Here is a 72,089-nt window from a genome sequence, read left to right as displayed (position 1 = left end):
CCCCCCGGGTGTTGGGGGGTGCACATGGGGATCACCTATGGTACCCCCCCTGCATTTGCATGAACAAGGTGGCAGGCGCCACGCGGTGCCTGTCACGTTGTGCATTCAAATGAACAACATGCATTTTTTACTTTGCGCAATGTAAAAAATGCAGGATGTACTCGCCAGTGTTCCGGGCACATCCTAATTTGAATGGCGGGACAACTGCAACATGGGCGGTCGGTCATGTGCAATGATGAGGTGGCGGCGGACAGAGTCCGCCCGCCATCGTAATGGGCCCATTAGTGTTAGGCTCCCCAGCTGCTGTGAATGCAGGCCCCTTAAATTTTGCTCATGCTACCCACATGGTAGATTGCTTGTGTTTGAATGCGGGCTTTGCAGGAGAGATAGAATTATTCCAGCTCCGGGACCCTGATGGAGACTCGGAGTTTAATGCTCTGTTTCTGCCCCCTTGTGTATCCTTGGAACAACTAACAACTGGGAGGTACTGCCCTCTCTGATTCACCAACAATGGGATCTTCCGAATAATTGCAAGGTATGAGAGATGGGGCTATGTGTAGCAATTCCTAAGCCACCCCCCTGTCCCAAAGACAACCGACGTTCCGTAAGGGCGATCTCATTTGATACCACGGCTACAGCATGTTCTGTACGAAATCATAGTATCAATTGAAAGGGTGCGAACTCATCTCAAATATTACAGTCCTTGTCAGGATGAGGTAAAAACATATGATATCCCAACAGGTATGAATACACATTATCAAAAAGGAAGCAAGGAGACTCTGTATGATAATAACATGTGCTCAAGTCATCATTCATGTAAATATTCAAGGGAAAAAGAAAAACATAGGAAGTAATTTGCAACTATTGCAGAACTGCAGTATACAACTAACAAAATAGAGAACAACCCAAATTGTACGTGGTGCTCAAGGTGTGTCAGTGAAAACCAAGGTAGCGACACATGTGACAATGTGAGCAGCGTGGGCAGCGCAAGGTGACTGGTGCATAAATATACAGTGAAGCCTTTGATACACGGCGGTTCCATGTGGCTTTAAAAGTTTGTATTTAATAGGTTCAGTGTCGTGAACCGCTTCGTGTGTTGCGCCTGTGATTGCGCTGGATGGTCGACTGCTTTTCGATCCAGTTAAATCAGGATCTTCATCAGGACTGGGTCGAGGGCAGTGCTGCATGTGGGGCAAAGGAAGAAGAAGGTTGGAACGGGGGTGGCCAGTGGGTCAAGATATAAGGCAGTTGTCGGGGGTGGACAATGCGCTAGGGAGGGTTGGTGGGAGCTAAGAAGGGAATATAGATGGGGTTAGCCCAATCATATGACTGCGCAGAAAGATATTAACTCAGCGTGGTGGAGGCCGCTGTCTAGTTGAAGACTGGATGGGAAGCAAGGCAGGAACCCATGGTTGAAGGGTCAGGGGGGTGACGGCATGATGAGCGTCAGAAGGGAGGGAGCATGCTTAAGCAGTGAATGCGGTGAAGCATGATGGGCAACGGTAAACAAAAACTGGTGCGGGTGAAGTAGGGCCACACGTGGAGAGCATGTCACAGGGAGTGGACAATGCGCTGGGGATTGGTCGCTGAAGGAAAATTAGGGTACCCTTGTCAGGATGAACCACAAAAGTCACTAAATATAAATGCACTTAATCCTCTGGCAGACTTAACTTCAGAGACAATGTCTAAATTATTTATGCAGTACTCAAAGAGGGTATTCAGAAAGAATATCGAGCTGGAAATGTCGACTTACACAAATATTGAGTTGGAAATATCGTGACGCAGAAATATCAACAGCAAGAATATTTTGGTCAAGAATATCGAATTTAAGTTAAGAAATATCGTTAAAAAAATATGGTAGTCATTAATATCGTTTGCAAAAATATAGTTGTTTAAAATATAAAATTATTTAATTAGAGTTATATATTTTAGATTATATAATAAGGGGCCGATTCCGTTTTCGGTTGGAAGGGCTCCTAACGATGGTCGGAGCCCTTCCGACTGAACCGGAACGTGTCGCACGGATTTCTTTCCGTCCGAGCCATTCTGATGGGCTCCATTGGAAAGGAATCCGACTCAGATTTCTGGATTGCGGACGAGAGCAGGTCCGCTGTCAGGAAATCCCTCAGTACTCCCCCGGCTGCCTCTTTGCGATCGAGGGAGTACGATAGCAGTTTTTCACTACCTTTTCACTACCTTTTTGTGCCGGTTGTTCTGGCACGAAAAGGCAGTCGGAAACTGTCTTTGGGGGCCGAATGGCAGCCTGGGGGCACCTATGGTGCCCCTCTATGGATCTCTGCACCGGGTGGCAGGCACCTTGGGGTGCCGGCCACAGGGTGCACGGAAGAACTGCACCCCTGCTTTTCACATTGCAAGCATGCTTTCCGCTCGGAATACCTGCTTGCATTGTGAAGTATACGAGTGAGACCGAACCCTGTTTGGTCGCATCATACTAGCAGGGCCGGAACTGATGACAGCAGGTCGGTCGGTTACGGCTCCTGACCGATATCGGACTGACTCAGGTCCGTCCGACATCGGAATAGGCCCCAAAATGCATATGATGTATATTTTCTGTATAAGTATTGTTTATGTTTTTTAATATATGTGTTACATTTTTACTAGTTATCAATTTTATTTTAAGTCAATTTTGTGTTGTTTAGTTCTGTAGCAGGTTGTGGGTTTATAGGGAATAGGGTTAGAAGTAATTTAGTTATAATACATTAATGATTATTTTTATTTATTGATATTTATTTAATTGAGATTTCCTAGTGTTAATTGTGGGAAGTAATTTATTTGTAATTAATTATTAATTGGTTGTTAATTAAAATTAATTAATTAATTGGTAATTAATTATGGTAATTGTGTAATTTGTTTAGGTGCAGGTTGTGGGGTTTGTAGTGGAAAATGGTGGGAAGTAATTTTTGATTAATTAATAATTAATTGTTAATTTATATTCATTAATTGATTGAAAATTAATTATGGAAATTGTGTAAATAAGTTTAGGTGTGGGTTGTGGGGTTCATAGGGGTAAAGGGTGGGAAGTAATTTATGTTTAATTAATTAATAATTAGCTGTTTATTTACATTTATTAGTTTATTGTAAATTAATTATGGAAATTGTGTAATTAATCGTAGGTGCATGTTGTGGGGTTTATAGGAGTAGAGTGTAGGAAGTAATGTATGTATAATTAATTAATAATTAGTTGATCATTAATATTAAATAATGAATTGATATTTAATTAGTGTATTTGTTTATTTTTTGTGTGTGGGGGTTTTACTGTCATAGGGGTACAGTGTGGGGAGTAAATACATTTTACCAACTTTATAATTAGTTGTTAAATACTATTAGTTTTTAAATTGAAAATAAGTCTTAATTGTGTAATTAATTTTTTTACAGCTTAATTTTAGTTGTGGGGTTGTGGAGATTAAAGAGATAAAGTGTGGGAAGTCAATTATTTTTAAGAGTTTTAATTTGCTTTTTAATGAATAATATTTCTTTAATTGGTAATTAATTATGTTAATTAAGGAATTACATTTTTAAAAAACATTATATGTGGTTTGTGAATTGTGTGGTGTTATAGGGTAGGAATTAAAAACAAGTAAATGTATGTAATAATTAATGTTTTATGCTTCTAAATAATTTCCAGTTAAAAATATTTATTTGTTTTGAATTTTTATTTTTTTTATTTAATATAATATTTGTAAGTATTTGTCATATGTATTTAACATTATAATGAGTTTTATTATAAACATGTAATAACTAATATATATTTGTATTTTAATTTTTTACATATTTATATATTTTTTAATTTATTTTGTTTTTTTAAATATTTTTTGTGTTGTTAATCTTTTGTTTGTTTTTAATTTGGAACTGACTGGAGTGAGAATTTTAATTGCTACCCCTCCGCAATCCGACACTTTCCCTACTGTTGCACTCACTAGAGTTGGAATAGTAGTTTTTACCTCTCCGCTATACAACACTTTCCTTACTGTTACACTCACTGGAGAGGGAATATTCATTTTTAGCCATCCGCTATCGAGCACTTTCCCTACTGTTGCACGGATTGAAGTGGGAACGGGAAGAGGTGTGGCGCAGAAGCCAGGGCATCAGACTCCGGAACATTGGGGCTCACGGTTTGATCCCTAGTGCTGGCGGCAGGTCAGCCCAGCACCATGTGACTCTGGGCAATAGCTTGCTTAATCTTTTTAACGGTCCCCAGCACCTTGACACCCTAGGGTAATTGTTCACACCTTGTAAATACTGAATTTACATTTACATTTATTTACTTTCCATACTGTTGCACTCACTGGAGTGGCAATAGTAATTTTTACCCCTCCGCTATCCAACACTTTCCCTACTGTTACACTGACTGGAGTGAGAAATGTACATTTGAAGATTTTTAAATAGTGTAATGTTTTAATTTATAATAGAATGTTTTTTTAATAGATTTGATGTCATTGGTACATACATATATATATGTATATACATATATTTATTTGTACTTTTTAAAAATTAATTTTAAATTATAAATAATAAATGAACATGAATATTTTATTAATTGTTTCAAAGTAAATATATGTATTAATTATTGTGTGTGTGTGTAACTTTTTTAATTAAGTTTATTAGTTATATTTATTTAAATGTATATCACAAACACTTTATTTTTTCATATTCATTTTATTATTTAACATATTTATTATTTATCATCTTATTTTATATATGTATATATATATATAGAAATTGCTATTTTGTACAACTATAGCTTTTTACATTGATATTTTTTTTCGATATTTTTGTATTTACCTGTTTAAGTATGGGGAATCGACATTTTAGCATTCTATATTTTTTCACCGATATTTTTTACTTCTATATTTTTTACATCGATATTCTGTCAGTGAGCCCTCAAAGAGCATGATAGTGAAAACACAACACAATAAAAATTCAGAGCCAGTTAAGAAAAGTAGAGTACATTTTAATAAATAAAATGACACCAAAGTGACATAAATCCAATTCGCAGAACCGGAGCTATACATTTTTAGACTTTGAGTTAGAAATAGATCAAAAAGCACAAAGTGACAACAGCAGGTATCTGGTTCCGCTGGACCAGGTCAAAGTCAAAAGTGAAGGTTGCCGGAATGGATCACCGGTTACATACAGGGACAAGATTCATCTTGGTGGAAAGTTTGCCTTCTGACTTTAAACCTTTTTTGGAGAGAAAGTTGTAGTCAATGAGTATGGCAAGCTGCAAGTTGGGTCCGAAGCAGGGCTTGACAGCAGCAGGCTGCTGAAGAGCAGAGACCTTGTGCAGTGCTGAAGAAGATGGGAAAGCTTGGAGCGGGCACAGTCTAAAGTCTGTGCCCGGGAATTCCTCATAGTCGATCAGATGTAGCTCAGCTTTGGTTGTGGTGAAGTCCTCTACGTTCAGACTTAGAAACTGTTATGGGAGTCAGATCTCTTTCAGTGGCAGTGGGACAAATCGGTTAGTTGGGGCCCACCGGCGGATTGACGACTGCAACTACAAAGGTGACCCCATTCTCTATGAGTTCTCCAGGCAGAACGATGTTAAAAAGTTTTTTTTGCACCACTTCTTGCAGCTTAGTGACAGGAGGAGTACACTCAAATATTAGCTAACGGTCTGTGACCTGGGAGGCACCACTTGGGGGCTAGGGCTAACTCAAACAGAAGCAGCGTCCCGAGTAGGTCCACTTGGAACTGGTTAGAAGGGCAGGTGCAGGAAGACAAGCCTCTGGAAACTTGTTCTATCCCTGAGGCTCAAACAGGAGGTCAGCCAACTGGCCATTGGAGTCACTTCTGGGGACCTGGGTTCAAGTCAAGCAGGTCCATTCTTCCTTCAGATTCTTTCAAAGGCAAAGCAGCCATTCTGATTCCCCACAGGTCCAGGTTTGCTCTAAGGAGAGCTCTTCTGTGGGGCCCACTTTTATTCCCAGAACCATCCTGTGAATGAAGGGTATTCCTTTGTCCACCCCTATACCATTGCTCATCATTTTTCCCCTCTCACTGGGATTGCAACAAGCCTGACTAGAGAGGAAAAAAGGGAGGCAGGCCTCTGTGTGTGCTTCATCTGCCAGTGACAAAGTAGGCATCCTCTGAAGCTCAGTATTGGGCTACCCAGGCCATCTTGTAAAGGGGAGTCCCCTTCCCGCTACCCAGATTTGTCCACTGCCTGGGAGCCAGGAAGCCATAGGTTGTAGAATGTATGCTGTATCTGTGGACGGGAGACAGCCTTTACAACGAACCTATTACAACGCATGCCATTACATCGCGTGTTGTTGCAACGCAAAAGGAGTGCAGCAGTGGGTAGAAGGTGTTGGATTTAACTCCAACACCTTCCCTACTGTTGTACGCACTGGAGTTGGAATAGAAAATTTAACTATTCCAACTTCCAGCGCACCCCAACAGAAAGTCGGAGTAAAATGTTGCATTGCAACAGCATGCGATGTAATGGCATGATTTGTAACATCACCTATTCTCTGTGGACACAACAAATGTCGGTCATGGTCATGTATGCCCTCATGTAATTTGTTTAAAAACAACATTGAAAACGGTTTGTCGGTAAAGATGCCACAGGTTAATGCACAAGTCTTCAGACAGGAGCAGATGATGGCAGCACGTGTGTAAGCACTGAGTTGGTGCCGCAAGCATCCTGCAGATGTCTGGGCAGTAGGGGTTGGGAGTGCGGCAGTTGTAGAACGCACAAGGTAGCAGAGCACTCAGACCCGCAGCGCCAGAGGGACCTCACCTCTTGCTCAGATGGAATCTGCTAAGGATCTGCAGCAGGTGTCGCTCAGGTCCCAGCCAGCAGTCACTGATAAGCAGTCTTGGACATGAGTTGGCAAATGTTGCCTCCGCATGGCCAACTCTGCCGCAGACTCCCTGCCACAGGATCCATGCTGCTGGCCGAGCTCACCAGACTTACACCCCACCCGTATCCCCAAGGCCGTACCTTCTTGCCAAGGGCACCCAAACCTGGCCCATCTCTCATTTCGGGGAGGTGATGCTCCATATGGCAGCCAGGTGAGCAGAGACTTCAGCAGGGTTGCAGGCTCAGGCCACATCCTCAGCGATTGCACCCTGTCTCGGGCAGTCCCCTCATAGCCTCTTGATTTGCCTGTGGGCTAGGCCTGCTGTTGAAAGAGGCACCCAGCCATCTGCCGGTTTCCCCCCGGTTCATAAATGAGCTGAGCCAAAATTGAGGATCATCTGGGGCACATCAGAGTAGCAAGATGCGTCAGTCTGGTGTAAGTAATAGGTAGATTATTGAGCCAGGCCTGGGAGCTCGTCAATTATGATACCGCCATCTACGGCAGTTAGGCATGCCCCCATGTCTAGACAAATGTTATACTATAATAGATACTCAGGCAAACTAATTGCACACTCATTACAGAGGATTCATTCTGCTTATGATCACTCAGATTTATCAAACTCATATAGTGCAGTATTAAAACAGCCAGCATGCTTTGTTGTTATAATAATGTGTAGAGGTCCCAGTCAATATTAAATCCTATTCTAACAGTGTGGAGTTTCCCTCTCCAAAATGTTCTCGTTTTCATAATCTATGTTGTCCCCACCTTGTCTATTCAATGTTATCTGTTCTAATACAATCAACTTAATGGAAATGGTGATAGATATTGTATGTACATTCTGCAGGTGGGTCGCTATGGGATATTTCTTTTCTTCAGTATTGATGGCCCTAAATATACTCTCTCCATCTTTCTTTCACTTTTTGTATCATTGACACTCCAAAACAAAGAGTTATTATTATTATTATTATTATTATAGAGGCTTTTGTAGCGCGCTCTGTTACTAAGAAAATAGTATCCTGGCGCGAGATGGGTGAGAGGCAGAGCAGAGTAGAACCGGTAAGATGAAAAGGGGGGAGACCCTATACAGTGATGTTAAAAAGGTGGGTCTTCAGTCCCTTCTTAAACAAAGTGATGGATGGGGCTGTTCTTAGATGGAGCGGAAGGGTGTTCCATGCTTTCGCGGCTCTGACCGAGATGGATTGGCCACCGAGCCTGCTGTATTTAAATTTTGGGACAGTCATTTGGTGCAGATTAGTTGATCTGAGGGGGCGGTTGGGAACATATAGGGAAAATCTTTTCCTCAAGTAGACTGGGCCGGCTTGATGGACAGCTCGATAAGCGAGGACAAGGATTTTAAATAAAATCCTGTGGGCAACTGGGAGCCAGTGTAGGGTGCAAAGAGGTTGACGGACACTTGAACTTTTTGAAATGTTAAACAAAGGCCGTACAGCGGCATTTTGTATAACTTGGAGGCGGTGGATCAAATAGGCAGGTAGGCCACAGAAGAGGCCATTTGCGTAATCCAGTCTGGATAATATGAGGGCGCGGATGACAGTCTCCTTGGCCTCTCTCGGGAGGAGCGGGAAGAACCTGCGTAAAGTTTTAAGTGTGGAAAAGCAGATCCCGGTAAGTTTTTTTAAATGATCCTCGAATCTGAGGTCATTGTTGAACCAGACTCCAAGATTTTTGGCAGGGCCTCCGATGGATTTGGGGCATGGAAGATCGGCCGGCCAGAGAGAGTTGCCAAAGTTGTCTGGGAAGGAGCCATATAGCAGGATTTCGGATTTGCTTTCGTTGCATTGTAGTTGGGCGAGGGCAAGCCAGCGAAAGACAGATGACAAGCAGGATTGGGCTCCAGATGTATCCAGGTTGTTTTTGGGCCACGTGAACAGGAGTTGAGTGTCGTCAGCGTAGGCCATTATTTTTGCTCCCAGTTGTTCGGCGAGGTAGATGAGCGGGGTCAGATATATATTAAAGAGCAGGGGGCTAAGGGTAGAGCCTTGAGGTACACCCGTTGCAAGTTTCTTGGGGGAGGAGGCAAAAGGCGGCATCCAGACTTGTTGGGATCTGTTGTCTAGAAAAGACGTTAGCCAGTCAAGGGCGGGGCCTGTGATGCCTATGGCTGCTAATCTAGTAAGCAGGAGGGAGTGAGGGACAGTATCGAAGGCGGCAGAGAGGTCTAATAAAATCAGAGCCGCTCTGCCACCTTCGTCCAGGCACTCCCGGATGGCCTCAGATATTTCCACTAGCGCCGTCTCCGTACTGTAGGATGCTCTGAAGCCTGATTGCGCTGGATGTAGAGCCTGGGAATTTTCTACAAATTTGTCCAGCTGAGTGAAAGCGACCTTTTCACATATTTTTGCTAGAGCCGGCAGCAGTGATATGGGCCGGAAGTTAGCGGGGACTGCAGGATCTAAGCCATTTTTCTTTAGAAGTGGGAGCAGTTTAGCTTGCTTCCAGCAGGCCGGAACCGTGGCAGTGAGGAAAGAGCGGTTGATGATATGTGTTACCTCATTGCCGATTGTGGCTGCGAGACGCGCAAACACTCTGGCAGGACAAGGGTCAGAAGTTACCATCTTAAAGCCAAAAGAGACCGAATTGGTAGATCAACTCAAAATCTTAACACATTTTCCCTTTTGTCCTCTTAATTCACCAACCAATGGTATCCCAATCAAGCAGAATAATCAGTGCACTGAATCAATCTCCTGCTTCTAGTTCAATCCCTATCAATTAAACCAATGAGTATAACTGTCTCCTATTAAAAACATATACACATTTTATTGTGATATACAATACAAATCATTCTGTCCACGATATATACATTGAAATTTGTATGGTATCAAATCTGAAATATAAAACATAAAGGGGCCGATTCCGATTCGGGAAAAGTGACCGTACGACGATTCGTATTCGTAGCCGTTTCCGTACGAATCGTAAAACTCCATCCGAATCGCGTAGTACGATGCGTAGGCCCGAAATACGTACGAATCGTTGCGTACTGTACGAAATTCAAGTGTAAATCCGTACAACATAGTCCCACACGGTAAACCGTATGAATCGTAAACATGTCATACGACCCGCCAAGTACGAACCGGACCAAGGACCGTGTATGCGATTCGTACGGTAAACGTCGAGTATAGGCAATTCGTACGGAGACCCACACAATAGCAGGCGCCTATGTACCCCTAAATTCAAGGGGTGTACGCAACATACACGTACGAGCATGGGGGGTACGAACCGTACCCCTACGCACCGTACCCCTGCAGTCAGGGGGTATGCAACATACTCCTATGCACCGTACCCCTAAATTCAATGATTGGGTGTACGCACCATACTCGGGGGGTCTGTTCTGTACGCATTTCGACCCGAAATCTGGTTTCACAGACGTTTAAAATTCCCGTAGCAAAAGATTCGTACGGAGTGCTATCGACACGAATCGTACTCGTCGGGTCGCAAAATGCTGCTTTGTACCGTACGGATGTAGCGAACTGCGTGTTCTGAATACGATTCGTACGGATTAATGGTTTGTACGGGCTTTTGTACGATTCGTACGGAGAACTGCATTGTGTACACATCGTACTACATCGTACGTACGGGTACGGTTCTCCCGACGATTCGTACGGGGAAAAGGCTACGTACGACAATTCGGATGGCTTTTTCCCGAATCGGAATCGGCCCCAAAATGTATCAAATAAATTGTTTCAGTAATCATCCTTGTACAGATTGTGTTTAAAAGTATCAATGGAAGGTCAATCAGGGATATACAAAAAAACGATATCTTAAAAACTTCTTTTATTTTTGCAGTTATCTTATTCCAATCCTAAAAACTGTCCCTAATCCCTACACTACACTTACCACAGTCCTTAGGGGCGATCCCGGTGGTGTGTGAGCAGTGTGCGACCCCACCCCAATTGTAATGTTAACGCTCCATCGAGCAGCCGGCTGACGAGCCAGGGACCCCGCACCTGTGCGCCTGGAGTGGTACTATACCTGGTAATATTTGGCAGCCACCGGCAACCCCAGAAGATGGCCTAATCCCTGCTGATGAGGGATAAATACCCCAAAACACATGTACAGGGATGGCGAAGATTGCGAAGATAGCAAGGAATCAAAAGAAGATGCATCGCAGAACACGAACTACACTTACCACAGTCCTTAGGGGCGATCCCGCTGGTGTGTGAGCAGTGCGGGACCCCACCCCAATTGTAATGTTAACGCTCACTCGAGCAGCCGGCTGACGATCGTGGGACCCCACACCTGCGCGCCTGGAGTGGTACTATACCTGGTGATATTTGGCAGCCACCGGCAACCCCGGGAAGATGGCCTAATCCCTGCCGATGAGGGGTAAATACCCCAAAAAACGTGTACAGGTATGGCGAAGATTGCGAAGATCGCAGAGAATCGAAAGAAGATGTATCGCAGAACACAAACTACACTTACCACAGTCCTTAGGGGCGATCCCGCTGGTGTGTGAGCAGTGTGCAACCCCACCCCAATTGTAATGTTAATGCTCCCTCAAGCAGCCGGCTGACGAGCCTGGGACCCCGCACCTGCGATCCTGGAGTGGTACTATACCTGGTAATATTTGGCAGCCACCAGCAACCCCAGAAGATGGCCTAATCCCTGCTGATGAGGGGTAAATACCCCAAAACACGTGTGCAGGGATGGCGAAGATTGCGAAGATAGCAGAGAATCGAAAGAAGATGCATCGCAGAACATGAATTATACTTACCACAGTCCTTAGGGGCAAACCCGCTGGTGTGTGAGCAGTGTGCGACCCCACCCCAATTGTAATGTTAACGCTCCCTCGAGCAGCCGGCTGACAAGCCTGGGACCCCGCACCTGCGCGCCTGAAGTGGTACTATACCTGGTAATATTTGGCAGTCACCGGCAACCCCAGAAGATGGCCTAATCCCTGCTGATGAGGGGTAAATACCCCGAAACACGTGTACAGGGATGGCGAAGATTGCGAAGGTATCAGAGAATCGAAAGAAGATGCATCGCAGAACACGAACTACACTTACCAAAGTCCTTATGGGCAATCCCGCTGGTGTGTGAGCGGTGTGTGACCCCACCCCAATTGTAATGTTAACGCTCCCTCGAGCAGCCGGCTGACGAGCCTGGGACCCCGCACCTGCGGGCCTGGAGTGGTACTATACCTGGTAATATTTGGCAGCCACCGGCAACCCCAGAAGATGGCCTAATCCCTGCTGATGAGGGGTAAATACCCCGAAACACGTGTACAGGGATGGCAAAGATTGTGAAGATAGCAGAGAATCGAAAGAAGATGCATCGCAGAACACGAACTACACTTACCACAGTCCTTAGGGGCGATCCCGCTGGTGTGTGAGCAGTGTGCGACCCCACCCCAATTGTACTAAAAACTGTGGAGGTGGCGTGTCAGCGAATCTTAGGATCAAATCCCCGCCTTCTTCAGGACAAATTCACATATTTTGTTTTTAATTTTTCTAACAAACAGTTGTTTAATCTAGGAAACAAAAGACAATAAAGGCTAATTAGTTCAGGTATCTATTCCCTCACAGACTTGATTCAGAGCGGACTGTTGACCTGCTAAATAATTTTACAAAATTATCATTGATTTCATTAAATTAATAAACCATGATTAAGTGTTCTAAACAACAAAGGTCCTGTAATAAAGGTATCCTCTGTCATTCTTTTACCCATTTTTGTATAAATGCCAGTATTGAGAAAACTCGGCCATTCAATACCTAAAGGGGTACTCGATTATTCTATACCTCAATTAACAATTTGTGCCCTTATCTCGTTCTTCCTGATGTAGTTCAAGCTTGGAGTTTATTTATCACCTTCAGTGTGAACTTAACCTATTGGACATATAGATCTACTATTTTAATAATTGTATTTAATTTTTATTTCGTTTTTATTAATGGCTTATTCTAAGCATATATTAGTATCTTGGAACTTACTTTATATTAAAAGATACACATTCTTTAGTTGATATGGAAACTTCTCTGTATATTTCATCGCTTCTGTGTTTAACCTATTGACAGAAACATTAACAGTTAAAATATGGATATATTCTAGTATTACCTATTATTCACCCATTCCACAAGATCATCTTACTTACCGCTAGGTTCTTGTTTGTACCCTAGTGATTTATCAAAGTTAAACCGTCCTAATCTTCACCCAGGGGAAGCTCGTGGGTCCTGTTTTTTGTTCAATGGTAGTCCCCTGGTCATATATGATCCAGGTGTACTGCAAGGAATTATACAATCACATCTTTACTAAACTCTTATTCTAATTTCAACTATAATGTTGAAGGTGTTGCTCCCATATTCCACCTCTAAATTTGACACTAAACCATCTGCATTCTATTATTTGGTATATGTTAAAAACCCAATCCCCAACTATTGTTATTGTTGGTATGTTCCAGTTGGGGAACCTTCGTTATAATTCTTTTATCATTTTCTATATGTCTATAGATTCCCTTAAATGCCAATATGTTAAATTAGCTACTATGTATTGCAAGCACATGTGTATAATTAGATAAATCTAACATATGGTGTTTTAGTGTATAAAAGATATTATTTTGTTATTCTTTACTTTCTCGCTACAGGAAAACTCACTCACTACATCAATTAAAAATGTACAGCAGTTACATTTTCCACACTTAAAATATCCATTAGGGATGTTAGGGAGCCACTCAACATGTTTGACAGTTACAGTTCCCACTTCATTTGTGTGAAGTATCTGATGGTCTTACTGGGGCTTAAAATTGATTTCAGGGTGGTAGTTCTAGTGTATGTTACTGCTGGATCTTTAGTTAGTTGTTTCAAATCCTCATTTAGATTAAGAGCTTACAAAGCTTTTGCAAACACTTAAACATTTATTCATTGTCCATTCTGCACATTGTGAAGATTCATACTCCCTCTGATACTTTCATATTTGGTTTCAAATTGGTTTTAAGTAAGTCTGCTCTAGAAATGTTTTTTACCCTTATCATTACTTTTTCTACCACTGAAAATATATATCCTCTCTGGAGAAAGTTGTTAACTATGAAAGTTTCCTCTTTGGCATAATCAGATTTCGAGCCACAGTTTATTCTTGCTCTAAAAATCTCCTCATAAGGGATATTCTCTTTTTGTCGTCGAAAGGGTGGTGATTATACATGAAGCTATCAGAACACAGGGCTATAGTTGCACTCATCTGTAGAGTTCGAACCCAGCGAGAGCGAAGATTAGTGCTCAATGTTGAGGATGACAAGGGGAAGGGGGGAAGACAGACAGAGAGAGAGATTTCAGTCTGCTGACGCTGCTTGACCACTTCCCACCTCTGCTTATGGGATCAACTAGTCAGTGCAAGAGGTGTCTCTTCCTGCAGAGTTTATGATCTACGACTGTGTATTGAACAATAATAGATACAGCGATTACATGTATGTCTGAGAACATTAATAACTATATCTTCACTCAAATGAAGTGATTCGGTTTCCATTCTCTATTATTCACAGTTTCTTGTGCCATATTTTTAGATCATGTGCCTGAGACCTTATTCAGTCATCTAATGTATCTTTTAGATTTGGTTTCCTTGTGCACTCTTGTGAACTCAGCTGCACTCTTTGTGAACTCAGCTTCTGGTTTTGTCACTACAGGCGCCTTTCTTAAGTAAATGAAAGTGTTTGTTAAAGTCTTATCACTGGTACGCAATGGGTAGTGCTTCCAAATTAGGGGCATATTTACAAGCCCCTCTAACCATGGGAACGTCACTTTTTACGACGTTCCTGTGGCGTTAGGGGCTTTGTCTTATTTGCAAGGCAGCATTAGGCAACATAACATCGCTTAACGCTGCCTTGTAAATAAGACCCCCTTTCCCGCTATGATTAGCGTGAAAGGGGAGGGCAATGGGTGTTGCTGTGGGCGTTCCACCGCAACACCCATTGATTCTGATGCTGCCCCCTATTTACATGGGAGGCGTAAATAGGAGGCAGCGCCAAAATTAAGACCAGTGAAAACCTGGTCTTACCCTGGCGCAACGAGGAGAAATTTCATTTTTCCTCATTTTTGTAGTTTTCATGTGTGCTGTGTTGTGCAACACACATGAAAACAACAAAAGGCCAATGATTGTCTATGTACAGAAAGGTCTCCCTTCCAGCACATAAACAATCATGTTTTTTAAAATGCAGTCCAAGTTTTGCGGATTTTCGTAGAGCAGAGCAGCAGTTGTGCCTGTGGTCCCGGCAGGAGAGGAAGGCAGCGGCGGCGCTGAGTATCGAGAGCCGAGCCGAGAGCCTCCGCGACCCGACATTGTGAAAACTGAGGAAAACTAAGGGAATGGCGTGGAGATACCTGCGAGCCTGAGAGCTGAGCCGCGCTGCGCTGTGTTGGGAGCAGGCGGGAGTGAAAGTCGGGGCAGCGGCGGTGGCGGCTGATTCGAGAGCAGCTGATTGAGAGCCTCTCCATACAACGATATAGCAAGGGCAAGCAGCTGTGGCGGGCCTGTCCTGTTGTCGTTGCTCTGGTGCCCTCTTTCCTTCTCCATAGCGCTGCATCAATACTCCTTCGTCGGACTCACCAGGCTCTCTCCACTGTGCACGTGAGCGGTAGGCATAGACCAGCGAGCATGGGCGTAGGAGACACTAAATTTCTGGGGGGGACAGGGACAATCTTGTGGACTTTCCCGTGACCCTATACAAATCGCCCATTGTGCGAGACCGTACGCGCGTTAAATGTATACAATCGCATAGTTATGAAGAGAAATATTAAGAAAGGCAGGAAAGTAGTGGACTTGGAAGATGTACTGGCTACTCAAATGTGGTACTAAGATCATCCTGCTCAGTTGCTAAATGGTGACAAGAACAAAGAAATGAAACTGAGGGACTTGAGACAAAAACTTCACTAGCAGTATCCTGAGCCGAGATGCCATCAGGTGTAAAACTTCACATAGTTTTGAGAGCAATAGAGAATTGTGAAACACAGAACTAGGAGAGAGTGTGAGTGTGTGTGAGCTGCACGAAGGCTCAAACATGGTGCAGGTAACCTCTAGCCTATAGTCCACCGGTACTCTGCCATAGCCTGCCCTTGCACCCAAAATATGTAAGGGAGTGAGTAAAAATTTAAAGTCACTTAGCTGAAAATCTAATTTGTACAGTGTTGAAAAGCATAATTTTTCCTGAAATCCCACTTGAGTGTCCCTAATTCAAGATGACCCACAGCTGTCACATACAAGCACAAACAGAAAGCTCAGAGGGCATGTGACACTTGGCACATGTTTTATCAAGAAGATGCCCTAGCAGGGCTGACACTTCTAAAGGTGGACAGGCACCGACTGGTGCAGTAAGGTCATAAGGGCTACACACATTTCAAATGCTGGTTCAAGAGTGTGAGTAAATCTCTTGCACTTTTTGTGAATCACAAACACAAGCGGCTTAAGTGGGAAAATCAATTTTTAATTTGGGAACACTGTCAGGCCATTAATGGTAAAAAATTTGATAATGGGCAGTGCTTTAAATGGGCCGGTACTCACCGGTACTGAGTACCGGCACTTCCGAATTTTCTGTCCGCCAGTACCGGCACTTTTCTTAGTTGAGGGAAGAGTACCGGTACCCTCATTGAGAGCACAGCAGGCTCAGGTTCAGTGACTCCTCCAGCTCAGGGCAGACGCCGCTTTGCTTACGAGGAGCTTGCAAGTCACAGAGCGCATGAAAGGCCGTTTGCAGAGTCGCTGCTGGAGATTCCAGCAGTGCTCAATTGAATGGCCCCACTGCAGAGGTCTGAGAGGGCATGCCCTGTGTCATGCACTGATCAACAGTACAGGGTCTAAACCGACCCTGCACTGTTGATCAGGTGCGCAACGGCTATCAGCTTAAAGTGTTCCTCCATCAGGCATGTGAAATGGGCTGCGGCTGCCAGTCATTAATCCTGTCCGATTTAGGGAAGTGCACGAGCAGCAGCGCCAAACAATCCTCTACCTTCCCAAAGATGTTTTTTTCACCTTTTAGTTCAGCACAAAGGCTGCGTTCCTTTGTGTGCCCCTTTGTTGAAGCAGGAAACGAAGATGTAAAGTGGATAAATTATGGTTATTCAGGTAGTAACATCATAAGGGCCCAAACGCAGGTGGAAATAGTAACGTGTGAAGAACAGCTCTCAAACAATCCAATCATCAGAACATTCTATAACGTTATTTATATAAGATAAATGAACGTCCCAACAGATGCCATAATCAACACTAGTCTACCAATGAAATAAAGATGTGTTTTTTTCAACATAAACGCATTCCTTATGCGTTTTGATATGTGCTGTAACTGATATAGAGGTCATTATGTATCATCATATCTTACCCTTAGCCCGCCGCTAGCCCCGCCCCTTTCCCAAGTCAAGTCAAGTCAAGTCATGAAATTTGTATAGCGCACTACATACCCAGAGGGTTTCAAGGCGCTTCGGAAGGGGAGGAAGATTATTTGTCAAATATCCATGTTTTAAGCTGCTTTCTGAACACTAGGTGGTTCTGGGTGAGGCGAAGGTAAGCGGGGAGTGAGTTCCATGTTTTAGCAGCCAGGTAAGAAAAGGATCTGCCTCCCATGGTGGTCTTGCTGATGCGGGGTACAGTGGCGAGGGCTTGGCTGGAAGAGCGTAGTTGGCGGGAGGGGGTGTAGAAGGATAGTCGAGAGTTGAGGCAATCTGGTCCGATGTCGTAGAGTGATTTGTGTGCGTGGGTAAGCAGTCGGAAAGTGATCCTTTTATTGACGGGTAGCCAGTGGAGGTCTTTAAGGTGACCAGAAATGTGTTCGTTGCGTGGGATGTCTAATATGAGCCTGGCTGAGGCGTTTTGGATTCGTTGGAGTTTCTTCTGGAGTTTGGCGGTGGTACCTGCGTAGAGGGTGTTACCATAGTCCAGTCGGCTCGTGACCAGAGCGTGGGTGACTGTTTTCCTTGTTTCGGAGGGGATCCAGCGAAATGTTTTTCTGAGCATGCGAAGAATGTTGAAGCAGGAAGAGGATACGGCGCTGACTTGTCTGTTCATTGAGAGTGAAGAGTCCAGGATGACGCCAAGGTTCCGTGCGTGGTCTGTCGGGATGGGTGCTTTTCCGAGGGCTTCCGGCCACCAGGAGTCGTCCCAAGCAGAGGGGGATGTACCTAAGATGAGGACTTCTGTTTTGTCTGAGTTCAGTTCACACCTCTAACTAATTTTAATGAGTACCTGCACTTATTTTTTCCCATTTAAAGCACTGATAATGGGGCAACTCAGTTTACACTTGCCGCGCCTGCAAAACGGGCCCTTATATTTTTCTCCGGGTTCAGAGTGGTTCTGCCTGAATAAATGTAGCTTACTATTAATGTTATCAGCATACTCTATAATATCATTAGATACACAGTGGTCAAGCCATGGGTCTTCCATTTCCCTTGTTGTGGAATGTCCTTGCTGGCCAGCGCCCTGGAGCTGAGTCTGCGTTACACAAGAGGAGGGTATGGGTTTTAGGCAGAGCCACTGGAATCCTAAAACTGGGGAGCATAACATTTCACTGTCATGTCACACCTGGCTGATCACATGTCAATGTCAGGTAAAATCAAAGTTCAGCAAATAGCAAACTAAAATTGGAGTCAAAGAACAGAAGAGAGGGAGAGGCGCAACGAGAAAGCAAGAAGGAGGGAGGGGGAAAAACGAGTACAACAGACCGACAGATGAATGCAGTGTAACAGCCCTTGGCTTTACTTACAAGTTAACCGAACCAAAAGTCAGTCACTTCAATGGGATAGGTACTCACGCAGGAGGGACCTCACACTTAGTGGGAGCGTGCTGCTGCAGCCCTTCCGTCTTCAAGCCGGCAACAGACACGGGGGCGAGGAGTCTGAGGTCAGCAAATCAATCAGTGCACTGCCACTGGCTAGGTTGTATGACGATCCATTGGCCTCAACGTCATCACGGGCGTTCGCATTGTGGCAATTACATCGTAAAGGCAGTTACACCAGCCATTTTCACATCGCACGTAGTTGCGACGCAAATGTGGCCATGTAATAGGATGACGTGTCACATCGGCGACTATACTTAGCACGTCTTGACAACGTTTTTGCGTGCCCTTCTGCCTTATGTTGCCCTCGTTTTTTGTGGCCTTATGCCCTCTGTTGCCCTCATTTTTCGTGCCCTTCTGCCGTATGTTGCCCTCGTTTTTTGTGGCCTTCTGCCCTCTGTTGCCCTTGTCATTCACCCATACACCCATCCATCCATTTTGCATCTTCTGCCCTCTGTTTGCCTCGTTTTTCGTACCCTTCTGCCCTATGTTTCCCTCGTTTTTTGTGGCCTTCTGCCCTCTGTTTGCCTCGTTTTTGCTTGCCGTTCTGCCTTATGTTGCCCTGGTTTTTTGTGGCCTCCTGCCCTCTGTTGCCTTCTTTTTTCGCGCCCTTCTGCCCTATGTTTCCCTTGTTTTTTTTGTGGCCTTCTGCCCTCTGTTTGCCTCGTTTTTGCATGCCCTTCTGCCTTATGTTGCCCTCGTTTTTTGTGGCCTTCTGCCCTCTGTTGCCCTCGTCATTCACCCATACACCCATCCATCCCATCCATCCCAGTAATCCGGGCACCATACACCCATCCATCCATTATGCATCCATCCATTAATCCACCCACCCACTCCACCCACCCAGCACCCATACATGCACCCATGCATCCATTCACCCATACACTTATTCATCCCAGCCATCCAGCCACCATCCACCCATCCACCCATCATGCATCCATCCATTAATCATTCATGCATCCATCCATGCGCCCATGCATCCATTCACCCATACACCCATCCATCCAGTATGCATTTTTAAATGGCATGTGACTGTGATGTTTTTAATATCCCGTTTTGCCATCAACATCGCATACAAATCCCGTTTTGCCAAAACCCCTTGTAAAATCCGCAGCATTTTTATATGGCAAAACGGCAAAACCCTTTTTATAATCCCGGTCTTTTATAATAAAACCCCTTTTATAAACCACTGCATTTGCCAAATATAAAACCACCACTTAATCCGCTGCATAAACCACCGCTTAATCCGCTGTATTTGCCAAAGATAACCACCGCTTTGCGCTGTAATGCATTGTAATTGCATGCGATGTTAATGACATCGCGCAGTCTTAGCATGCGTACTAAAAGCTTGCGATTTGAACGACGATGCGATGTCAAAGTCGCGGTGTTTTGACACCGATGCTCTGGGTGCTTCCCCACTGGCTACAGGCAGCTGAGGTGAGAAATAAATAAATCCCGGAGCCTCAAGGGTGCTGCGCCACACAAAGAGTTGAACAGGGCAATGGCAGGGGGGCGAGTGGCCTCTGACGTCACCTTATGCTGTGACTATCAGATCATTGGCGGCTCACAGACCGGTAACTGGAGAGGCGCCAGGTCAAGTGCAGGGCCATCAGATCACGCAGCTCCGCTCGCACTTTTTTCGTGAGCTACAGGCCTACTAATCTCTTTCTCAAAAGGGAGACCCACCCTTGTCCCCTGCGTCCCCCCCACTCCAAAATCTGGGGGGGATATGTCCCCCGCGTCCCCCACAGTTACTACGCCCATGCCAGCGAGCAAGCAGAGGAAGGTGGAGCGCGATCAGGCACGGAGGCCGCTAGATAGTCGGATCCGATCACAGGCTGACGGCTGGTATTCAGGGGGTTGCGGTTGCTGTACCTGCACCTGACTGCGACCTGATAAGGAGCGGGGGAAGTGGCTTGCAAACTCCGGTCGTCAGTAGTGACCTGCGGTTCACAGCACACCAGTGGTTCCAGGCTCTAGGCGGACGGAGCTGCGTGGTCAGCCCTCCACAAGCCCTCCACAAGCCTTTTCTCAAGCACCGTGAGTACCCTCAAGCTAGTTACACAGGAGCCACCAATTTTACATTACTTTAAGCTCTGCAACGGCAGGGCATTTGTTTATGCTGCGACCTGCAAGCTCCACGATCCCACAAAATTGTCTTATTTTAAAACGCTTACAGGAACTCGTTATAATAAGCATTTTCTCAGGACTATCCAATGCTTACTTGTGTGAAGAGACATTATTTGTGTCGCTCTGGGAGGTGTTACTGTTTTCTCCTTGGCTGAGTGACTCTTTGAGGGACTGTGAGGACCAGCAGCCCTCCAACATTGACGCTGGTGCCTCTTCCCGCCCCCCAGGCAGTTTGCAGTCAGCATATAGCTACACTATGGCTACTCGTGAGTCAAGGAGCAAATCCTCGGCTGCCAGGGGTCACTTGACAAGAACTCTGGACAATTTTATTACAAGAGCAAATTTAGTCATTGACCAGGGGATAACTCTCATGGAGCGTCGTGTGTCGCAGGATCTTGCTCTGGCCAAACGCTCCTCAATGGGTCATTTTGATAATGCTCGGACACCTGAGCACGATAGGCGTGCTAACATAACTCTTGTTCCTGCAACTCTAGACACTCCACTTGCTTCCCAGGAGCATGAGCGTACCTCACCAATTACTTGTCCACTAACTCCAGAGGCGTCGCAAATTATTGTCACCTCAACCCTGGCCAATTCCCCTGAGAAAACCTCTACTCGAAACCTCCGGGGCAGACAAGAGGGTGTCAAATCAAAGAGAAAGCGTGCTGCCGCGACTACTGCTGGTGGAAGAAATCCCAAAGTTGCAAAACGGCCAGGGGATAGTGATATAACTTCAAAAGAGAAGGGGTGCCAGCCTCTGATTGAATTGACTAGCCAGGGGTCATTGTCATCAATTGGACTGGGCCCAGGGCTAATCCCTGAGGATGCGGCTCAATTCTCTGCCGGCTTGAGGACCACTGAAGATCCCTTTCTTACAAAATTGGGTAATCTCCTAAGATCTTTGCTAGGGCCGATAGAAGACAGACTTGGGCGCATCGAATACCAGCTTGCCCAGCTGAAACTTGTTACAAGGGGCATTATGGATAAGACAAAGCCTTGTAGCTTGGGACTGGGTAATGCTCAAGTGAACCTTGTGTGTGATGGCTTTTTAACAGATAATTATCTCCCTTGTGTGGTTCCATCTATTCCAAATGCCACTAAACCCTCTATACTGCTTCCTGCCGATGCTCGGCCGGACTTTCTCTTAATTCGAGCAGGATCGCTTTCTTCACTGCAGCAAAATCAAAAGATAGTGGCCAGACGTTAGGTGCAGCAGTAGCTCAGGGGGCTTCTACAATCGATCTACCCCCTGAAACCAGCCCCTATCTGGTAGTACTAACAGGCATCCCTGAAATAAGCAACCCCGGCCAGGAATCGTTCGCATCTTTAAAAAACAAAGTGACGCACTGGCTTAACAACAACAGACCACTACCCTCTTATTATCACCAGTGACATTTTGATGGTACGTAGGCTCTCTTGGGTGGGATGCAGCCCCAAAACTATCGCTGGCGACTGTGTCCTGGTAAACTTCAGGGATCCCCGCACTGTGGAGCACATTTGTAACTGGAACTTCAACAGCACTGGAACAACTATCAAATCCCACCCCTTGTCGTTTTTTTATCCTTTGACAGATTCTGCAGAGCGTGCAAGTGAATGGACCATAGTATCGCACCGAAGGGGGGGAAGGCCAGATAGGGGTAGGCAGGGGCAACTAATCGCCCAGAGCTATCCAATTACTCACAACAGGTTTAGCACTCTGGAAATGGTGGACTGACTACAGCTGGGTATTGCCCGCAACAGTCAACAAAGGTATTATACCGAATCTAGCAGAGTGACTGAGCTGTATAGTGGCGGTCCACCTAGTCCATCCAATAATACTCCGGATCCACATACCCGCATCCATGGGTCTAACATGGATGTGGCTATTGATGGTTTGGTGAGCACAGCTCTTCCTTGCATGGATCTCCCTCCTCAAGCAGCCACTGGCGTTGAACTGCCATTGGCCAGTGTGGTTTTCCCAAATCCTCTGATACAACTGAAGATGCTGAAACCTTTATCCTGGAACATGGCGGGTCTTTCGCACAATTTAAACTGCGTAGACTGGGGATCCTTGGTGTACCAATACGATGTTTGCCTTTTTCAAGAGACCTGAGCCAGGGATGAACACTCTAGAGCGGGATTCGCCACATTCCATGTACCTGCTAGGTGGGGAGGGAAAGGTCGACCGTCAGGCGGCCTTGCTGCCTGGGTAGCTACTCATTTGGGTTTCATAGCAGAGACCATGGACACTCACTCTGAAGACATCCAGTGTATACTCCTGAAGTGGCCAAACTCTTTTAACCTAGCCATAGTGAATGTTTATTCACACCCCGTAAGTCCGGCATCCGAATCGGTCACTATTGGTGACCGATCCCTTTTTTTGGGCATACTGCCGAATTTTGTCACTTCGAGCCGTTATTAGGAACGAGTGAGGGTGCTCTTATGGGCGAGGATGACTATTGGGCCATTCCACCATGCCAATCCCCTAGCCCAAAGTCCTGGTCCCCCCTGGCGATTCAGATCATGGCCCTTATTTTAAATAATTCCCTGAGGGCCTGTAATGGGCGCACACCCTCTGACACTCCATCGATGTGCACCTATAATAAGAGGGGCCATGACTCTCGCCTTGACTACATCATGGTGGAAACAAGGATGTGGTCTAAGGTTATTGACTTTAGAGTAATCCCCAGGGTCGATAGCGACCACAATGCCCTCTGCCTGGAGATGGTTTTCCCAGGACTGAAGGAAATTTCGACCTCAGAAATGGCTGACCCAGGCGAAGGGCTGATACTTTCAAATAACAGACGCAGGGTAAAGTGGGGTAAAATAGCAGATTCCCAGGATGAACTGCCTAAACTGTACAATTTTGTTCTCCCTCGACTCCTGCAGGTAGATAACTTAATTACCCAGCCAATATCCCCAGATTTTAATATGGATCTGCGGTACGTCCACTTGGATTTAGTTTCCTGCTTACTAGAGGTTTTTAATGCCCAGGGTCCAACCAGGAAAATGAGAACCCTTGTTTCATCCTGGTACAACCCAGCCTGCAGAAAGCTCAAATCCGAGTTGATTGAGGCAGTCAAGTCTGGGACAAATAAAACTAGAATTCGTGAACTCAGACTGCATTATAAATAAGTGATGGCTCATGCAAAGAGCGAGTGGAATTTCGATAGGTGGTCTAACCTAACCACTGCTCTGGAAACCAGGGACGCCCGCAGATTCTGGTCACTAGTAAATATAGGCTCGGGGGAACCAAAATCAGCAATAGAGCCCAACATTGATGCCTCAGTCTGGGAATCTCATTTTAAAGCCTTATACTCAGTTGAACCTGTGGAGGATAATACAGCGGCTCCTCTACTTTTAAATATTGAGCATGAGGTTTTAGAGTTCACATTGGGGGAGGTGTCCCACGCAATAGGAAAACTTGCAGTGGGTAAGGCCCCGGGACTTGATAAACTCCCATGGGAACTATTTAGGCACCAACCAGGGATCTGGTCCCCCTACCTGCTTATCGTTTTTAATGCAATCTTGAGGGGTATGGAGGTTCCTTCCACTTGATTGGGAGCAGAGATAGTGCCAATTTACAAGAAGGGTTCACCTCTGCTCCCAGCCAACTACAGACCTATCAGTCTTATCGACGTCCCCCAAAAGATTTTTGGGCGGCTTGTCCTCGACCATCTACTGGCATGGATGGAGGACCATAAAGTACTAAGTCCGCTTCAGGCAGGGTTCCGGAGGAACACATCCACCATGGACAAGATCTTTCGCCTGATTCTCCTGTATTGGAAAACGGCTAAGATTGAGGGTGGTAGCCTCTACATGGTGTTTGTGGACATGAGGGTAACTTTGCCCAGGTTAGATGTGGGAGGAATGGGGCATTGTCATCAAGGTTTCCGGTCGACAGAGGGGTGAGGCAGGATTGTGTTTTGGCCCCGACCCTGTTTTTCCTCTATGTAAATGGTGTAATCTCCCATCTGGATAATGTCCCCAACAACGACGCACCAAGGTTGGCTGGCAGGAGGGTTCCAGCGATTATGTTCGCCAATGAGACCCTCCTGCTTTCTAAATCCTTAATGGGGATTCAACAAATTTTGAATGGTTTTGGGGACTTCTGTCAAAGCTGCGGTCTTGAGATAAATGCTGATAAAACAAAATTCATGATATTTAATCCTTCAGCATCTACACGTTCTAATCCGACTCTGGCAGTGTGAGGCTGCAAGGGGTCACTACATTGCAATATCTTGGGGTCATACTCCATGAAAATCTTTCCTGGGGACCTCAACCAGTAAAATCCCAACTTAAACTATCACAGTTGGTGGGTGGCATCTCCAAAATTTCAAACACATCAACTCTTAAGCCAGTGAGCCCTGCCCTAGAGATCTACAAGACCCAAGCCAGGGCTGCAGCTCTCTATGGCGGAGAGTTGTGGGGACATTCCCACAGGGCAGAGATTGCCAAGATTGAATCAAAATGTATTAGATATTTGCTGGCTCTCCCCCAAAGTACCCCGCTCCTTCCCCTTAGGCTAGACCTGGGTCTGGCTTCTATTGAAGATGAGTTAGCTCTGAAACCGCTAAGGTTTTGGCTCCGTATATGGGTAACAACAGATCTGCTCCATTACAGGCAAGAGCTGAAGCAGATCCTAACTCTCAATGGTGCAGCCCAAATTCCCTGGTTGGCGTTTATAAAGCGGGAATTTTTAAGCTTAGGCCTGCCTGAAATGTGGGATAATCCGGAAAGGGGCTGTCTTGAGGTATCACTTAAGTCCCTTACCAGGATCTACAAGGAAAAGAAACTGAATTTTTATCTCTGCACCCCCTAATTCTGGCTCTCTGACCGATTCTTTTTTAGCTTTCAAAACTTCTTATATGTTCGAGGATTTTATGGATGTCGTTTTCCCAATTTTAGCGAGGACACTTTTTATTCAATGGCAATATGGCACCTTCCAAATCAAAGCTTTTACAAGCAAATGGTCCAATGCTACCAACAAGTCTTGTCCGGGTTGCAGTAGTGATGTAGAGGACGAACTCCATGTCCTCTTCTTCTGTCCCAATTACACTAAGTCCAGGAAGTATTGGCTTGTACCACTTTGCAGAAACTTAGGTGTTAGAATTCGGTCACATGCTTTTAGAATTCTAAAGACAGACACTTCAAGTCCTATCGTATTTGCACTTTCCAAGTATTTATTAGCCATGTGGACCAAGAGGCGTCAACTAGTAGATATTGAATGTTAAGCATAAAACACCTTGATCCTTTTTATAATGTAAATACGTTTTTTATGCATGTAATTAATTCTATGGTGTCTATGCAATGAATGTTATAATTACTTTCTCTGTATTATGTATTTATTACTGCTCTTTTATGGCCTCAAATGGCCGATATAAAGAATTTGTGAATTGAATTGAATTGAAAATGCAGTTTTGCAACTTCTATGTGTGCTGCATTATGCAAAATGGCATTTAAAGACTGTTTATGTGCAGGAAGGGGGACCTTCCTCTACATAAACAATCTTCCCATGTACACAGACACCCTTGCACTAAGGTGCGTTGGCGCTAGGCTGCTAAGTGTAGTGCCAGCACAGGGGTAAACGCAGGGCTGCACCAAAATTCTTGTAAATATGATGCAGCCCTGCGTTTCTGAAGTGGCGGAGTGAGGCGTTAAGCCAGGAAGGCTAATGCCTCACTCAGCCACTTCCCTTGTAAATAGGCCCCTCAGAGTCTTAGTACCTAGCTCTTCTTTATATGCGCCCAACCATTGGTTAGGTGGATTTGCGAAGATCACTTTGCTTTCTGTGCTTCATATCTCTTTAACTTTACCCTTCATTCTCTGATTGCAGCATGCTTTTTCTAAAAACCTTTCTGATCACACCGTACGTTTTTGATAGGATAATGCTCGTTTTTATGTCCTTTAGCAGAGATTAGAGTTGTAACTTAAGTCTTCTCCTTCGCTCTTAACACACATTTTACTTTTCAGTGTGAGTTTACGTAAATATTAAATGCTTTATTTATCGTTCTTTTCTCTTTTTGGCTCATCGGAGCAGTAGCGGAACTGAGGCAGAGGAAGAAGGAAGATCAGATCCGGGACCTCCTCGGTTATCCTGCAATTGAAGTGTTATCTCTGAGATGAGCATGCATTTCCATTTGTGGCTGTTCAGTTGCCGAGCAAGGTGTGGCTTGGGGCGTGGCCTCTTAGGCTTTGCCAATCTAAATGGCCCCCAAGATCTCCAGATCTCATGCAGTCTGAACAGATGGTTCCAGGCTGTTTGAAACACCCAAGTTATGCTAAATGCATTTTACTATTCCCAAAGCTCATAAAGTGTACGTGATAATTTTCATTGTATTGGTGCAACAGAACTTGATCGATACCACCTCCCTTGAAACTTTACTAAGCTCCCTGAAGTAGATTTGTTACATGTATTTACAAGGTTTCAGCATTCCTTCCATCATCTCCTTGTGTTTGCTTTGTATGCCCTAAGTTGGCAAGGTATGCCCAGACGTGGGTCCCTTGCTCACTTTACCACTGGATTCAAGCTAGCCTGGCTGATGAAGGGTGGTACCCAGAAATTAGTCCCGGGATGCTTGTTTCCGGGTCAGGGAAGACCTGGCTTGGCGGTTTGGCTGGACTGTTCCCATGAGGCAGAGGGTCAACACTGATTTGCATATTGCTGGGTCTGAACTGAGGTGGCGAAGTGAGCTAAAGAATGATGATGGATTCAATCCAGATCTGTGACCGGGGATGAGTGTCCGAAAGGTTTCAGCACACCGTCCGTCATCTCCTTGTGTTTGCTTTGTCCGCCCTAGTTGGCAGGGTATGCCAAGACGTGGGGCCCTTGCTCACTTTGCCACTGGATTCAAGCTAACCTGGATGATGAAGGGTGTTACCCAGAAACCGGTCCCAGGTGCTTTTTTCCGGTACAGGGAAGACCTGTCTTGGCAGCTCGGATTGGACTGTTCTCATGAGGCACAGGGTCATGACTGATTTGCATATAGCTGGGTCTGAACTGAGGTGGTGAAGTGAGCTAAAGAATGATGATGGATTCAACCCAGATCTGTGACTGGGGGTGAGTGTCTGAAAGGTTTCAGCACTCTGTATATCATCTCCTTGTGTTTGTTTTACATGTATTTACAGCACTCTTCCCTATACGATGTCCACCCACCTGACCTGAAGATAACTTGGCTGACTTGCTGATAGTCATGACAGTATCCCCTTTCAAGAGCCACAATCTATGTGGTTGTTTTGGGTTATTGGGTGTACTCTATGGAAATGCCTGATTAATTAAGAGGCATGGAGGAGATGCTGAGCTGGTTCACAAGACTGGTCCTCTGGACCGTATCCTTTCATATCCACTAGGTAGTACAGTCAGCCTAGTTTTCTTTTGGAATCTAGAATCTGTTTAACTTCATATTCCTATTCATCCTTGACTATCATTAAAGTTAGAGGTGAATGTATTCTTCTCTTTGGATATCAGAGTTTGAGTAAGGATACATAGAATACCGGATGTATGCACATAGTGGAAGTGAGTTTTAGTTTAACTGTGGCTGGATTTAGGACATTGCATACAAGGATGGGTCCTAAGAAACTGGATTTATCTTATGACTCCTGTGAATCTGTAGATGTTTGTTTGCCAACCACACTCAATCCCCTACTTGGAATGGGGGTTCTTTAGATCTTTTTTTAAATTTCTTCCTTATAATCTTTTTGGGCTTCTGGTATGTGTTGTTTTGCTAGATGCAAGCTATTAGTTAAATGCTTATGGTGTTCCTCCACTGACGGTGCGGAGGACTTGTCTAGCAATTCAAAAGGTAGACTGTTGGGATAGAATTCATTCAGACAATAACAGTTTGGGAATATCTTTGTGTGGAATGTTCAGGATTGTTCTATACAAATGCGAGCATCCAAAGATTTGTTTGACCAAACATTACCATATTGTAGTGCGAGGCATTGTAAATATTTTCCTACGGACTGATTTAATAGCTCGGTCATCCCATCTGTCTCTCGGTGATAAGTATTGGAAATCCTAATGTCAATCTGAAGGTTTTGCAAAGAGGTTGCCAAAAACAAGAGGTGAATTGCTTTACCTAATCAGTGATAACGATTCAAGGAATACCATGTAATTTAACGATGTGTTGGGAAAACACTGGAGCCAATTCCTTGGCACTGGGGAGATTTTGGTAGGACTATAAAGTGTCCCATTTTAGATAGATGATCAACAACTACTAAGATCATGCTATTACCATCAGTAAAAGGCATTTCAACCATAAAATGCATTGAAATAGTATGCCAGGGAGTAGGAGATAGGGGGAAGCATAACAAGCCAGCTGGCTTTTAGGGGTATCATTGATTTGCACACAAATCGAACAGCCAGAAAAAGTGCCTCAACAAAATCCAGATCCTACAGAATGAAGCTGCTCACTTTCTTTTAGGCACTCCCAAATATTAAATACATAAAGGAACAGACCAGGTCTAAGAGTGGTATGTAACTATGCAAATAACTCTGAAACAGTTGGATGCATATGTGAGAAAGTGCTGTGGAGGAACAAAGGCTAGAACCAGTCCCATCAGCCCACCATTTTGGTGGAATTTATCGTCACGTGGGGGGTTTCTGGTTATTCAACACCCCATCCGACCTGGTGGTGTCGGTGCGGGAATGAATGTTAGTGCTCTAGCCATGATGTTCATCGTGAAGTGGTGTTACTAAAGTGTAGTGTCACAGTGATGGTGATACATAAAATTGACTACTTAGACTCGGCTTGGATGTGCAACTAGAAATCTATGTGTCAGGAGTTAAAAACACAAGCCAAATAGGGAAACTGCCTAATGGCGCTGTGCAGAACGGTCGACTCCCAAATATTAGTCTGTCTCCTCTGCGCTGAATCTTCTTAAATGGCTTCCAGTCAAGAAGCGGATTTATTTTAAAGCCCTATGCATTGCCTTTAGGGCACTCCACAGCACTGGCCCTGACTTTTGCAGACAAAGCTTCCAATGGTACATTCCATCTAGACCACTTTGTTCTGCTTTAGCTCACAATCTCATGATTCCAAATTACAAAAGTCCTGCTTGAGCGGAAGAAGCTTTGTTGTGGGTACAACCAGACTCTGGAACTATCTCCCCTTGGAACTGAAAAGAAAACAGATATGTTGGCTTCAGAAAAGCCCTCGAAAAATGGATTTTCACCAAATAACTATCCTTTTTTTCTCGTCAGCAGTTTACCTTCTCTGAGATTAGAACCTAGACACCTCCAGGTATGAGCGCACCATACAAATCCTATTTTCATTTCATTCAATTCATTTCAGTGCCCAATTGCACTCTGCAGTGTGAACAAAAGTATGCTCCATGCCAAGAGCACAGAGGAGAAGGGGGTGTTGGGATAGAGAGAGAGATTTCAGTGCGCTGGTGCACCATGGCCACTGCCCACCTCTGCTTATGCATTTAACCAGTCTCTGAAGATGTGTCTCTTCCTTCAGGGTTTTCAATGCCTTGCAACTGTGCAATGGACAAGCTTAGATACAGTGATAGCATGTATGTATGAGAATATTATTAACTATCTCTTCACTCAAATGAATGCCTAGAGTTGATCAAGTATTTATCTAGTGTCCTGTGCAGTGTTCTTAGCTCATATGCTTGAGAATATATCATTCACCCAATGTATCCTTTAGATTTGTTTTCCTTGTGCACTCTTAATAACTCAGTTGCACATTTTGTGAGCTCAGCCCTGGTTTTGGCACCAAGGACACTTTTCCTAAGTAAATGAATTGTTAGTAAAAGTCTTACGACTGATAAACAATGGGTAGTGCTCCCAATCAGAGATAAAGTACCTCACTATTGTTTACATGCACCTGACCTTTGGTTAGGTAGATTTGCAAAGATCACTTTGCTTTCTGTGTTTTGTATTGCTTTAGGTTTTCACTCCTCTTTCTGATTGCAGTGCGCTTTCTCTAAAAACCTTTCTTGGCACACCTCGTGCTTTTGAGTAATAGGAACATGCTTGTTGTTATGTCCTTTAGCAGAGTTTAGAGATTTAACTTAAGTCCTCACTATCTCTCTTGATGCATATTGTACTTTCTCTAACTAGAAGCACTGGTGTAACGAAACTTGAGGGGGCCCCCCTGCAAGGTATGTGGAGGGCCCTCTCCGGACTCAATCAGGGGCTCTCCGGCCAGAGTACTGAACTGAGGGAGCCCCTTGGGACTTGGGTCCCCCCGCACCATGAGGGCTGTGGGGGCCTGCGTTACACCACTGACTTGCAGCTCGAGTTTGCATAAACATTAAAGTCTTTACTTGTCGTTCTTTTCTCATTCAGGTTTGTCGGAGCAGTAGCGGAACTGCGGCAGAGGAGGTAGAAGGAAGATCAGACTAAGGTCCGCCTGAAGTCTTCAGGTAAGTGTTTTTTCTGAGATGAGCGTGTATCTTTATCCGTGGCTTTTCTGTTGCTGAGCAAGGTGTGGCTTGGGGTGTGGCCTTCCATGCTTTGTCAAACAAAATGGCTCCAAAATCCCCAGAGGATATCTGAGCAGACTGTTCCAGGCTATTTGAAGTACTCGAGTTTTGTTAAATGGATCTTACTATTCCTAAGGTTCCTAGGGCCTCATTTACAATCTTTTGACGTAAGGTAGCATCGCAAGCCTTCCTGCTGTACAGCCCTATGTCAAAAGAAAAGGGCAAGAATGCACCATATGTATCAGATACGGCACATTCCTGTCCTTTCCTCTTGCCCTGGTGCACCAATGGCTGCCATGCACCAACACAGGTTCCCTTGCATAATGGTGGAAGGGTGTCTGCATTTTCATGGTGACTATTTTTGTGCAGTCGGGGACCCATACTATTTCCTTTGGAACTGCACTAAGCTCACTGATGTATAGTTGCTATGCACATTTATTGCACTTTATATGGTGTCCTATCCACCTGCCCTATGCTTCCTAGACCTGGATGTCACCTAGACAGAAGGGGGTAAAGAGAACTTAATTGACCTGATGAGAGTCGTGACAGAAGCAGATCATTTACAGCTGTTGGTTTTTTACACATCCTAGATAGCAAGGTATTGACATATACATAAAGTCCTACATTTAAGAATACTATGTTATTGCAATGAAATAACAAACATAGTCACATTAAAATAATTTCTATTTAAGTGCTCATGATAAGTCATTAGTTCAATTTCAGTCCCCTTCCAGATCATTATAAAATCATCTGCACATCTTCCACAATATATCACTGTAAGAAATTGAGTCTTTAGTTGGCAGAGGTATGCATCCTGTCAAAGTAGGGACCACAATTCTAGCCAAGGTAAGCTTGATACACGCTAAAAACAAACCTGTGCCCACCTTCTGGTAGCTTGGCACAGAGCAGTCAGGCTACTCTAAAGAGGCAATGTGTAAAGTATTTGTGCCACACATACACAGTAACACAATTAAAACACAACAAAAATACTCCACACAGGTTTAGAATAATAAATAATAATTTTTATGATTAAAACAAGACCAAAATGACAAACCTCCAATAAGTAGAACATGAGTAATGCATTTTTTAAAGAATAAATCAAAAAGTAGTGCTTAGAGTCAAATAGCGTTCAGAGGTTACTCGAGGTCACGCAGGACTGAGGTAGATCTAAAGTTCAGGCTGACCACCATGGAAGGGAGGCCAGCTACAAGACTCACACATGGTCCGCTGAAAAAGTGCCTCGAAGGGAGCAAGCGTCTGCGTCAAATACTCAATTCATCAGTTCCGATTCAAGCAGTCGGGTAGATGCGTCATCGTCGAGCGTCACAATAGGGTCCTGTGCCATCATCAAACCCCTTACAATGCATGTGCTGCATCGTCGTTGAACCACACAGTTTCGTCCCACTTTGTCATTGAGCCACGTAGGGATGACCTCAGATTGGCACTGCGTCTGTATCGAAGGGCACTGCGTCAGTTCCGATTGGCGCAATTTGGTCACTGCTTCGATTTCGAAGCAAAAAGAACTGCAGAACGCACTTCTAGGGCCCAGGCCAGTATAGGCACCTCAGGCAGGGTAGGACTTACAGATGGCAGAGTCCAGCAGCAGGGTTCTAGGAAGTTTTTGATGGCGCTGAGACTTCAGAAATAGGGGACAAGCCTGCAAGCCTTTGGATTCACTCTAGGTTCAAGTGAGATGGGTCCAGTCCTTGTCCTCAGCAGAGCAGAGATCTGCAGGCAGCAGGACAGCTCAGAAAAGCAAAAAGCAGTTCCTGTAGAGCAGCAGTCAGGCAATGTGGAATTCCTTGTAGCACAGCAGTTATGTTATGTTATGTTATGTTATGTTATGTTATGTTATGTTAAAATATTTAAAAGGAGGATGGCTGCCCCAGCACAGACTGTGGTAGAGTGGACAGCTAGTGATTGGAAAATAGCCAGGTCTTCACAGTCCTTCTAAAATTCCAGTGATTGGAAATACTGCGGGTAGAGAGAGGTAGAGAGTTCCAAAGGGCAGGCTCTACTGCCTTGAACGAGCGGCCACCCGCTCTGGACCTGCATACCAGAGGCACCATGGCCAGATGCAAATCCACTGAGCGCAGAGTGTGAGTGGGTGGAAAAAGAGAGCCCATATCACTCCAGATCCTAGGGGCAAGGCCCAGAAAGATCTGAAGTGAATTCTCTGTTCTAATGGCAGCCAATGTAGCCGGCAGAGAAGGTCGGAGACGTGACAGTGCTTGGGAAGTGCAAACAAAGCACGGGCTACAGCGTTCTGGAGCCTGTTGATCACTGATTTATTGGAGCCCAGGAGCAATGCGTTGCAGTAGTCCATTCTAGCCAGGACGGTGATTTGGATTATCAACTGCTGGGTGAGAGAGTCCAAAGGTCACAGGATCGGCTATTGGCCATGTAGCATTCCAAAGCAGGTGCCTTTCACTAATTTAGCTTGTGCCTCGAAAGAAAGGGTGCAATCAACCCAGACTCCCAAGTTCTTCACCACAGATTTTGGTAAGGGGGTACACCAAGTGCAGGGGGCCACCACTGGCTGCCCCGGAGATGGGAGTCCCTGCCAACCAGAAGGACTTCAGATTTGGCTGAGTTCAATTGGAGGTAGTTGTTAGCCATCTAATCAGAGATGGCAGTCACATCTTCCTGGAAGTTTGCTGAGTCCTGGCTAGTGTTGCTAGAGAAGGTAAGCATCAACTGAGTGTCATCCGCATATGACACCAGAGAGATGTTCTGGGTCTTAGCCATCAGAGCCAGAGGTCGGATGTAGATATCAAATAGAGTGGAGCTCAGTGCTGAGCTCTGGGGGACACCACAGTGCAGCAAATGGATAAGGGAGGAAAAAGAGGCGGCGATGACTTGAAAGGTCCGATCACCAACAAAAGACGAGAACCAAGAGAGGGCCTTGCCATCGACACCGATCTCCCTCAACCGGAATAGCAGGAACTTATGGGAGACCGTGTCAAAGGGTGTGCTCAGATCAAGCAGAATCAGTGCTGAGGTCTGCCCTCATCCAGAGAAGTCCACTATGCATTTCCGGGACACAGTTGCTTGAAAAAGAAAGTCACCTGCAGCTGTGGTTTGCACTGGTTTCAAACGAGCGCGCTGCAGTGTTTTGTCTTCAGTCTGGCAAAATCCAGGCTCCTGGTTTCGTGTTGTTCCCCAGATGTGGCTAGTTTGTTTGCCAGGTCCAAGAGCATTAGAGCACTGTGAGATCACGTGAGACGAGACGGAGAGGAGCAGGCAGAGTGAGGAGCGAGCAAGCAGAGCTGCGGAGCGGAGCGAGCTGCGAGCCGTGAGCGAAGGGCCCCCCCCCCTGAAAGGTGCCGACTACCGGGCGGCCGCCTGCGTGCACCAGCACCGTCCTTTGTGCAGACTCTGGTGACAGCGGTGCGGGGGGCTCACGGGCTGCTCACGGGCAGGGCTCTGTGTGCTCCTGTGCGGAGGAGGAGCAACGAGCGGCAGTCAGCCGAGTGAGCAGAGAGCAACGAGAAAGGAGCCGAGGCGGCAGGAGAGGTGGCTGTGCCCAGAGAATCTGTGGCAGCGCAGCTAAAGAGCACAGAGCACGGCCCACGGTGCGGTGCAGGTGTTGGAGCGGGGGCCGCCGCCAGTGCCCGGAGCTGGAGCAGAGCTGGAGCCTAGTTTCTGCATGCCCGGTAAGCCCGCCCACCCACCCCGCCAAGACCGCCAAGCACGCCAAACCAAGCCAAGCCCGTGTGGCTTACCAGCGCACCGAGGTAGCCGACGCAGAGTGCCTCCTGTCCCGGGGACCCACCACGAGCCCCGTTGAGCAAGCAAGCATCAGGTTTCCAACGCGATAGGACGCCCCAAAGGAGCCGCAGGCGCAGCACAGTTGGAGCACATTGGGCGAGTGGAAGAGTGGGAGAGCAAGCAACCAAGCAACCAAGCAGCTTCCCAGCACAAATCAATTTCACAGCGCGGCAGTGGTGGGCAGCAGCTCACACGCTGTGGCGGGTGCTGTGAGCAGCTACCTAACGGATCAAGCACCCACAGCGCGGCAGGAGCCGTGAATTGCGGTGCGGTGCGGCACGGTGTTGCAGTGCCACGGTGCTGACAGCTGGAGCTGGAGAGAGACCGGAGAGAGTCCAGAAGCCTGCAGGCGGTGAGTTCGCCTTTTTCCCTGGAGCGCTCGGGGCGTTTGGGTCGCCTGGAGTCGAGGAATTCCCAGGAGAGCGAGTAGCTCACGTGGCTCCTCCACATCAGCCAGTTTACCTGCCTTATCCTGCTCCCGCCTCTGACATGCTCGGCGCACGGTTGCTGATCCGCCCAGGTGGGGGGAGGCAGAGGCAGTGAGAAGAGAGCCAGTCGGCAGGCCAGCAAGATCCGAGAAGGCCTGGGTGGGGAAGGATCAGGCAGAGCCCAGGAAAAAAAAACGGCCTGGACCTAAGCACAGAGAGCAGCGAGCTAGGGAGCAGGAGGGGGTTGCTGTAAGCATTTGTGGGCCCCTACCATCCCCGGAACCAGGCCCAGGACGAGTTATAAAGATGAGAACAAGAAACTCGAACCTTTTACAACAGCAAGAGAATCCTCGGCCCCACAAGTCAGCAAGACGCCAAAACGAAAAAATGCTCTACCCTCCTGATAGAGGGGCCTCAAACATGGGGGCATTTCATAAGGACGGGCCTGTGGAGGTGGAGGTGGAGGCGGAGGCGGAGGTGGAAGTGGTCGAAACAGGAGATCTGCCTTCAATTCCGCTCTGGGCGCCTAACCTCCAACAAGGACAGGACACTTTTCCACAGGTGCCAACGCTTAACAAGTGCCCAATTTCCAGCAGTAAAAGGAAAACATCATCAAACATTGCCAGCAACAGAGACATTAGAGATTTCTTGCTCAACACAATGCCGAACTCTGTGTGCCAGGGCACAGGTCAAGTGAACGCCACTACTAGCCCGATCACAGTTGTCTCGATTATACCATCAGGAACTAACTCCCCTAGGAGCCCGGCCATTCCATTTCCACTTTCACCAAAAATAATCACGGTGCCGGGTGGCTCAATAGCTCAAGCAACAACGACACCAAATTTGCAGAGCAATAACACCTGTAAAAACAGCCCTCCCAACTTAGCAACCCATAAGCTATGTGACATGCAAACGGACGCTCTGGCCGACAGAGAGAATAAAGATCCTTGGGCAACGGGGCAGATTAACACTAGGAGGGCTTAGTGCATACACAGATCCTTTTGTAGCAACATCAACCGACTCCCCAAACCTAGGCAGCCCGCACCTGTTAACACAAGTGCAAAACTCAGCCCACAAGGACAGGGGGTGGAAAATGTAACAACCCTGCAGCCGGACACACTGGACCATCATCTAGTGCTAATTAATGATGTTTTGTCATCAATGGTAAATGCTGCAATATTGCACACCGACAAACTGGACGTTCAGATAAGCCTTCTTCACACAGTCGCTGGACTGATCTCAGGCATAGACTCTAAATTAGACGACTTGAACTCGTTGATCATACGAGCTCAGGAAAATACAAAAGTCACGTTTAAGCCGCAGGACTGCGGATGCAGCCCTGTGCTGCGCAACTTGGAAAAACTCCCAGGGGTAATGAATACACTAATTGAAGACCTAAAGACAGAAACCAGTAGGCACCGGAACACCGCACTTCCTCACCTGAATATCAAGGACCACACTTTGCTTGGAACTCCGCAGATCCCCCAACCAAACAGCAAAGAACTGCAGGAAGTCACCACAAGGATGGCGGAAGGGCACCGTGCCAGGGCATCGGAAACAATAACAGACGCGTGCAGTACTAAAGCTAAAGAACAAGAAATTCAAAACACCCCGCAAGTGACAACTATTGACACCGGCTATCTCTCCCGGAAAAATAAGAAAAAACTAAAGAAGCTGAATAAACAAAGAAAAAACAACTCTAACCAAAATGGCTCAATTAGGCAGTGGTTACTGCCGGAAACTAAAGAGCTTGCGACCCCCAGCAATAACGACTTCGAGGCCAACATCCCTCAAAAAATCATCGCATATTCTAGATGAAAAAGCCACCAGGTCATTCAATTCAGGTAAAACTAACCTTGAATTAACTCTTGGGGACAACATGGACGCGTGCACAGGCCAACGGCCCAAATCTGTGGATACAAGCAAGGTAAAAGTCGGCGGGCGCTCTAACCATCAACACGAACAAACACCTTGGGATGGCAGGCACGTCTCGCTAGGATCCAGGCATCCAACTTAGGGAGCCCCTCGTGGACGAAAGCAGTGAACGAAGCCCATTGCAGAACGAGGGATGCACTGCCCTTGCCAGTAAAACCGGACAAGACAGACCAGCTGACGCCCGCCACCACAAACCATGCAAAGGGCAACGCCGATGCCTTGACACAGAAACCTTCAAATGACTCAACTCGCCAAGACTCGCAGGAAGCCATAACACATAAGAATCTGACCCCTTTCACACAGGACGATCTGAAATTATGTCTCCAACCTGAATACGTCTCTCAGGGCAAGAGGGACATTCTTAATCGTGGTAACATACTAAAATTCTGCGCCAATATCCAAGGCCTGGAAACCATAAAATCAACAGACATCAAAAGCATTTCCTTCCTCACCCAAGGCCCAGGCGACAGCAATGAAACCACAGAATTGCTTTTCTCCAACCCAGATATGGCTGGTGCATTAAAATGAAGTAGGAAACAACTGGAAGATTGGGGCATAAAGATCACGAGCAGCTCGGTGGTAAAATACCCTATGCCCCTGAAACATTGTCATTCGAACCAACTAAACGCCTTTCGTATCCCGGACACACAAAGGAAGATTTCATTGTTGGAGCCACCTCAGCCACTTCCAAAAACATTGTCCATTCTTCACGGGAGCAACAGTGGCACGAACACGAAACTAACAAGTGATGGTTTAATCAAAGTCACCACAAACCCAGGCAAAGGCACCCGGCGCTGCTCAATACATAACACTTCTAGCGAAGACTGGTCTTGGGTGCCAAGGGCCTTAAATCACAACTTACGACATCACGACCAGTTCCGATGATAACCTCGCTTCCGCCGAACACCTTCACTTCCAGATTCACACCGACCACAAAACCACACTCAGAGGCACCCTCATCTACAGACCACCAGGACCCCGCACACAATTCAGCGAAGACATCGCTGACTTCATCAGCCCACATGCCATCCCCTCCGAGAATTACATTCTACTGGGAGACCTCAACTTCCACCTGGAAAAGAAAAACGACAACAACACCACCACCTTTCTGGATAACTTGGCCAATCTAGGACTCAAACAACTTGTACGATTCAGAAAAGGGGGTGGTGATGAATAGAGTGTCTGAATTAAACAGACCACTCTTACCCAGTCCAAAGATCAGGGCTTGATCCATCACCGTTATTAAGCTCACTGCACCATCCCAACTCTGAACCTGGCTATATGCAAATTAGTCTGTCCCTGGCCCAGTGCATCATGGGAACAGGGCAGAAAAAACTACCAAGCCAATTCTTCACCAGAAAGGAGACAAGCTTCCGGGGACCGGTTTCTGGCATTTCAGCCGTCGTCGGCCCGGTTTGCTTGAATCCTGATGGTGCAGTGAGCAAGGGACTCATGTCTGAGTATACCCTGTCACACCTATAGTGGCCAAAAACGATTCAGAAAAGGGGGTGGTGATGAACAGAGTGTCTGAATTAAGCAGACCACTCTTACCCAGTCCAAAGATCAGGGCTTGATCCATCACCGTTATTAAGCTCACTGCACCATCCCAGCTCAGAACCTGGCTATATGCAAATTAGTCTGTCCCTGGCCCAGTGCATCATGGGAACAGGGCAGACCAAACTACCAAGCCAATTCTTCACCAGAAAGGAGACAAGCTTCCGGGGACCGGTTTCTGGCATTTCAGCTGTCGTCGGCCCGGCTTGCTTTAATCTTGATGGTGCAGTGAGCAAGGGACTCATGTCTGAGTATACCCTGCCACACCTATAGTGGCCAAAAACGATTCAGAAAAGGGGGTGGTGATGAACAGAGTGTCTGAATTAAGCAGACCACTCTTACCCAGTCCAAAGATCAGGGCTTGATCCATCACCGTTATTAAGCTCACTGCACCATCCCAGCTCAGAACCTGGCTATATGCAAATTAGTCTGTCCCTGGCCCAGTGCATTATGGGAACAGGGCAGACCAAACTACCAAGCCAATTCTTCACCAGAAAGGGGACAAGCTTCCGGGGACCGGTTTCTGGCATTTCAGCCGTCGTCGGCCCGGCTTGCTTGAATCCTGATGGTGCAGTGAGCAAGGGACTCATGTCTGAGTATACCCTGCCACACCTATAGTGGCCAAAAACGATTCAGAAAAGGGGGTGGTGATGAACAGAGTGTCTGAATTAAGCAGACCACTCTTACCCAGTCCAAAGATCAGGGCTTGATCAATCACCGTTATTAAGCTCACTGCACCATCCCAGCTCAGAACCTGGCTATATGCAAATTAGTCTGTCCCTGGCCCAGTGCATCATGGGAACAGGGCAGACCAAACTACCAAGCCAATTCTTCACCAGAAAGGAGACAAGCTTCCGGGGACCGGTTTCTGGCATTTCAGCCGTCGTCGGCCCAGCTTGCTTGAATCTTGATGGTGCAGTGAGCAAGGGACTCATGTCTGAGTATACCCTGCCACACCTATAGTGGCCAAAAATGATTCAGAAAAGGGGGTGGTGATGAACAGAGTGTCTGAATTAAGCAGACCACTCTTACCCAGTCCAAAGATCAGGGCTTGATCCATCACCGTTATTAAGCTCATTGCACCATCCCAGCTCAGAACCTGGCTATATGCAAATTAGTCTGTCCCTGGCCCAGTGCATCATGGGAACAGGGCAGACCAAACTACCAAGCCAATTCTTCACCAGAAAGGGGACAAGCTTCCGGGGACCGGTTTCTGGCATTTCAGCCGTCGTCGGCCCGGCTTGCTTGAATCCTGATGGTGCAGTGAGCAAGGGACTCATGTCTGAGTATACCCTGCCACACCTACAGTGGCCAAAAACGATTCAGAAAAGGGGGTGGTGATGTTGTTAAATATTTTGTCCACCATAAGCGTGGAAGGGTATACTCAGATGTGAGTCCCTTGCTCATTGCACCATCAGGATTCAAGCAAGCCGGGCCGACGACGGCTGAAGTGCCAGAAACCGGTCCCCGGAAACTTGTTTCCTTCCCAGTGTAAGAATTGGCTTGGTAGTTTGGTTTGCCCTGTTCCCATCATGCACTGGGACAGGAACAGACTAATTTGCATATAGCCAGGTTCTGAGCTGGGATGGTGCAGTGAGCTAAAAAACGGTGTTGGATCTAGCCCTGATCACTTGACTGGGTGAGAGTATTCTGCTTAATCCCGAAACTCTGTCCATCACCACCCCTTGTTGTTAAATATTTTGTCCACCATAAGCGTCGAAGGGTATGCTCAGATGTGAGTCCCTTGCTCATTGCACCATCAGGATTCAAGCAAGCCGGGCCGACGACGGCTGAAATGCCAGAAACCGGTCCCCGGAAGCTTGTTTCCTTCCCAGTGTAAGAATTGGCTTGGTAGTTTGGTTTTCCCTGTTCCCATCATGCACTGGGACAGGAACAGACTAATTTGCATATAGCCAGGTTCTGAGCTGGGATTTTGCAGTGAGCTAAAAAACGGTGTTGGATCTAGCCCTAATCTCTTGACTGGGTGAGAGTATTCTGCTTAATTCAGAAACTCTGTCCATCACCACCCCTTGTTGTTAAATATTTTCTCCACCATAAGCGTGGAAGGGTATACTCAGATGTGAGTCCCTTGCTCATTGCACCATCAGGATTCAAGCAAGCCGGGCCGACGACGGCTGAAATGCCAGAAACCGGTCCCCGAAAGCTTGTTTCCTTCCCAGTGTAAGAATTGGCTTGGTAGTTTGGTTTGCCCTGTTCCCATCATGCACTGGGACAGGAACAGACTAATTTGCATATAGCCAGGTTCTGAGCTGGGATGGTGCAGTGAGCTAAAAAACGGTGTTGGATCTAGCCCTGATTTCTTGACTGGGTGAGAGTATTCTGCTTAATTCAGAAACTCTGTCCATCACCACCCCTTGTTGTTAAATATCAAACAACTTGTAGACACCCCCACCCACTACACTGGACACACGCTTGACCCTATTTTCACCTCCAGCAAGCACATCTCCTTCGATCACACCACAGCTCTCCACTGGACAGACCACAGCTGCGTTCACTTCAACTACAAAAAATCCACGACCCACAACCCCCCCACAACCTATTCCTCGTAGAAATTGGAACAAAATCACCACCGAACAACTCTTCACATCGCTTCACCAAAACCCCCCCACCAAACCATCGGACCCAAACCAAGCAGCCATTAACCTCACCCAATGGATCACCCATTGCGCCGACGAACTTGCACCCTTGAAAAACCAACTCATCAAGCAAGGTAGCAAAAAAGCCCCCTGGTTCAACGACGACCTTAAGAAATCCAAGAAGTTATGTCGTACTCTCGAGAAAACCTGGAGAAAAAACCCAACCACTGATAACCTAGCCACCTTCAAGAACGCCACACGTAAACACCACCAACTAATCCGATCCACCAAGAAATCAGCTTTCAAGTACCGACTTGACAACAATGCCCAAAACAGCAAGGAACTATTCAACATCGTCAAAGAATTTACTAACCCCACCGCCGGCACCAATGACATTTCTCCCTCCCAAGACATCTGCGACTCTCTATCCTCATTCTTCCACGACAAAATTGCCGAAATACATAACAGCTTTGAAAACCAGCACGAAGACATGTCCACTCCACCCATTTCCGATCCAACACCGCCCTCTAACTACCTTTGCTCCTGAACCCAATCACCACCGAAGACACCATCCGCCTGATGAACTCCATCCACTCAGGATCGCCAACCGACCCATGTCCCCACCACATTTTCAACAAAGCAGCCTCCATCATCGCACCCCATCTCGGCGATGCCATCAACTGTTCCTTCAACGCCGCCGCCTTCCCGGAAATCTGGAAACATGCCGAACTCAGCTCCCTTCTGAAGAAACCCACAGCAGACCCCACCGAACTTAAGAACTACCGCCCCATCTCGCTCCTCCCATTCCCCGCCAAAGTCATTGAGAAAGCCGTCAATAGTCAGCTCGCCGCCTTCCTCGAATCCAACAAATCCCTCGACCCTTCACAATCCGGCTTCCGAGCCAAACACAGCACCGAAACCGCCCTCATCGCAGCAACAGACGACATCCGAACACTACTGGACAACGGAGAAACAGTTGCCCTCATCTTACTTGACCTCTCCGCAGCCTTCGACACAGTCTGTCATAGCACCCTTATACAACGCCTCAAGAACGTTGGAATACAAGGAAAAGCATTGGAATGGATCATATCGTTCCTTGCCGGAAGAACCCAGAGAGTCCGCCTCCCCCCCTTCAAATCAGAAGCCACCGAATTCATCTGCGACGTGCCACAAGGATCATCACTCAGTCCCACCCTCTTCAACGTATACATGAGTCGCCTCGCTTCCATCGCGCGCCCACAAAACCTCAACATCATCTCCTACGCAGACGAGACCCAGCTGATCCTCTCCCTCACCAAAGATCCGAACACCGCCAAAACCATCCTACACGAAGGAATGAAAGAAGTAGCCGAGTGGATGAAGAACAGCCGTTTAAAACTGAACTCGGACAAAACGGAAGTCCTCATCTTAGGCTCATCCCCCTCGGCCTGGGATGACTCTTGGTGGCCACCAGCCCTGGGAACCGCACCCACACCAACGGATCACGCACGTAACCTGGGCTTCATCCTGGACTCCTCCCTCTCAATGACCAGACAAGCCAATGCCGTCTAATCATCCTGCTTCAACATCCTACGCATGCTCAAAAAAGTCTTCTGTTGGATCCCCACCGAAACAAGAAAGACGGTCACCCACGCACTGGTCACCATCCGACTGGATTACGGAAACACCCTTTACGCTGGAACCACAGCCAAACTACAGAAAAAACTTCAACGCATCCAAAACGCATCAGCCAGACTCATATTGGACATCCCTCGTCAAGCTCGCATTTCCGGTCACTTGAAAGATCTCCACTGGCTCCCCGTCAACAAGAGAATAACGTTCCGCCTCCTCACCCACGCACACAAAGCCCTCTATGACCTAGGACCCAAATGCCTCAACACGAGACTGTCCTTCTACACCCCCACCCGCCAACTATGATCATCCAATCAAGCCCTCGCCGCAATTCCGCGCATCCACAGATCCACCATAGAGGGGAAAATCCTTCTCCTACTTAGCGGCCAAGACCTGGAATTCTCTCCCCACCCGCATCCGTCTTACTCAGAACCACCTCTCCTTCAGAAAGCAACTATAAACTTGGATTTTCGATAAGTAAATGCACCCGCCTCCCCAAGCGCCTTGAGACCCTCTGGGTGAGACGTGCGCTAAATAAATATCTGAACTTGAACTTGTAATTAGGAATTACTTACTGTATTGGCAAGTGGAGCCATCAGCCAGAAACAAAATTGAGAAAATCGGTAGTCAGAGTATGACTATTTTGTCCTGGAACGTAGCAGGGATCGTAAAGCTACTACAACACCCAGCCATACCCCCGTTTCTTGAAGGGGTGGACATTATTTACATTCAAGAAACGTGGGCTACTAAACCAGTTCCAATAAGGGGATTCGAGGACTACCATAAGCCAGCCGTTAAGGAGAACATGTTTGGCAGACCCTCAGGAGGCATCTCAATATACATCAGGCTCTCTCGTAAAATACAATTTAGTGAAATAAAAACACCATCAAACGTGTACATGGCAGGCATTCTGAAAGGCTTTTCAACAAGCAAGGGCCCACTTACAATACTGCTAATCAACGTTTACTACAACCCGCATGGTTCGGGAGCCAAGGACAAGCTCTCCCAGCTAATAGGCCACATAGAAAATCTTCTCCTACAATTTGCTCATATGGAATCAATAATCCTCGGGGACTTCAATACTCACAACTTTGGGGTTAGGTCAGCCGAAAGCAACAACTCTCCAGCCACAGAGGCCTTCAATGCCCTTATGCTTTCTTATCAGCTGTCATCGGCCCACTCCTTACTCTTAAGGGACACCCCAGGCAACCTATGCCCGCCCACGTATACCAATCACACCACTATTGATTACATTCTTGTAAGCAGTCAGCTACAGAAGCTAATGATAGGCTACAAAGTTGAACAATGTAAGGAAAGTGACCATGCTGCATTAACAATCAATTTAAACTCTACAGCAGATAATCACTAGACGTTAAAACACGTAGGAACACCAAACGGTGCTGAACTGTTTACGCTGGTGAGGACGAGAGGATTAAATGGGGCACGGTGCCTGTTAACAAGTTCGAGGATTGAAAAATAGTATGGGCTGACGGGCCATTAAACGAAACGAAAAGGGGCATAAAAGAAGAATGGGATCAGTTGGCCTACAACCTAGTATTACATCTACAAGGAGGAATACAACACAAAACCTACGCACACCCCAGGTATAATTTCGGCCACATCCCTGCAATTAAAGAAAGTGCGAGACAAGTAAGAACCAAACGTACGGCCTACCTGAAAACTGGCTCAGCTCAAGACAAAAGACAACTTCATGAAACCACCAAATCGCACTCAAAGAAAGTTTGGGCCGCAAAACGGGGATATATCGAGGAGAAATGGCTAAAGATCTTCGGTCTACTGAGTACCAGCAAATCGCAAGAGTTCTGGCAATACCTTAATACTTTAAATCAAGGAGGCATCCGGAGGGAGAACTCAATTGACTCTGATACCTGGGTAGCCCATGTGAAAACCTTATACAAAGAGGAAGACAGCACATCTCCACTAAATATAGACCTGGATAATGCGACTCCACTAACCAACTTTATCAACCCAACAAAAACTGTGAATCAGCCGATCCTCCCGGAAAAAAAGACAGTTAACACAATCTTTAAAAAAATCAGACCAAATGGAGCGCCCGGACTTAATGGTCTGCCAGGCTTTCTCTTCCGGCAAGACACAGACTTCTGGACTGACAATCTGTTCACGCTATATGCTGAATGTCGACTGTTGGGGAGCGTTCCTGACTCTTGGAGAGGGTCGCCACTTCACCCCATTTACAAGAAAGGGCCGAAATCCAACCCTCAAAATTATCGTATGATCGCCCTGCTCGACATCGAGGGTAAGGCCTACGCAAGCACCCCACTAATGGAACTCACAAAGTGGGTTAGTAAGGAGGACCTCTTGCCCTTTTACCAAAGAGGATTCAGACCAGGAGCCTCAACAGTGGACAATATTATAGCTCTCTCATACCTATCACAGAAGGCCGGGGCTCGAAAAACCATCCAGATTTTTGCTTGCTTCATTGACTATACAGCGGCCTTTGATGACCTTGACCGCTCCATCCTCTGGCATATATTAGAAAGCTGGAACATCGACCCCTCTTTACTAAAAGCCATTCAATCATTATACACAAGAACCTGGGTTAGAATCAAACTTTCAGATACAGCAACCTCGGAGAAAATTGACACTAACCGCAGATTAAAACAAGGTTGCGTCTTGGCGCCGATGCTGTTTAATTTATACACTGCAGACTTGGGCAAAGCCCTGACTGAGCATCATTGGCAACACCTCGCCTCGGACACACTAAGATTCAATTACTGCAATATGCCGACGACCTGGTGCTCTTAGATCACAATAAAATCAGCCTACAAAAAGCACTAACGTCCCTGGGTAATTACAACGCCAAGAACAAACTGATTGTAAACCCATCCAAATCAAAAATAATAAATTTTGGGCCTTATTTGAAAATAAAACTGACAAAATGGTGGATAGGAAAGTTGTCCTTGGACTGCACTCAACACTATAATTATCTGGGAGTTTGGCTTAGCAAAACAGGGCGCCCAGGAGTACATCTAGACAAAATACGGGCAAAAGGGGAAAGCATTACATACTCCCTCGGCAAGTTGCATTCTACCTTACATAGCCCTACAACAACAGCAATTCAAAGAGTACTAAGGGCGATGTTAATACCATCTTTGAACTACGCACAGTAGGCCTTTCCTGGCAAATTACCTAGGTGCTAGAAAAAATCCACTTCTCGCAATATAAAAAGTTATTCCACCTACCTGTCTGCACCAGAAACAACTTAGTGCGGCTTGAATTCGATCTGAACCAACAAAAATATGAAGAGCTGGCCTCAATGAGCAAATACTTCTTCCTTGCCACTGTGGCTCTGGAGAACACCCTGAAATCTACCATAAAAAGTATTTTTCTGTAACCGGACAACCCGTGGTCAAACAGCCTCTCTGCCGCCAAAGAAGCCCTAAAGCTCGCAGTGGAAAACTGGGACCCTGAGTCAATTAAGTACGCCGCCATTAAAAGCGCGATAAAAAAACAGGTTCGCCTCTGTTCGCGCATCTTGGAACTGGAATCCTTGGAAACAAGAGGCTTTCACGAGTCCTTAAAACTCCGACATACTGTACAGAATTCCAAACTCCACCTTACCCAGGCGGTGGGGAAACAAGCGTTAAATAGGATCTTAGCGCTGAGACTACATCCTCTCCCCCTTAAAGAACTTTACCCCTTGAGGTCACCCTGGACAAGGCATTCGGAGTGTCGGCTATGTAAATACAAACATGAGAGCTTTGCACATATCTTATTTTGTTGCCCGGCGCTGTCCTCTGAGCGTAACCTCTACCTAAAGCCAATCTTACTCACATGCGGGATCAGATCAATAAAGGAGGCCGTCTGTCACCTATTCACAATGGAAACAGTGAAAGATATGGCTATGTTCAGCAAATTCATCCAACAGTCACGTCGGAAATTGATGGACATCCACAGCTAGGCCATTGACCCCGATCGTGAACTCGCACACCACTGAGACTTCCCAGCCCTTCTGAGTGAGATCAGGCAAGATTGACGGACGAGCATAAATGGTCCAATGAACTCTAGATTTTAACTAAGTTTACGTCTTATTCATTTTAAGTTTCTTTTATTTTATAATAATGCTCTTTTGTAGTTTGTTGCCTTATTTTAATGGTTTTGAGTAACCACAAATAAATTTGTATTCATTCATTCAGAGAAGTCAGTAGCTGCTCTGTAACCTCAAGCAGCGGGGTCTCAGTACTGTGCAGAGGCCGTAACCTGTTTTGAGAGGGATCTAGGATCGAGTTAAGGTCCAAGTATTGGGTTAAAATGGTGTTGACGTGTGATTCTGTGATTTTCTAAAGGAACGAGAGCAGGGAGATTGATCGAACGTTTTCAGGCTTGGACGCTTCCAGCATCGTTTTTTTCAACAGAGAAACAAATTTGGCATGTTTCCACGATTTGAGAATGTACGCCGAAGATAGAGACAAGTTGATCAACTTTAGGCACTCAGGTAGAAGACATTGTTCAAATTTTCTGATAAGCAGTCTTTACTCCTGTTAGAGTTCTTCACAGGTCCAGTAGTGTACTGGGTCAGAGTCCACGTACTTATACCCAATTGTGCCTTTGAAGTGGGGGTAACTTCAAAGCAATCCCTTGAAGTGCATTGGTCCCTTTTCATCTCAGCTCTGTCTTCCAGGCTGTCTTTGAGGGGTAGCCAGTTCTTTGTGTGGGACACAGGACATTGCCTATTCAGTTATATCAGCTCCCCTTCCCTTCTCCTGCCCAGGAAGAGTTATCAGAATGTAGATGAATGCAGACAAGTTCTCTGTCACACCCACCCTTCCTGTGCTTGTGTACGGCCTGGTTGCGGAGAGTATGGCCCAACTGTGGAGATTCCAGTCCGACTGCGGACGCAAAGATACGAATCGTAAGTGACCTTGGTGAATACCAAAACTCATAAAGTCAGACTTTTGTATCAGATTGCCTTTGTGAATCATGCCCTATATATCAGCAGCAGCATGTTTTAAGACACCGCTCATTGGAGGGTTTTTCAAAGTGACACGCTACGCAAGCACCACATGCCCCAGAATGCAACAGTACATAAAGTCCATCTGGGGACGGAAAAAAAGTTGATTGAAAGGCAGTTTGGCAGTGGTTGCTGGCGGCGTGTCGGGTGTTGGCTCCTCTGAGGAAGTTCAAGTGAATGAACGAAATGCATAAGGAAAAGGCCACATGCTGACCGACAAAGCAATTAAAAATCTGCAAAGAGAAAAGTCAAGTGTGCGACTCGTTTTTCCCTCGTGTGGGGATGGTTTGGAGGATATATGACGGCTTGGTTCTGCCGTGGAGTTAACGCACCACCCAAAGAACGCCACAACTTTGCACGAACGAACCGGCTTTTGCAGACGTGGAAACACATAGCAACGAGGTGTCACCAAGGACTGACTTTGGTAAGGGCTTTGAATCCGGTCTTGAAAATGGGGCGGATTTGAATTGACTTATTGCGTGAACAAAAAAGAACTTGATAAATTAAATCAGCAGCAGCATGTTTTAAGACACCGTCCATTGGAGGGTTTTTCAAAGTGACACGCTACGCAAGCACCACATGTTCCAGAATGCAACAGTACATAAAGTCCATCTGGGGACGGAAAAAAAGTTGATTGAAAGGCAGTTTGGCAGTGGTTGCTGGCGGCGTGTCGGGTGTTGGCTCCTCTGAGGAAGTTCAAGTGAATGAACGAAATGCATAAGGAAAAGGCCACATGCTGACCGACAAAGCAATTAAAAATCTGCAAAGAGAAAAGTCAAGTGTGCGACTCGTTTTTCCCTCGTGTGGGGATGGTTTGGAGGATATATATATATATATATATATATATATATATATATATATATATAGCACAAATCTTCAAAACCTCCCCTGATGCGGCGAAAAGAAGAGACGGACCCCACGGCTTCTGGCAAGGCAATCATTTATTTTTATACCTTTCACGGGCGAAGCGTTTCAAGCATCAGACTGCTCTTGATCACACACCAAACACTGTGTCAGCTCTTTTTATATATATGGTATCTAGATAGTATTGTTTAAGAATTTCATCAAAGAACTTTTTCAAATTCAGCTTTTTTGTAGACCTGAGTAGGTCAGTTTGAATCTGTAGTTTCTCAAGTTGTGTTGAAGAGGCAAAGTTCAGTCCTCTGTTTAACATATACATTTTTATCTGGCTGAGGGGTCTATCTGAAAGATCTTTTTCTACTCTCTCTTCTGACCCTCTGGCTTTTACCACCTCGTTTTCCTCTTGGTGTTTGTTCCTTGTTCCCTGTCCATCCGTGACCCTTATGAAAGTCATTGTTCTACCATCTTCTTTCTTTTCAGCCTCTTTAAAAAAAGAAGCTGATCTGTGACTAACTATCATGTAATTTTTGTTTGAAAACACCTGACTCTGAGTCACTATTGTGGGTATCAAGACTCCATATAGTACTTGTAAGAGAGGGCGTCTTTAATTCTTCTATTTTCACCTGTGCCTTTCACAGGTTTCTTACAAAGTGTGCTATTACATCCATGGGCATATGTGTATATTTTTCCTATCTTATAGTCTCTTTTGTCTCAAAGGAATTTAGACTCTGGTCTATTCCTAGTTTCTTCTTGAAATTTTAACCTCACCTCATCTAATATATTGTAATTCATTTTGCTATTTTAGAGCATCTGAGAGCTATTTTCTAATTCTTCATTTCATCTGTCTCACTATTGATTTTCTTTATTTGACTGTCAGCCTGATCAATGAGCATACTCTTTAAACCCCTTGATGCCTCACTTAGGGCCCCATTATATTGGCGAGCGGACTTTGTCCACCCGCCACCGTAACGATAAATGGGATCGACCGCCAAAGGTGCGGTGGACCCGCCAGGACCATTAGGATGCGACTGCCACCCTGGCAGTCGTATCCTTCACGGTTAACATTGCGGCAGGTGGTTCTGTAATCTTGCATGTTGTGCATTGGCATGTACAACGTGACAGGCCCCGAGCGGTGCCTGCCACCTTGTGTATGCCAATATACCCCCCAAGTGCAGGCCCCTAGCCCCTGGGCCCCCAAAGCATTTTCCGCCGGCCTTTCCATGGCGGTATTGCCGGCATGGAAAGGCCTTTCAGAATGCATATGACAATATGGATGCAAGGCACCGCCACCATTTTGTCTGACTTTTCCGTCTGGCCGGCAACCCGACCGACTGAAAAGCGGCGGACAGTCTTTCCATCTGCCACGGTGCCCCTCGCCATAGTAATACGGCGGGGTAACACAGGGACATTTGGCAGGCAGGTCACCACCGTCGACCCGACGGTGGTGATCCGCCCGAGATCATAATAGGCCCCTAAGTTTGTTTCCCACCTATAGGCACCCTCCTCCTCCAGTTAGTCGCCCAAATTTTCAAGTTTAAAAAACAACTCTTTGAGTCTTCCTTGTTGAGTCTGAAATTTTCTGAATGAGTTATTAGCGATGTTAAGTACAACATTCTGGACAGAATTCGTTCTTACAACTACTCAAGTTACTTTGAGTTGAGAACTCGCTTATTGCTAGTATCCAGACTTAAAATGGGTAAGCACTTAGAAGACGGAAATTGAAAAGGCAATTTGGTGCTTTTATATTAACATAACTTGGAGACTCATAATTTGACAACATCGGTTATCTCTCATGCAAATGTTTTTAAATCAACTTTGTTGCACAGACCAAATATTAATGTTATCAAGAAATTAAATGATGTGCTATTGTCTTAAATATGTTGACAAATGTGATGGTGTTGCTGGGGTCAGGGCTGCATTCCTTCACATCTGAAATATATTTTGATTAATGATGAACTCGTTATCGAGATTGTGAGATACAGAGAAATCAAGCTGGTCCAAAATAAGCAGAAATGTCATTATAAATAATTAATACCGTGTATTTGTTATGATAAATAATGAGTGTAGCGTGTTTTTCTGTTTCTCTTTGGATCGAACACAATAATTATTTTAATGTGGATATTTAATTATGTTTTTATATTTACAGCATTGAAAAAGAGGATTACCTTGAAATACATTAGTGTGCTGCTTTGATACTGTACTATATCAAGTTAAAAGCAGGCCACCCACCTACTTGGATGACATTAGAAGGTGGGGCCTCTTTTAAACTTGTGGGCCTCTATTTCTAGAGTCGCAAACCCATATTATTAGCTACAAGTCTATGTCTAATATAAATGAATACTATAAATGACAATATGGCCTAGGCATTACCTGATTACGAGTGTAGTGGTCCGCGGACCGCCAGACTCAAGGGGGTGCAGAGGTGGCAATCTCCAAACCTCTTTATTATGAATCAGGCCCCCTGTGCCTCTTCCGCATGTGGATGTGCACAGGGGAGCACAACGTCTGCCCCCTGTGTGCATGCACACCAGTTCCTGTTAGCCATGGACTTTTCAGTCCATTCCGTGCAGGATCTGTTTTTGGTGTTCGCATTGCAGTGCCTATTTTCAGGGCACCACGGTGGAAACGTAAAAAAAAGACCTTCAGAGAGGAGGAAACTCTTAATCTGGCAGGCAGACTGACCGCGGCTTTGGCGGTGCAGTGCTGGGGCGGACCCAGCGCAGCATCGCCAAAGTTGTAATCAGGCCCTAAGTGTAATTTGAAAATTCTCTATTTTCGTAAAAAATGTTTTCTCCACAAATACGTTTTTGAGCCTGAAAGCAAAAATCCAGAGATTTGGAACAGAATGGTCCACACATGCCCGTGAAATTTGATGACGGGTGTAAAGAATTGGATTACTAGTTGGTGGGGTGAACCCCTATTCAGGCCACAACCACAATCCCTGTCAGGCTGAGGCACAAGCTAACCCCAAATTAACCCGTACTCAACCCTCTGGTAGCTTGGCACAGAGCACTCATGCTTAACTTAAAGGCAATGTGCACAGTATTTTTTGATAACCAATTTTATTGCATTTATGGATACAGCAAGCATTTCCCACACATCACAACTCATAAAAGACAAGGAAGAGAGGGATGTGGTAGCAACAGATCAACAGTAACATCAACAACAGCCCACGCAGGAGCCAGTCCCCCTACACAGATAAACCATGATAAGCCCACCATTTCTCCCACACTTCCTCATGTTTTTTATGACATCCACGAGCCTCTTATGTGGGTTTTTCTTGCTGCGCTTACCAGTCTATCTCTGTACACTAGACTGATAGCAAAGGTGCCGCAGACCGCATCCATAAGCGCACTATATCATGTTTGGTCACCAGGCAAACTAGGCCCACAAACAGTTGCTCAGCACAGGGACACCCCCGTTCCTCCACCAGTCCCAGTAAGGCCACTCTAGGGATTATTTTGATTAGGGGACCCAGGACCTCAGTAATTTCCCTCTTCACCCCGATACAGAATGGCTTCACCCCAAGACAGTCCTATGCTACATGCAGAATGTCAGCAGCAGGTAATTTACAGCGTGCACATACGGAACAAGGATCAGGGAACATCTGTTACATGAGTGAAGTGGACAGATAAGACGCATGGAGGTAATTTATCTGGATCATGCGCAGTTATGCAGAGATGGCCAGCTCCTTAGGGGCTATACAAGGCTGCCGCCAATCATTGTCGTCTAAGGCTCCTACCCATCCAACCCACTTCTGGCAAAGGGAGTCAAAGTTATCTGGAGCGTGGATAATTAATGTGCAATAGATTTGGGTGATCACTCCTTTCCCAAATCACTCCATGAGTATCTTTGCTTCCAGTGGGCTATATTCTGGGATTTGTGTGCCAGAGGGGGGATTCACTGCCAGGACGTGTCACAGCTGGAGAAAGCAAAAAAACTGTGGTGGGCACAGGGGTATTGTTTTTGCAACTCTTGGAAGGATATCAGCATAGTCTACTTGTAAACATCACTTAAATATGTGATACCTATGTGGTACCATTGATGGAACCCTTCAAGCAGAGAGCTGATGGAGCCACAAGCCACACCACAGGGGTAAGTTTGGTTAGTTTGCAGTCCCAGTGAATTAAGCACAGAGCCGCCCTCCAGCAGTGTATCGCCACTCCGGCGCAGCAGTGCATCTCCCTGGACACCGTATCACCTTAAAGAGTGCAAAGCAGGCCCTCAAGTCCCATCACATGGAGCTCCAGGCAATGTGCCGGGTCGTCCCACCCTCCTGTAAACCATTCATTGATGGGCGCTAGATGCACAGCCAAGTAGTATGCTTAACTATCGGAGAATCCCAGTCCCTCATCAAAGGATGATTTGCATGCAGCTGAGAAGGACACCCTGTGGAGCTTCCCGGCCAAGATAAACGAGGTCGGTATGGAGGATGGGGAGTGGAACCCATGCCCAGGTATGGGATATGGGAAATACGTTAATATAGATAGGTATTGGGGGAGGCACATCATCTTAAAGTGCATGCTGGGCTCCATCTCGTTGAGTGGCAGTTGCTGCCAATGATGGAAGTCCTGGTAAAAAGAAGCAGCCAGGCCCTGGAAATTAAAGTTCCACGCTAGATCAGGGAGGAGGGAAATGTGGACCCCCAGGTATTTGAATGTGTTATGCCACAGTGGAATAGCCGGACACCAGCAACAGCCCTCTACATGCCCCCTCACCTCCACCAGTACAGATTTGGCTGGGTTAATATGGAGCCCAGATGCTTCTCCATAGAGGTGCATAATTTTGAAACAGTGGGAGCCGGAGCTCGGAGGTTCTCAGAGGAACAGCAAGATATCGTTGGCTTAGAGTGCCATCCACTCCTCAAATCCAGCCCCCATCTCAATCCACGGACCGCGCATTGCAATGGATGAGACGTGTCAACAGCTCAATGGCTAAAGCAAACAACAGAGGAGAGAGTGGGCACCCTTGACACGTCCCCCACTGGCTTGGGAAGGGAATGAAAGCATGCCATTAACTCGGATCTGGGCACTGTGGTTGTGGTAGAGGAGACGGACCATCATCTGGGAACCTGACCGAAGGCTCACTAGTACCAGGATGGCCTCCAAGAATTCCCAGGAGAGTGTATCAACTGCGTTAGTGAAGTCTACCAGAAGGACGGACAATTTACCTTCCAGCGTCTGCATTTGGGAGATGACCACTTGTACTCATCAGATGCAATGATGTGTGCTTCTACCCAGTATAAATCCACACTGGTCCGGGTGAACGAGATGGTTGAGGGTGTGCATCAAATGAGGCCACCAGGATTTTGGTAAATCTTCCCGTCAGCATTGATGAGAAAAATCAACCTGGATGATGCTCAATGGTCAGGAGGCATACCCTCCTTGGGGATGACCACACTGGTTGCACAGTCTATGTCTGCAGGAAAGGACCTCTGGCGTATCACTTCAGTGTAAAAGTTTAACAGTGGGGTGCAAAATTGAAGCAAAATCTCTTATAGTATTCAATGGTATCCATCAGGTCCAGAGGTTTTACCTTGCTAAAGCCCAAAAATGGTGGAGTCTACCTCCTCCTCCATCAGGGGTTTATCTAGGTCCAGGGCCAAACAATGAGCGATAGAGGGAAGTGGGATAGCCTAAAGATGGGGTTGCCCACCACCTTATGGGGCGCAGAACTAAGAGCCTATAGGTCCTGACAGTATGTTGCAAATGCTTGGGCAATCACGAGCAACTCCTCGCTTTGGCCCCCAATTTGATCATGAATAGCCCATACCTCTCCAGAGGAGACTCTGTGAGTTGCCAGCCAAGATAGCGGCTTGCCTGATTTGTCCTCCAACTCATAGACTCTTTGAGTGGAGGCCCGCCAGTACTGTTTTGCTTCTTTAAACAAGAACTGCTGTACCTCAACATGTACAAGGTCTAGTAGATGCTGTGCTTCCTCGGTGGGTCTGACATTCCAAGTGTCATATTTGCGCTTCTAGGTCAGTCACCCGCTGCTGCTCCGTAGCTTCTTGTCTCCGAACGTAGCTTTTAAGCACACCTCTCATGGAGGGCGTCCATGCTGATCAGAGCATGCTTTTTGATGATACTGAACCCTCACTAGTTTGAAAATAATTTTTGAGTCCATCGTCAACGAAAGAGGCACGCTCAGGTGCCTTCAGTTAGCAATCACTAAAGTGCCATACGGTATTACCATCTCAGGTTAGATGCCCCATTTTGCCAGGAGGGATGTATGATCTGAGAGACCGCTTGAGAGGAGTTGGATGGAGCACAATGCAAGGAGATCTGGAAGCCACAGCAGGTCAATCTAGGCTTCAGTAATATGGGCAGTTGAGCAGTGAGTGTATGCTCATGTTGAGGGGTGCCAGGGCTGCCGGGCATCACATAGGCCCAGGGAGTAAGCCCAAGCTGTAAGACACGCAGCTCGGGACCTCCTGCCAGGGCGAGGTTCAATGGATGTATTATGTTCAGGATCTGGGGCAGCATTAAAGTCTCCTCCCACCAGTGTAAGCCCCAGGGGCAGTATCATCAGTAAGGAATGCAGTGCCTGAAGTGTGAGCTGTAGCAATTGTGGCAGGGCTTAACTGGAGATTAAACTATATATGCCTAGCAGCCACGCAACCCTCAATCCCAATGTATCATTGTGTATCTTAGTTACCGTCAGAGGAAGGTATCTATGAAGGAGGAGGCCTACCCCTCTGGTGCCCTGAGCGAAGCCCAAATAAAATACTCTATCATATCTGTAAGAGAGTAGGATCTTCTTCTTATGTTTACCCCCACTTTTTGCTGATGACTCACTGTTTTTGACTTAGAGTGGCTGGGATCCTGCTATCCAGGACCCCAGCCTAGTTGCTTTCTCCTCTAAGTTGATTGCATGTACTTTAGGTACACTCCAAATTGTATACTGGGGTACCCTTATCAGTCCCTAGTATATGGTACACCATGTACCGAGGGCATAGGTACCCCAGAGGCCGCAGCATGTATTATGCCACCCCTGAGAGACCATTCAAACTGACACCACTGGTTTGCTACTGCAACCTGTGTAAGGTAGTTTATGCACCCCTTACTTGGATATAGGTTCCCTATATCTATTCTAATCAATGCACATATAAACCTATCAGTCACTCCTATGGCAGGCCTTATCAGCCTGAAGGCAGGGTGCTGGGTTTTGTGTGAGAGGGTGCTCCTGCATGAGCAGAGCCCCTCTGCAGCCTTCAGAATCTATTCTCTATGGTTGTCTGTGATGCAGCCACACCATATATACTTAAGTGCATTATAACCCCGTGGTAAATGGTAACTTTAAAATGACTGCTTAGAAACATGTCATGTTTAGTGTCAAACACCTTGGAATCATACCTCCACACTAGTAACTGATGTGGGAGGTATGAGTCCTCCCTTGTAGAACCACTACTATGGTGCACTACTATGGTGCACCAGTCTACCTTGTACCAGCTTTCTCGACCTGGGCAGGACAAAATGGATCTGTCCAGCCAAAGACACAAGTCTGCCCTCCTGCTGCTGAGCTGCGCTCGAGCAGGGGAAGGTTGGACAATAGGTTTCCTGTCACAGGGAGGTGTGACCACCTCCCAAACAGGCTTCATTGTATTGGGGATAGGTGGGTGCACTCTGAGAGTTCCTGAAAGTCTGCACTGGGGGCACATTTGGTGTCCTTGTGCATAGTCCAGCTCAAACCGGTTGCAGAAGCAATTTGCTCCTGTTCTGGCATGAAACTGGACAAAGGAGATGGGCATAACCCCCTCTGTCCTGTCCCTCCCTTAGGAGGGTCCCCAGAGTTGTCCAACCCCTTCCCTGGGTATAAAGTAGGGAATCTGACTACAGGACTTTAGATTTTATCTGGAATAAACTCTGCAAGCAGAAATTAAGTTCTTCAATGATCTACACTACACTGGATGACTGAAGAATCTCCAGTGATGGAAAGGAGTTACTCCCCTGCAAGGCAGGCGACTTTATCGCATCTGACCGGTTTGCATCTCCCGAGCACCTGAGGACTCTGAAGATTTCTGCAACACAGGAGGTGGGTTCCCGTGTGTCTCTGAGGTTGATCTGGCCTCTCAGCAATTCTGAGACCAGTATCCCTTGTGGAGACCGTGCAACCTGAACCCATGTGCACCATGTTCTTTTGCAGTAGCATATGCTTTTTGGCAATCCCTGAGGCTGTGCTTTGAGCTACGTGTAGTCCTGACCTCGAGCAGTAATTGCACTGAAGATTTCTGGCCTACACTCTACAAGTTTTCGGTGGGCTGATATTTTGTGATTCAGCTGGAGGTCCCTTTGCGATCCCTGGTCTGTTGGCCTGTGGGTCCCTGTGAAGGTAACTTTGACTTCTGTTTGGGTTTCCTGGTTGATCCAGATGTGCCCTGACTTCCCATAGCTTGGAGAGTATTCAGGACCCTGCTGGTCCACACCGGACATGCTTTCCTTTGCCCCAGTTGGGTATATTTGCCAAGGCTTGTTGGTGTTCAATCCGTACACTGACCCCTCAGTACTCAACATCCTTTGTGGGAAAGGTCACTTCTGGACTTTGGTCATCATCAAAGTGTCCTAGTCCACATGGCTGCAGAGTCAAGCACCCTGTCATCTCACCTGAACCACCCAACATCGGTGGGCATTTGTCTACCGAGCCCCTGGTCACCCTGAAGTGACCCGGACTCTGTCCCCTCTCCTTTGAGGTTCTTCTCACCTTGAATCCAGGCTTGGTTTCCATCGGACCCTTTTCATCCTCCCGGCAGCTGCACTTCTAAGAGTCACGCCATTAAAAACTATGAAGGTTTCCGACACCACTTGACCCCTATGCACCCGGCTCCTATGGGATAGGCAACACGGGTATCTTGGTACTCACTAGGGTGCTGGCCTTAGAACCTTCTATGTTCCAAAGGGTTTGCTTGAAGTCTTCTCCGAAGTGTCCTGAAACTCTAAAATTCCAACTGCGACTTTTCCATAGAGTTGTACGGAACTTTTATACACTGCACCCATCCTCCGTGGGTCCCCTGTCTCACTACTTAAGGTGGTTCCTTGGGGTCCCAGCGATTCTATGTGCTCTAGGCACTGTGTCTAGTTAAGTCACGTGTTATGTTATACCATTTCTTTAGTATATGGCTCGGTCTCCCCCTGGAGCCCGCTGTGTGTTGTGCTATTTACTGTTGTTCTATTGATTAATAATTGTGTGCCTTGTGCTCTAATCTCTCATAGAGGTTAGTAGAGAGCGTTTAGTTTCATATATCTCTTGTGTGGTTCTCCTTTCATTTGGTTATTCAGGAGGTTATAGACTGGTAAAACAAGCAGCTTTAAATTCCTTCAAGGCTTAGCCAGAAGGCAGCTCTCCATATCTACCACTAGGATAGCTTTCATGAAGGTTATCTTTGACTTAATCATCAATAAGGGTCGTTTGGACTGGTACAGGGTGCCCACTTTAATTAGTGGACAGCATGTACCAGCCAACTTCTCACAATATACAAATCGGTAAAGGAGGGGACAATGAGTTCTCTTCAGATGGGCTTCTTGCAGGATGACTACAGTAGGCTTGTACCTTTTGATATATTGCAGGACTGCTGGCTGCTTGATATGGTCTAAAAGGCCGTTAGCATTCCATGATAGAATTGTGATCATGTGGGAAAGTTATGGAAAGGTGTGTTAAGGGGTCGGACCATCCAGGAGACAGAATTACCCCCAGGCAAAGTCCTCACCCACAAGTATGTACAGCTGTATGACAATGTGGGAAAGCTTTCTGACCCAGAACCTGAGGAAAATAAACATTAGTAACAAAGAAATGCATTTCCCTAAACATCAACAACATTGCCCAAATCCCCCCATCCCATACTTCTCCCTATGAAGCATCTTTCGCAATGACTCAAAACGTGGTGAACTTGGAATGGTAAGAAGAAAAAGGGGAAAAAAACAAGGAAGAGAAGAGACACAGCAAAAAGTAACTTAGGGGTTAGTGCGAATGCAGTAGTCACACCTCTGAAGACGGATGCTTTTCTAGACAGTACATCTACAATAGAGTCATTAATTACAGTCAACCACTGTGGTGTGCTCAGTAATATAATATATAACAGAAATGGTTCCTGTAAGTGGTAGGCTCCGTACACAGCCGGTTCAGGCCTCCCCATCCAGAAGGTGGAGCGTGGCCCCTAGCTCCTCCACCGCTGTCACTGCCTACCCGGTAGCAGCACACGGGCCTCCTGCAGCAGAAAGTCTGTCAGAATTGGTGAGGATCATTCAGATGAGTCTGGAGACATGTCAAGCAGACTAGGAGCCGTGGAGTGGCTGGAAAGTTTAGTGTCTCAGCCGTCTGTGCCTCCATCGCCAAGAGGGGAGTCCATCTGCTCAGTCATCGCCCGTTGGGTTCTCCTGGATTCCAAGACTTTAATTGCTCTCAAGGGGGGTGGCCAACGGGATCGCCGGTAGCCCTCCGTGAGTCGCCTCTCCTGGTTCAAGGCCCATAGATTATGGTCCTCTGTAGCCCACTCCCAGGCCTGCTCTAGTGTATCAAAGAAATAGGTGGAGGATTGGAAGATAACTTTAAGGTGGGCTGGGAAAAGGAGCATACAGCATAGATTGGGGGCATGGAGATTCTGTTTTACTTCCTCAAAGGCTGGCCTCTCAGCTGCACCTCCCTGGTGTAATCCGGGAAAATAATTATTCTAGAGTTCTGATATCAGAGATCTGGTTGACTGCCGGCCTCGCACAAGATAGCTTCTAGGTCACAGAAGTTCAGAATCCTTAGTATCTCTCGGTGAGGGGGTGGCCCAGTTGGGGAGCTGGGAGCAAGGGAATGAAGCGTCCACTCAATGATGAAGATACTGGATAATTTGTCAGCCGGGACCCAAGAGTGGAACGAGGTCTCCAGGGTGGTGTCCTGCACAGGATTGTTAAGGCTTTCGGAAAGGCCCACCAGGCGCAAGTTATAACCCTTTGTTAAATGGCTTCCTAGACACTATCTTGACACCCCTGCATGCAGGACACATCAAGGACTTGAAGAGGTTGATCACAATACCAGTGCTGAATGATCTATGCTGACTCCTCCAAAGGCCTGTTTTATCTTCAAATCCAGTTGGATAAACTACCTGACAGTCAGTAATAATAACAGTATTTACTTGGCTATATAACACTACCCTCCTCAGGCAGACAGTATCACATCAGAAGAGACAATACAACAGCAGAAGCCAGGTTATCACCAGGCTGAAAACAAAGAAGTGCAGATGTTTTCTATCTACACAGCCAGGATTTGGAACAACATCCCTATTGACATCAGACCTGCTCCAAAATGGACTAGACTTAAGAAAGAAACTCAAGACACATCTCCTTATCCCCTACACAGTAGGTTCTAACGGCCTGGTTTAGAGCTTGGTGAACTGGTTACTTCATCACAGATGTGGTGGGTATCCCATCCACCTTATTACTAGTGCATGTTATGCTACAGAGCTTGAATAAAGAAGACAGATATCTGTCATGTTTGTGACACTGTACCCATCTGCTAAACTCTAAACTAGTTGTTATCTGACTCATTGTTATAGCCATCTGAATCATACCCCTGGACTCCCAGCCTCTGTGCAGCACATTGTAGCTTTCCAGATTAGTTAGTGCTACATGAGTTTGTCTCCCCAATTCCAAGGAAAATGGGGCAGCCAAACACCACAAGGACTGCCGCACTCTCTCCCACTTTCCTCATCTCCCCGTCTTGTATACTAACAATTTGCATCCCCAGTGCCTACCACACTCTCCACCACCCTCTGGTCTGCACTCCTTCCTTCTCTTCTTAATTATTTTAGAAAAAGTATGCCTGCTGTCAGGCCTCCCTCCCAAACTTAAGGCTCACTTGGTCACTTCCCAAGCATAACAAATATACCTGCCACTTTTCAATCCCGCCTGACTTACCTTTGCATTTCCTTCCTGCATCCTACCTACCGTGGATTGTTCTATCCACTGTTTGTGAGAAAGGAAAGAGCAGATACCGTGATTTCACTAGTTCTCTCAGAGCCACCATCAAGCATGATAGAGAAGCGTTGTCGCTCCATGTTCATTCCAATCAATGAGAGACATAGAAGATGGTAGGTGGAGATGCCAAAGCATCAACTACTGTTCCTCCAACCTCCTCACGTCTGCAAATCACAAAGAAGATGGGGGAAGGTGGTTGAGATGGCAGTTTATCATCCACCACTTTGCCACCTCTCTCAGGTATCTCTAGACACTGGAGGAAGCAGAGCCCCCTAGCCATTCCACTGCATCCCTCTGGTCTCAGGAAACCCAGGCAATGTAGTGGAATTGAAGTGAAGAGACTGGTTCACGTATGTGACTTTAAATCCGTGAAACACTTTTCATTTTTTACACTTTTACATAAGAGCAGTGAACAATGGTATGCCGATAAAATATTGCATTGTATACTGCATGACAATATTATTACATTCACTACATCAACCTAACCACCACATTGCAAGGCCATACATTAGATTTAAAATTATTAATGGATAATAGAGAATAATTGGAATGCTTTTTGCCAGGGTTGAGGTGAGTGAAATCAAATAGCCAACTAGAGTGAATCTTGTGTTATCTCTGATGTCACTGAGAACCCTGAGGTTCATACACGCAAGTATAGAACTTCTATGTGTACATGCAACATACACATGAGAGTAGCTAACTGACATGTGGAGTGTGTTACTCGGGGTACCATGGATCTTTATCAATCAGCACCATTATGTTATTATGCTTATATAGAAACACCTTCAGAGCAGACAGTGATGTCCATTGGCACAGCAATCAAAAAGCTGCTGAATTACTCTTGTTTTGCCAGGCAATCCTGCAGGGCCATGTAGCAAAATGTAGAGGGAGCACATGGGTGCCAAGGGTGGTAGATCCGCCAAACCGCAGCAGTCTAGGTAGGAGATCCTCAGTTGTTATGATCCCCTGGCCAGTTCTGAAACTGGGCAGGGGTATCCTAACTTTCTCCATGCTCTCGGGGGTTGGGAAATCTCTGTTATTCCTTAGATCCTGAGCACTGAATGCAGTGGTATTACCCATTCCTGTTCAAATCTGAGGTAAGATCCCAACATTTTATGATAAGGAACAGTAAGCATGCAACTGAGACCTACATTATGAATACCAATGCAAAAACCTTAGTGCACATGTTTACATAAATCTCTCTTGTTTCTAATTTAAATACATTTTAATAGAGTAAGATGGTTTCTCAAATCTCTAAGGACTATATTTCCTTTTAAGAAGGTTAAGGCACACAGGGCCCGATTCACAGAACTAACTTAAGACAAAATCCTAAACTTACTACTTTTGGTATTCACAGAAGTTAGTATTTTGTCTTAAGACAGACTTAAGACAGACTTAAGTTACTATTCTGTCTTAAATCTGTCTTAAGACAAAATCCTAACTTCTGTGAATACCAATAGTAGTAAGTTTAGGATTTGGTCTTAAGTTAGTTCTGTGAATCAGCCCCACAGTGTATATGACTCCTATTTCTATCGCCAATGCTCTTCAGTACTAAATTTAAGTGCAGCACTTCCCTATTCATGTTAGAACACACAAGTATGTATTGCTTAGTGGACATATATAATGTATATTTGTGACCGGTAAGGGTGGAGCAAAATAACTTTGCTCCAAAATTTCACATTCCTGAAAGGATCATATTTGAAGATGTAACAAATTGTATGCTTATTTATTTATTTTAACTTTATTTTGCAGATCTTGTTAAGCGGAGAAATATTACTTTACCGCGCAACTATCTGGCCTCACACCTAACTTCACAATCTCGAATGTAAATGTGCAGTTTGCGGCTCTATTTTTTTTACGTAAGGTTGGCATTATAGTTACATTTCCAACCACATTCATAGCAAACCTTAGCATTTTTTTTCATAATTCATGCAGTGCCTTTTATATTGACATGATTATTAATTTTCCTCACAAAATATGTTACTGCCACACAAGAGCAATGTATGCTGGGGCCAGCCTGACACCACAAAGAAACAAATGTAGTACTGCAGCACACAGTGCGTTTGTGACTGCTTTCCTGTTACTGTTACTGGACTTCTCATTAGCCATTTTGGCACAGATATTAGCTCCTAGAAAATTGTTCAGGGAGAGATGTCAGCAATGGTACTGCGCACACAAAGCTCCTCAGTGGCACCCTCGCCTTGCGTGCACAATCCCAGCTGCGTTCTGGTATTTTTCTCCTTTTTTTGCGTTTTGATTTAAAATCACATCAAAAGACACACTGGAATTACTTGGCCCCGAAAAGGCAGGTAGAATATTATTCTAAAGAGATGGAGCGGAAAATTGAAATCTCCGCCATCTGAAATTGTCCCAAAAACGTGGCTGCAATAATGAAGGGTGAGACAATGATCAGAGATTATAAATGTGAACTGAATGTTTAAGTAAATTAAAAAGAGATAAAGGTTTGCTGGCATTAACGATCATCAATAAGCAATTATACTCTAATCAATCTCTGTACAATGATCCCTTCGCAATCTGAACAGTATCGGGGAGGAGAAGGCGCGCAGCCTAATGTCACTGCCGGTGCCAAGGAGAAATGGATTTTCAGCTGATTCGCAGCTAGAATAACCATTCTCACGGTGTGTTGCGGATTATGCTTTCAGACGAACTCACATAGAAAAAAATATTTAACCTAAATGTAAGTCATATGTTGATGTTCCACAGTATGGAAGTTATTTCATTCTTCTTATGTTGATTAGACAATATAGGTATGTAACTACGTGTTTTATTATGAGCTTATTACTACTTTACATGTTGCCTATATTTATGTATTGAACATGATTTTTTTCCAATGTAACAAAATATTAAATATATCGTATGTATTACACCTTAAAAAATATTTTTTGAAACGAAAGAATGCACAATAATTTGTAGCAAAAACAAACAAAATAGGAGTGTCTCTATGCAAACAATTGAGCATTGTCTTTCAAATACGTATGGAAATTTAGTTTAACCCTTTTTTGCCATGGTGTGTGAACTTTCCAGGATTGGTGTGTTGTCAAAATTTCGCTAAGAGGTTGTTTTAAGTCATGGACCTTCTTAACCTTGTAGCGTGCTAAATAACACGAATATTTTTATTCATTAGGGGTACTTGATCCGTACAACCACTGTGCAGAATGAATTCGTACTCAAAATAAAAAGGTAAATTAGATGTTGTCATTTTTCCAACAAATGTATTTAATATTATTTTATTTTTCTCACTCGGACAAATACACAATTTAGGGATGGTACCCAAAGTAGTACTGTCTTGAAAATCTTAGGTCTGCTATTACAAAAAATACAGAGGATTATCTATTGGTTATGTCTGCAATAAGACCTGTGCAAACACAGTCATAGTCATAAACTCTCATTCTGAGTGGTCTGGTAATCATGATTGGGCAGGTAATGGGAGTTGCCAGTACCACAGGGATTACAAGTTTCAGGGCTTTACCTGGCGATTTCAGATCATAAAAGCAAATGAAAACCGCAGGTTAAACTCTAGGAAAACATACTGCAATTGGTTAAAAAACACCAGTTTCTGTATGTTATCAGGGGCGGCCTTAGGCATGTGCAAGCTGTGCACCTGCACAGGGCCACCAAACCCCAGGGGCCACCACGCCAATATATATCCTTAATATAATAATCCTCTGAGGATGGATACATATTTGCGTGGCGGCCCCTGGCAGGGATTTGGCGGCCTCCGGCTCAGTTCCACTTCCAAACACCCTGACCCCCCCCCTCTTCACTGGCCTCCCCGCCCCGCCCAGACCCCCTTTTCCGGGGCCCCCTACCTACACTCCCTGCCCAGGGCCACCATGAGCCTAGAGCCGCCCCTGATGTTATTCTCCTAAACATGTAATATGGATTATTTCCTCACACTCCTGAGTTACAGATACTTCCAGTGTCGGTAACTCCAGGAGAAGAAATTTTGGACCAAACATGATGACTTGCGAAGAGCCCCATAGTGTCTATGTGCAGGATATTATGACCCAAGCAGGCCATTTTCTAACTCCATATAACTCCATATTGGTGCGGGTTGATGAGAACAATATGTTGTAACATCTACCGTAGACAAGATGGACAGAAAAAGATCCCACACCAGTTTAGAAAAAAAAAATATATATATATATATATATATATGTATATATATATATATATATATATATTGACTGAAAAAACCATAGGTTTCACACCAGTTATAGTTAGCTGGAAATTTCACTGACATAAAACCATTGAAATTCCCATGTTATAGTTAGTTGGACTCACTATAACTTGCGCGCCTGCAATGCACTGCTGATGACGAGTGAGGAAGACCTGTTTTCATTCATTGAGAAATGGCTACGGTAGCAGAAGCAGCAGGGGCATCTGCACCACCACCACCACAAGGACCACCACAACACCACATTGGTGGTGAAGAAGAGGAGGAGGAGGAGGAGGAGGAGGAGGAGAGGACGTTCCTTCCTGAAGACAATCCCCCTTACAAACCGAGAGAGCACATTGTGTGGGAGTTTTTTAAATTCCCAAGAGGCCAGAAGAAAGTCAATGCGGCAAAAGTGACTTGTCTGATCTGTGGCTGTGAACTTTCGAGGGGGAATCCTACAAAAAAATATTCTTTTGGTAATCACACCATGATTCGCCACATGCAACGCAAGCATCCTAACAACTATTCTGCGGCAGAGGTGAGAGAACTGTCCAGAAACCTTCCCCAATCTTCTTCCAGAACCTCAACAAGCGAAGAACCCACTCCATCGGGTCCAGAGGCAAGGGAGATGGTCCCAAACATCCATGTTTTAAAATTGTTTGTATCTATTGTGGGACTACAATTACATATGGCGGAAAAAGTATAAACCTAATCAACCGTGCAGGAGATAACCATATCCGCAGGAAAAAACCTTAATTTTTTTCCTGATTTTTTTTGCTCCAGTTGAATCGTTTACAATTCCCTGTTTTTTGTTTCTCCCCATAAAAATTACAAAAAAAATATAAAACTGTTCATAAAAGCCAAAAAAAGTAAAAAAGTTCCAAAAAACAACAAAAAGAATAAAAAAAACTGTTCTTTTTAGAACTACCTCCAATTTATGAAAAAATGCTTCATTTTTAAAAAAATCTATCATTCTTTATTCCTTATGGTACGCTCCTTGGTGCGCGTACCGGGCGCTCCCCGCGCAAATCGAAAAAAAATATATATATTTTTTGCCCCGCTGGCCCTTTTATGGCCCCCACATCAAACCTAGGGGGTCAGGGGGGTCTACCCTGCCCCTTTTGGTCATTTCCCCCTTTGTTTTTGCCACCTCTTGTGTCTCGATCCTACCAAGACACAAGATGGCGGACGCTCCGGACTGTTTGGAATGTTGACAGACACCCGAGAGCCAATCAGCTTTCTGCGCGCGAACTCGCGTAGCGCACTGGTGCGCGCCCCGGTGCGTGTACCGGGGTGCGCTTATAGATATATATATATTTTTTTAACCTAAATTACTCAAAATCCACTGGAGCACATATCTTGAGACATAGCAAAGGCACATCGGGCTACCAGTCCCTACAATTTTGCCAAGTTTGGTGGAAACCCATTCAGCCGTTCGGGCTAAAAGTGAGTTTGACCGCCCTATGGAAATTAACATGGGGAAAACACGTTTTGGGACCCCCCTTTTATCTCAGCCCCCGCTTGATGAATCCCCCCCAAACTTTCAGGGAAGGAGTGGAGCGCTGCGAGGCAAATTTGAGGAAACTTTCAGGCAGATTCCTCAACCGGCGCCAAAGTTATTCCCAATAGAATGTTGTGAATTCCCTATACAAAATAATCCTAACTATAACTACCTACTGGCGACCGCCAGTAGGTAATATATATATATATATATATATATATATATATATATATATATATATATATATATATATATATATATATATATATATATATATATATCACTGCTGCCACATTCCTATCACACATAGGCGCGAACCAGAAACAGCACTCCCAGGGGGGTTGTTCAAAGCCAACAAATTTTTATTTTGGCAAAACCCGCACGGACAAAAAAAAAATGCTAATTCCTAACTATATATAGGGCCTCAAACCTATGAAATGTAATATTTTTTATAATGAATCCTATATTGTATATTTATATAATTTTATTTATTTATTTATTTATTTGCCCTCGTGCGCTCCCGGTGCGCGTCCTGGTGTGCGCACTGGAAAGCGCATTTTTTCAGAGCGCCCCGGGTCGCGCAGCGGTGAGCGGCCCGTTAGCGCTATTGCCGCGAACGAAAACATCATGACGTATTGCGTAGCCGCGTCCGCGTGATACGCAGGGCGTAAGCGCACCCGGAAATACTCGAGCGAATACGATCGCGCAAAGTAATCATCTGACGCGCCCCGTTGCGCGCCCGGGGGCGCGTCCCGTAAGCACGTCGGTCATGTGACCTAAAAATAACACTTTTCATTGGTGCAGAACAGTTTTGGTTTCTAAATAATGAAAGCCCGGGTCATGTGACCTGAAAATAACACTTTTCATTGGTTCAGGATAGTTTTTTTTTCCAAATGATGAAAGACCCCACCTTTTTCCTTATTCTGACTTTGTCCTTTGACTGAGGAAGACCTGTTTGAACATCTTTGAGAAAAATGTTGCACTTTAAAATGGCTACATTAGCAGCAGCAGCCGGAGCATCTGCACCACCACCACCATCACCAAGAGGACCACCACATCATTACATTGGTGGTCAAGAAGAGGAGGAGGAGGAAAGGAGAAGGTGGCTGCCAGAAGACAATACCCCATACAAGCCAAGGCAGCACATTGTATGGGAGTTTTTTTTCAATCCCAGAGGGCAAGAAAAAAGTCAATGTGCCCAAGGTGACTTGCCTAATCTGTAGCATGGAACTTTCAAGGTGGAACCCTAACAAAAAATATTCTTTCGGTAATAATACCATGATTAGGCACATGCAGCGCAGGCATCCGAACAACTATTCTGCCGCAGAGGTGAGAGAACTGGCCAGTAACCCTCCCCAATCTACAACCACCACCTCCAAAAGAAAGCAACCCACTCCATCGGGACCAGAGACAAGGGAGACGATCCCTTGCATACAACCACGGTTTGGGGAATTCCAAATTACATGTATTTTTTGTGGTAAGACCATCTCCTATGGTGAACAGAGCATAAAGCTCATCCTCCTTGCTGGTGACAACCACAATTGCCCCAAAAAACCCTAATTTTTTCCTGATTTTTTTTTGCTGCAGTTGAGCCATTTTCAATTCCCTGTTTTTTGTTTCTCCCCATAAAAATAACAAAAAAATATAAAATAGTTCAAAAAAGCCAAAAAAAGTACAAAATGTTCAAAAAACATTAAAAAAATATAAAACAACAAAAAGAAGAAAAAAAACAGTTCTTTTTAGAACTACCTCCAAATTATAAAAAAAGCTACATTTTTTAAAAACTCTATCATTATTTTTCCCCCATTGAACGCTTCCCGGTATGCTCCGCGGTGCGCGTACCGGGCGCTCCCCCCGTGCAAATCAAAAAAAAAATGTTTTTGCCCCGCGGGGCCCTTTAATAGCTCCCACATCAAACCTAGGGGGTCAAGAGGGGTCTACTCTGCCCCCTTATGGTCATTTCCCCCTTTGTTTTTGCCACCTCTTGTGTCTCGATCCTACCGAGACACAAGATGGCGGCCGCTCCGGACTGTTTGGAATGTTGACAGACACCCGAGAGCCAATCAGGTTTCCGCGCGCGAACTCGCGTAGCGCGCTGGTTAGCGCCCTGGTGCGCGTACTGGGGAGCGGCCATAGATATATATATTTTTTTTAACCTAAATTACTCAAAATTCACTAGAGCACATATCTTGAGACATAGCAAAGGCACATCCGACTACCAGTCCCTACAATTTTGCCAAGTTTGGTGGAAATCCATTCAGTCGTTCGGGCTAAAAGTGAGGTCGACCGCCCTATGGAAATTAACATGGGGAAAACATGTTTTGCGACCCCCCTTATATCTCGGCCCCCGCTTGACAAATCCCCCCCAAACTTTCAGGGAAGGACCGGGGCGCCGCTAGGCAAATTTGAGGAAATTTTCAGGCAGATTCCTCAACCGGCGCTAAAGTTATTCACAATAGAATGTTGAGATTTTGCATTGAAAATAATCCTAACTATAACTACCTACTGCCGACCAAAACAATAACAATCCGATAAGTAGAACTTGATTTATGAATTTTAATGAATAAACTGTAAAATAGTGTTTGGAAGCAATAATCGTTTACTTGGGATATCTGGTTGCCTGGACTTGGGCTAAATCAAAAGTTCAGGCTGACCATGATAGATCCCAGGCTAGATACAGGGACCCAGTAAGGCGCGCTGAATAAAAGTACCTTAATCCTGGCTGCATTGACATCAAGGAGGCGTGGTGCAGGCGTGGCAAAGTGCTGGGCCGATCCATGCAGCACCAGCAACAATGTGTCGGCTCCAATGAGCGGGGTGCTGCGATGAGAAGGGTCAGTGTCGTCATCGAGGCTGCCGTCAAATGAGATACGAGGGCCCTGAGCCGGAAAGTGTGCCGCGCACTGGTGGTTGAGAAGTGGATGCGTTTGGTCTGATCCACGTAAGCACTGTGATGCATCCGTTTTGTTCCACACAGTAGAGGCCATGCACCTGTTCCGATCCACACAAAAGGGCATGGCACTGGTTCTGAACTACGCAACAGTGGCAATGAGTCAGTTCAACAGAGGATGCATTAGTTCTACAGAGGCAAGCACTTTAGGCCCTCCTCCGAAGCTCCAGGACTGGAATGGCACCACTCGGCAAGGCAGACTCTCAGATGGCAGAGTACAGGTGCAGACAGACGGTAGTTGGAAGTCTTTCATGTCCCTGAGACTTTAGGTCAGGAGGCCAGCCAACTAGCGCTCGGAGTCACTCTGGGTTCAAGTGATGCAGGTCCAGTCCTTCTCACCCAGGCAAGAGGGCAGTAGGCAGCAGGTCAGCACATCAAAGCAGGCAGAGTAACAGTCCAGCAGAGTAGCAGTCCTTTCAGCAGCACCGCAGTCCTTCTTCCAGGCAGAGTAGCCACATATATAGAAGTGCACTGAAGTGGTGGTGTCTCACATCCAGTTCTTATACACCAGTGGTGCCTTTGAAGTGGGGAGACTTCAAAGAGATGCCTTTTAAGTGTAAAGATGTCCTGCACTTACTGCCCTGGCTCCATACTTACTACACATGGAGCACTTTGTGTGGGGACAAGACACAGCCTATTCAGGGAGGTCTAGCTCCTGCCAGGATGGCCATAAAGCCACACCTAAGCTCCCAGTGTGTGTGGCTGTTTATAGGGAATACACAAAGCCCAACTGTCATCCACATGTGAGCATAGACAGTCATCAGTCACTAGGCACAGGCAGAACTTGCGGATGGGTGGAGCTGCTCAACGCACCCATTTGTGCTAAATTTTTATGTTCGGTAGCAAGACAAGCGTTTTTGCACCGGAAACTGCACGCAAACGGCACCACACGGTTCCCATGGGCATGGGCATTTTGTTTTTGTTCTGTTAATGGTTCTGGGGTTATTCAACCTATCCTTAATTCTTTCAATTCTCACCCTATCTGACTCATCCACCCCTCAATTTTCAGTGTGTTTTTTTTGTGTATTTTAAATTGTTGTCATTATTTGTGTTTTATGTGACTTTCAGTACTTTTTTTTGGTTTTCCCTTTAAGTCTTTAGCTTGTTCTTTCTTCCTTCTCCTATTTCTTCTTTTTGTTTTTTTTACCACCCAGCGCCATGGCAGAGCAGGACGAGAGAGGGTGCGGCGCAGTGTTGCTGTTAGCCGCACACGTTGCGGGCATTGGCAGCACCAAAGGGTGAAAGTTGCACAATTTTCTCAGAGTTGGAGGTGGCTGCACTAGTTTTTTATGTGCAACGCCACATCCGGCCATGCTTGCAGCAGGCGGCAGGCATGGAAGCAGGTATGGCCTATGGTAGCATTGGCTGCTGTGGTAGAGGGTGCTCCGGTGTGTGCGCCTGAGATCGGGGTCCACCGCACCCAGCAGCAGTTGATGCACCGCTAGGCCAATATCCTAAACAGGGTGCAGGGTCTGCTCAACCTGCTGGCATCGAGGTAGGGGGCGTGGCTTGGCGAGCTGCAAAATAGCCACACTTTAGTGGGCTCTGTCAGCCAAGCTCTACAATCCAACAGAATCCTGCAGGCTATCTCCTCTTACCTGGACTTCAATATCATTCCTTGCTTCCCCACGGCAAGGGGAATCGATTGCAGCTGCTTCTGCTGTCCTGCTTGACTGGACGGCTGTGCTACGCTGCTGTGTGGTGGCGCCTGGCCTGCGATCCGGCTCCCGTGTGGGCTGAAACGACTTCCTCTGGGATCGCGTGCCCCTTGACGATTGATGAGTCCCCGGTAAGTGGCGCCATCTTGAGTGGCTATTGCTGGCGTGGTTGGGGTCTGCAGACCGAACCACCAGGTCCGGGACATCACAGCCTTGTTGCTGCCAGTTAGCCCCGTCTCCCTCTGGCCATCCGTAATGGCGGCCGCCTCCATCTGGCCCAGGTGATGGGGGAGGCGTTCCTCCCGCGCTTACTCGCCTGATTTGCCCCCTGAGTGCTGTACGCCCTCCTCCTGCTGAACCTCCACTGAGGCCCTGCCGGGTTGGGACCCCTGGTGTCGCTACTGCCGTTCCACGACTCCTCCCTGCCGGCCCGCCCGGACTCTGCCTTAGGCTCGCCTGCTGTTTGAGCCCTAGCTGGTACTGCTCCGATACCTCACCGCCTGGCACTGCTCTGACGTCCCAACGCCTGGCACTGCTCCGACGCCCCACCGCTTGGCTCCTGTGTCTGGTGGAGAGGCCCAGGGCGCACATCTATCGTGGTTTCCCAGCACCTGCCTTGTGTTGGGACCTGCACCGGGCCCCTTGGAGCCCCACCTCCTTGCTCCTGTGATTTACAAAGGGGCCCCGGGTTGCATACCCTGCTGGGCCTTGCCCTTTTGGATTTCCTGGCGCTGGCCCTGTGCTGGACCCTGCATCGGGTTCTTCGGCGCAACATCGCCTGGCTCTTGTCACTTGTGGTGGGACCCCGGGCACACACCTTGCGAGGCCTTGCCATTGTGGACACCCGGCGCTGTCCATGTGTTGGACCCTGCGTCTGGATCCTGCTGCCTACTGCTAGATGCAGTGTCTTTTGCGGGGGCCCTCCGACGTTGGGCACATTCTTTACCAGACTCGCAAATGCT

This window comes from Lissotriton vulgaris, chromosome 2_1 (assembly GCF_964263255.1).
Source record: "Lissotriton vulgaris chromosome 2_1, aLisVul1.2, whole genome shotgun sequence".
Lineage (NCBI taxonomy): Eukaryota > Metazoa > Chordata > Amphibia > Caudata > Salamandridae > Lissotriton > Lissotriton vulgaris.
This window is presented reverse-complemented; position numbering follows the sequence as displayed.